The following is a 72,089-nucleotide window of genomic DNA, read 5'->3' on the forward strand; positions in this document are numbered from 1 at the left end:
CTGCTTCTGGGATTTCTCGTTCTCCTACGATCTTTGTTACGCATTTGGCTACTAGGCCTTTCTCAAAGCTTTTCACCGCCGTTTTCGAGTCACTGTATACGTGGGTCCATTTCTTACTCCTGACCGCCAGGGCTATCGCGGCCTGTTCTGCGACAAACGATTGCTTACTGAGTATGGTTATCGCGTCCTGCACCTGTCCTTTGTTGTCTACTACTGCCGTGCATGCTTTTCTACCTCTGACTCATGCCGCGTCAACCATCGCCTCCTGCGTTCCCAGGCTCTCGATTTCTTTAAGGAGGGCTTGCGCCTTCGCATTTCTCCTGTTTACGTTATGTACTGGATGCATGTTCCTTGGGAGAGGGGTGCTTCTGATCGCATCTCTCTGCTCGCGATTAAGCTCCACCTCGACCTCCTCCGGCTCACGCATTTTATTTGGGTCTAGTCCTCCTGCAGCGAGTATTTTACTACCCGCGCGCGTCGTGTTTAATCAAGCGATTTGCGTTACCTGCTGTGCCTCCGCAATCTCCTCCATGGTGTTATGAATTCCGAACTCTGGTAGTTTCTTGTTCGGCGTGGTAATGGGCAACCCGAGAGTGCACTTCGTTAGCTTTCTGAGTAAAGCGTTCAACTTAATGCGGTCCGTGACCGTCCAGTTTACTAGACCTCCCACATACCTAAAGTGGCAAAGGGTGAAGTCGTGGACCAGCCGTAAAGCGCTGTCCTCTCCTATGTCTCTGTGTCTGTTTGTTATTCGCTTTAAAAGTCTCACGACCTGTGCCGTTTTCTCCGAGATTTTCTGTATGGTAGTAGAGTTACAACCCTGGTCGTCAATGTAATAGCCCAGTAATTTGAGCTCCTCGACATGCCTTATTTCGGATCCGTCTTGCAGTTTTAGTGTTAGCTTGGGTTCGTTATCGGGGTCGTTCCCTTTGGGTCTTCTACCCCTACCTCGCTTTAAGTTTAGTAACTGCGACTTCGCAGCCGAACACCTCAAGCACATTCCGCTTAGGGTGTCCTCTACCACTCGAACGCATTCCTGCATTCTTGTCTCGTTTTTTTCCATGCTCCCTTGAGCACTCTAGATGGTTACGCTGCCCGCGTATATCGCGAAACCCACCCCCGCAATCCTTTCTAGTTCCTTAGCAACTCTGCACATGGCCACATTGAAAAGCACTGGAGACAGCACTGCTCCTTGCGGAGTGCCTCTGTTCCCCAGTTCGTGTTCGTCTTTCGACCTCAGTTCTCCCAGCTTGAGGCTGGCTTTTCTGTCTCCCAGGAAGGATTTGACAACATTAAAGAGCCTTTCTCTGAGTCCCATGGCTTTGTGTGCCGCCCTATCGAAAGCTTTCTCGCCGTCCAGCCCCAAGATCACTCTCGTCTGCTTTGGGCTGACCTGCAGGACCTGATGCTTGATTAAAAGCATAGCATCCTGGGTTGCCAACCCAGGACGGAATCCTATCATTGTAAGGCAACTTGCCGCTTTGTTCCAAGTGCCTCGTGAGTCTGTTGAGAATCATGTGTTCCATCGCTTTGCCTAGAAACGAGGTAAGGGAGATGGCACGGAGGTTGTCGAGCCCCAGCCGTTTACCCGGTTTGGGTATTAGAACCGTGGAGCCCTTCCTCCACTCGTCCGCGTATTTGCCTTCCTTCCACAGTTCGTTGAAATGATCTGTCAGGAAATTAAGGGATTCCACGTCCAAGTTCTTGAGCAGTTTATTTGTTATGCCGTCTGGCCCTGCTGCTGACTTACTGTAGAGGTTGTGTAAGGCCGACCTCACGTCTCCCTTCGTAAATTCTTTGTCCATTTCCTCGCACAGCTCCCCCTTGTATTCTATTCATATCTTTCACCGTCTTGTGCCAGGGGCAAATACTTTTCTGCCAATCGTTTCATGATGTGATCCTGCCTTTTATCTTTGCTTTCTTGGTGTACCAATTTACTGACCATCGTGCGTTTGCCGTATTTCGTATCGCCATCTTCTAATAGATGCCTCAACAGATTCCAGCTACCTCCGCGTTTGATCTTACCTTCTGCAATGTTACATACCTCGTCCCACTGCTGTCTTGCTAGTTCTTTAGTGTTCTTGGATTTGTATGTTTAGTTCCGCTATCTTCTTTCTTATTCTTCTGTTAAGCCTCTGCGTTTTCCATCTTTTGAGGATGGATTGCTTGGCTTCTTTCATGTGTGCTAGTTTACTGTCCATGCTTTCTATTTCCTCGTTCGCTTTGATCTCCTTCGTGGCTTTCTTGAGATCTTGTCCGAGTTGTTCAATCCAACTCTTGTAAGATCTCGCGTCCGTCTCGGCGTGATCCGTCCTTTCCGCTCTGATCTTTCTGAAAAGGTCCCAATAGGTGTACTTGAAGACTCTCGTCTTCTCCCTCGGGCCACCTATTTCTATCCGTACGATGTAATGGTCGCTACCCAGGTGCATGCCCGAGTTTTCCCACGTAGCCTCTGTGGCATTGTGCATAAGCGTGCGCAGGGTTCCCCTTTAGGGGGGGGGGGCGAAGGTTCGTCGCAGCGCCCCCCTCCCCATTATGTCAATGTATGCGGCTGCCTTTGCGCTCCTCTTCTCGCCCCCCCCTACAATGTATAGGGCTGACTTTGCGCCCCCCTTTCTCGCCCCCTTGCCCCCCCCCCCCCTGCGCACGCCTATGGCATTGTGTACGAAGGTCAGATCGGGTGTGGTGTCTCGGCAAGCGGACGTTCCTCAGCGCGTGGGGTATGCCGGATCTGTAATCAGGCATAACCCCTACTCTACTGCTAGGTTCCACAGGTCCTCGCCCTTCTTCATATACCACGTATATCCCCACGTGTGGTGTGCCGCGTTAAAGTGCCCACCGATTACGAGTGGGGAATTGCACGATAATTTTAGCGTTGTATTGAAAATCGCTCTAAAGCTCTGTTTTTTTCTCTTTCGGACTGCTGTAATTGTTAATGCAGAAAATGTTATTTGCCTTACCACTCTGTCTCTTTAGTACGATCTCGGTCAAAACGTACTCGATCTTACTTGTTCCCAATTTTAAATCGTGTTCTACGAACGGTAGATTTTTGTCTACGAGGGTTACGACTCCCCTGTCGCCAATGCCTAATATTTTACCCACCGTTTTGTACCCGGTAAAATTTATTTTCTTCGTTAGGGTTTCCTGCAGCATAATCACTTTTGGTTTATCCCCGATCGTCCTTAACAATTGTTGAAGCGTATCCTTTTTGTTGAGGATGCTTCGACAATTCCATTGCCAAACTTCGAACCTTTGTGTGTTAGCCATGATTGTCCAACGGGTTGGCCTTACTGACTCCGGTGAGCGTTCTCTTTATCACTGCTCCTCTCGGGTATTCGTGCCCCGTCCTCGACTCTCCCGAGTCCGACATTAAAATGTCTTTGTCTTCGTCGTATGCTCCTATTTTCTTAAATCTTTTCTCGGCGTTACCGCACCACTTCCACACTTTTAAATGCGAAGCATTTCTTAGCGAACTTCTGCGACTTTGAGCGTATCTATCTATCTATCTATCTATCTATCTATCTATCTATCTATCTATCTATCTATCTATCTATCTATCTATCTATCTATCTATCTATCTATCTATCTATCTATCTATCTAGCCGCCTACGACTTTGTGCTCTCCTGGTCGCTTGGTTCATCGAATGTGCACCAAAATTGGTATGGCGTAACATGACTGTATGACGAACATAAATGACAAGTCATAACACGAAAATCATGATACGCATGTTATGTACAGCATGATTTACATGCTACGCTTATGGTGCGCTGGCGGCCGCTTCGCTAGTTTGATATACACGAAAATTGGTATCTTGCGACGTGACTGTGTGACGAACATAAATAACACGAGTTAACATGAAAATCACGACACGCATGTCATGCACAGCATGACTTACGTGCCACGCTCATGGTGCGCTGGCGGCCGTTTCGCTAGCTTTATATACACCAAAATTGGAATCTTGCGACGTGACCGTGTAACGAACATAAATAACACGAGATAACATGAAAATCATGACACGCATGTCATGTACAGCATGACTTACGTGGCGCGCTCATGGGGCGCTGGCGGCCGTTTCGCTAGTTTGATATACACCAAAATTGGTATTGCGCGACGTGACTGTATGACGAACATAAATAACACGAGTTAACATGAAAATCATGACACGCATGTCATGTACAGCATGACTTACGTGCCACGCTCATGGAGCGCTGGCGGCAGTTTCGCTAGCTTGATATACACCAAAATTGGTATCTTGTGACGTGACTGTGTAATGAACATAACACGAGTTAACATGAAAATCATGACACGCATGTCATGTACAGCATGACTTACGTGCCACGCTCATGGAGCGCTGGCGGCAGTTTCGCTAGCTTGATCTACTCCGAAATTGGTACGGCGCGACGTGACTGTGTGACGAACATAAAAACTCGAGTTAACATGAAAATCATGACACGCATGTCATGTACAGCATGACTTCCGTGCCACGCTCATGGAGCGCTGGCGGCCGTTTCCCTAGCTTGATCTACCACGAAATTGGTATTCCGCGACATGACTGTGTGACGAACATAAAAACACGAGTTAACATGACAATCATGACACGCATGTCATGTACAGCATGACTTATGTGCCACGCTCATGGGGCGCTGGCGGCGGTTTCGCTAGATTTATATACACCAAAATTGGTATCTTGTGACGTGACTGTGTAACGAACATAAATAACACGAGTTAACATGAAAATCATGACACGCATGTCATGTACAGCATGACTTACGTGCCACGCTCATGGGGCGCTGGCGGCGGTTTCGCTAGATTTATATACACCAAAATTGGTATCTTGTGACGTGACTGTGTGACGAACATAAATAACACGAGTTAACATGAAAATCACGACACGCATGTCATGCACAGCATGACTTACGTGCCACGCTCATGGTGCGCTGGCGGCCGTTTCGCTAGCTTTATATACACCAAAATTGGAATCTTGCGACGTGACCGTGTAACGAACATAAATAACACGAGATAACATGAAAATCATGACACGCATGTCATGTACAGCATGACTTACGTGGCGCGCTCATGGGGCGCTGGCGGCCGTTGCGCTAGTTTGATATACACCAAAATTGGTATTGCGCGACGTGACTGTATGACGAACATAAATAACACGAGTTAACATGAAAATCATGACACGCATGTCATGTACAGCATGACTTACGTGCCACGCTCATGGAGCGCTGGCGGCAGTTTCGCTAGCTTGATATACACCAAAATTGGTATCTTGTGACGTGACTGTGTAATGAACATAACACGAGTTAACATGAAAATCATGACACGCATGTCATGTACAGCATGACTTACGTGCCACGCTCATGGAGCGCTGGCGGCAGTTTCGCTAGCTTGATCTACTCCGAAATTGGTACGGCGCGACGTGACTGTGTGACGAACATAAAAACTCGAGTTAACATGAAAATCATGACACGCATGTCATGTACAGCATGACTTCCGTGCCACGCTCATGGAGCGCTGGCGGCCGTTTCCCTAGCTTGATCTACCAAGAAATTGGTATTCCGCGACATGACTGTGTGACGAACATAAAAACACGAGTTAACATGACAATCATGACACGCATGTCATGTACAGCATGACTTATGTGCCACGCTCATGGGGCGCTGGCGGCGGTTTCGCTAGATTTATATACACCAAAATTGGTATCTTGTGACGTGACTGTGTAACGAACATAAATAACACGAGTTAACATGAAAATCATGACACGCATGTCATGTACAGCATGACTTACGTGCCACGCTCATGGGGCGCTGGCGGCGGTTTCGCTAGATTTATATACACCAAAATTGGTATCTTGTGACGTGACTGTGTGACGAACATAAAAACACGAGTTAACATGACAATCATGACTCGCATGTCATGCACAGCATGACTTACGTGCCACGCTCATGGGGCGCTGGCGGGTGGCTTCGCTAGCTTGATCTACCCCGAAATTGGTATTGCGCGACGTGACTGTGTAACGAACGTAAATAACACGAGTTAACATGAAAATCCTGACACGCATGTCATGTACAGCATGACTTACATGCCACGCTCATGGGGCGCTGGCGGCGGTTTCGCTAGGTTTATATACACCAAAATTGGTATCTTGTGACGTGACTGTGTAACGAACATAAAAACACTAGTTAACATGAAAATCATGACACGCATGTCACGTACAGCATGCCTTACGTGCCACGATCATGGCGCGCTGGCGGCCGTTTCGCTAGCTTGATCTACCCGGGAATTGGTTTTGCGCGACGTGACTATGTGACGAACATAAAAACACGAGTTAACATGAAAATCATGACACGCATGTCATGTACAGCATGACTTACGTGCCACGCTCATGGGGTGCTGGCGGCCGTTTCGCTAGCTTGATAGACACCAAAATTGGTATCTTGCGACGTGACCGTGTGATGAACATAAATAACACGAGTTAACATGAAAGTCATGGCACGTATGTCATGTACAGCATGACTTGCGTACCACGCTCATGGGGCGCTGGCGGCCGTTTCTCTAGCTTGATCGACCCCGAAGTTGGTATTGCGCGACGTTACTCTGTGACGAACATAAATAATAGGAGTTAACATGAAAACCATGACACGCATTTTCCTCAATGACATACATGACGATGTATGCAGCTCTTTGCTGGCTGCTTCGCATTACATCGATTCCCACAATGCGTGGGATCTGCTGGTTTTTTCTACCTTGAAACTTTTTTTAGTTTGCTCTTGGAAAGCTTACTGGAACTGCTGCATTTGCTCTTGCATTTGTTGCATTTGTAACTGTACTTGCTGTATGGCCTCAAACATCGTTTGATTATTATCACTAGCCGGGGGGAGAGTCGCCTAACTCTCCCGACGCGTCTCCCTGACTGAACGGCTTCGCGACCGGTGCTTCGACGTGATGTTGCTTTTTCTCTATCTGTTCAGACCAGACATCTTGTTTTTTCTTAATCGATGCGACTTCCACTTGCAAATTCTGAAAGGCTGTAATTGACCGATCTAGCTTGGTATCACTTCCATCAGAAACGTGAGTCAATGCGGTTGCCCCGCTCTCTCTCACCTTTGTTTGTCCCTTCACTTTGTCTGCCCAGGTGGTAATCCCTGCGTCTTCTGTCGGTAGGAGTTCCTTGACTGCCCAGGTTAGTATTGACTTTCTCCTGCCCTGGTGCTTGTTGGCGTGGACTGGTGGGGACAGCTGGAGCCCCTGGGCGTGCACGTAGTCTGCCTTGGACCCGGGAGCTGGAACGTGGTCCGGTGCCGCCCTTGGATCCAGACCGTGTCTTGGACATGGAGCGGCTCCCTGATCTCGAACGGGACCCTTGAAGCGTCCTGGATGTAGAGCGGCTCGCACTGCCGCCTCTGCTTTTGGATCTCCTCCGCGATCTAGATCGGCCTGCAGGTGCCGATGATCCGGGCTGGTCCTGTTGATCACAGTTGTTGAGCTCGAGGAAGGCGTCCATATCGCAGGATAGGGACCTCTCCCGAGTTGCGCGGGCGCTCAGGGCTCGCCTGCGCCTGACGACTAGGGTGTCAGATATCGGTGTTTCCATTCCCCGGATGCAGTGCGGTGTTTGCCGCCAAACAAACTACATATCGACTCACAAGTGTGATCCTCTTCTTGCTGGATAGCTTGTCTGCAAGCCCTGCAGACTGAAGCGTCCGGCGTTGGGCACACGTCAGAGTGGTGTCCGAGTCGGCCGCAGGCGTAGCAGACGTCGACTTGCTTCCTGTATAAAGTGCGCTTGAGGTGGATACCGCCGTAGGAAACATAATTGGGAACCTTGTACCCGTCCAACAGCACTATGATCACGCCAGTACTTTTGATTCTCTTCGCTCCGACGGCCAGCGGATTTTTTGCGTTAACAATCTTGCGGTCGATGGCCTCTGAGCCGTCGCTAAGCGGGATCCCGCGGATGACTCCTTTGAAGGTGGCATGTGGAGCAGCCACGTATGCATTGACTTCGTGGTCCTGACCGGCCACTGTAATAGCTTCAACGTTAACGTAGCGCTTGACATTCTCAGGGCTCGGAGTACTGACGAGCATGATATTTTGCAGTGTATTAGGGCACATCGTGTGCATATTTCTCTCGTCCGGATCGAGCCCTGCCCCCTCCATATGGCCTCTGCCTCGACAGACGGGCCAACCTTGCTGATACATAGACCGCCGCTCGGCCTCACAACGTCCTTAGTTTCTTCTCGTGGCAGCGGTGGCATCTTGCTGCCCCTTATAATATTTTTCTGGACATCCTCGAAGCCGCGACGACCGGGCGTGTGCTATTCAGCGGTGGTCTGAGACGCCGGCGTTTTGACGCCAAAAGCTCCGCCAGCTTTTTTGGCTTCCGATCGTCTTCTAGTCACCGTAATCCACCCGGAATCCCTGTCAATCTCCTCAGCGTCTACCGGGGTCTCCGTTCCGTCGCATTTCAGCTCGTAATGTGGCGAGAAAAAGCTTTCTCTCAGAGACGCGATGCCTGTTCGCCGCGGGGACAGCGGCCCGGCCGGGCCTAACCGCAGCGTCTAGCTGCACACCCGAGCGTGGTCGGCACGAAAGTCGCCTATAAACTTGAAAATAATGCACCACCGGTGCGATTCCTGTGTGCACAAAGTCCCGATGGTCCTAAACGTCCGACGTGACACAGTTTCGGTTGAGCATGGTCTCACAAAGCACCAAGAAAATAAGAAAACACGGGAGCCGATCTGAATGCGTCCGACCTGCACGGCGCCATCGTCGCGTTCCACACCTGCGAGTGCACTTAAAATTAATATCTTTAATACATAAGCCTTAGAAAGGAAGAGGAAAATAAGGTATAAAAGAAAGCCAGGGAGTTTAATCAGAGCTCTGGGGAAAGGGAAGAAAAGGTAGAGAGGTCGAGTTGAAAGTCACTGTTGCAGGCGACGTAACAGTTCAGCGCTTGATATAGGCGGACAGCGTGGGACAAGCGTGGTGCAAGTTGTCTGGCTGCGGTGCCAAAACTCGCTGAGGTAAAAAACAACAAATGATGCTGCAAAACAACCAAAATATAAAAAAAAACATGCAAGCCACAACTGTACCTAAATTCAGAAAAAACAATAACGTACCTTTTTTAATTAAGGGACACAAAACTATCATTCGAAAGCCAATGCTGTTCGATTATAGCGCGTCGTTCACTGGTAATGACTCGTGGATAACTCAATCAGTTGATCCAGACAGACTGAAGATGATGTGGTGTTATAACAGCGGGGAGTCAACGTTGGGAGGAATTAGCCTGAGCAGACAACTTTATCCAGCATTAGCCATAATTGCTCAGCAGTAGCTGACAGCTTTGTGCAATGCCCATAGTACTACAGTGAATACGGTAGCCAGAAAAAGAACGCCTACTCCATAAATGTGTTTTAGTCGTGTAAATATCGTCGACAGCATCCCGGCTACCACTGACATAATCATACGCTGTTACAGAACGCCTGCTGTGTAGAAGCCTCAGGAATACGTTATTTTATGTTCCAATAAGAAATTTAGCCCTCATAAGAGCATTCACGTCGTGCCCTGCGGTGGTTCCACCCAGCCGTACTCGGGCGGTCTCGGTATAACACGTCCGCGTGGCCTGTGTGTCAAGAGTTTGAAGGATTCGAGAGACCTAAGACACGGGCAGGAGGTCAGGCTGCAAGAAGGAACAATCCCTGCATCTCCGCTCTCTTACGTTCCGCGAGAGCAACTCTTCAGCGAAGGTAAGGCAGCTTTTTGCTGTCTTCTTGTGTGGCAGTGTTACACACAAATAACAGCACTGATCCTAAAAATCTGTGTGCTTACCTTAGCATGATGCATCAGGTAAATCAGCAGCGCTATCGATAAACCCTCACGGCGTGGCCATGACTGCCGATGGGTGCAGTTGGACAACGGGTATGGCGCGCAAAGCCGGACTTACTCCGGGAGCAATTTGTGATTTTTCAGGAGTGCTTTCATTTGCGCATATCCTGCGAACTATTACCAAACGAGGTTCCCGCCTACTTTTTCGTTAAAATTTGTTTTCGCTGAGAAATTCTCGAAAGCAGCACATTCGTGCCATAGGTGTATATAATTACGGTGCATTGCATAAAGAGCGGTCCTAAATCCGAATCATTCACATTTATATTCGCACTAATCGGGGCTCACGAATGTTCATTCTCATTTCCAATCGCAGTCGTCGATACATTCAGCGGCACTCACTCAAGTTTATACTTATGCCCACTGACATTCATCGGTGCTCACTGAAATTCATACTCACTACTCACATTCATCACCCGGCACGGTGGTCTAGTGGTTATGGTGCTCGACTGCTGACCCGCAGGTCGCGGGATCGCATCCCGGCCGCGACGGCCGCATTTTCGATGGAGGTGGAAATGCTTGAGGCCCGTGTACTTAGATTTAGATGCACTACGGCGTCTCTCATAATCAAATCCTGGATTTGGGGCGTTGCACCCCAACAACTCTTATTACTCACATTCATCGGCGCTCGCTCACGTTCATACTCACTCTCCTCACACTCATCAATACCCACTCACTTACTGCGCTCACCCTCATTGATACTCACCCACATTCATACTCACTAAAGCTCACGCTCATAGGTGCTCACTCACGTTTACCCTCATTTACACTCAAACTTGTCGATACTACCATTAATACTCCTCACGTCCTTCTCACGCTCATGATTACTCACTCAAATTCATACTCACGTCTACTCACACTCATGGGTACTCACTCACATTCATACTCACGCCTGCTCACGTCCATTCTCACCTCCACTCATACTCGTCGATACTCAGTCACTTTCAACTCACGTCTACTCACACTCATCGGTACTCACTCACGCTCATGCATACTCACGTTCACTCACGCTCGTCGATATTCACATTCATACTCACATACTCACGCCCATGAGTACTCATACTCACTCACTTTCATACTCAAACTCATAAGCACTCACTTGTGTTCATGCTCACGTGTACTCTCACTCTAACTCACGTTTATTACACTCATGAGTACTCACTCACGTTCATACTCACGCCTACTCACAATCATGAGTGCTCACTCACGTTCACACTAGCGTCTATTCACACTCTATAGTGCTCGCTCACGTTCATTCTCACGCTTACTCACGCTCATGAGCACTCACTCATGTTCATACTCACGTTTACTCACACTCATGAGTATTCACTCACGTGCATACGTCTACTCACACTCAAGAAAGTGAGTACTCACTCACGTTCATACTCACTTCTACTTACACTCATGAGTATTCACTCACGTTCATACTCATTTCTACTCACACTCATGAGTATTCACTCATGTTCATACTCACCTCTAATCACACCCCTCGTCACTCACTCATACTCACACTCACAACGTTCAAATAAGTGCGAGTGAGTGTACACATGAGTGAGTATGACGAGCTATGGGTATGACCGCCGCCGTACTTCCTTTGGTAGAGCATCAGACGCGTTACCCACAGGATGTAGGTTCGGTCCCTACCAGCGGAAAGTTGAATTTACGCCCACTTTAATTTCTTCACCATTTTACCATAATTACCACTGCACTACATTTAAAACGCTACAACTAACTTCCCCTATTCCTTCCTTCTCTTCAATGTGTGTTGCTTTCGTTATTTACACAGAAGGAATTAAAAATATACATTGAAGTCAAGTAGCAGAAAGCTTTTCCGCGGACTTCTAAGTAAACAATACGCACAAAGGGCGCACTTGAAGGCCTGTATTTTGTAAAGTCTGTCAAAATAATACTGAGCCCTGACGAGTGAAGGTACTTATTTTCCTGTTCGAAAGAAGCGGTGCGTGAATGAATGACATGGTGCGTCACGGAAAACTCTGACCCCGTACGTCCTCTCCGGAAAAATATGTTCTAAGCACGTGGGCAGCCGTTGCCTTTACAGCGCTTTGTATTTCAGTTCTCCTGCCTACCTTTGCGAAATGAAACAATTGGAAACACTACTCGCTGCAAAAGTGTCCTTCCTACAGGAGCATGTTGTTTTGGCTCTTGCCACTGACAGTAATGATTGAAAAAAAGAAAGGCAGCGGTGACATCACAGCGCAGAGATCGTTGCCCCGTTACACGCGCAAAGTTTGCTAACCTGAGGGCTACGCAAATATAATAATGGCATGAACATTAAGAGGGGGCTGCTACATGTAAGCTATTAGGTGACTTAAGTTAGGGCTTATATATATACTGCAGAAGATGTTTTAATGAGCCAAACGTACTTGGGAACGCAAGAGACATAGCTTACGGTTATCTTAATTTTATTTGCCAAAAGTTTGATTGGTGGGCTGGTGTGTGCACGTGGGTGTGTTTTTGTGTGCGTGATTGTGTGATTTGTAACGCTGGCACCGTTTAACCTTTGCTTCAGCAAGGAATCACCTCGCTGCGGGTAGATTTAAAGTCTTTAGAATGGTCATCTTGTACGAAGTCGTCTCCTAGCGATTTTTCTTGCATAAGTATGACTATTGGACTGCACAATTTGTAGCAGATACGAGAAGGAAGGAATCTACTCGGTGACCTCACGACGCGTGAAAAACAACGTGGACTTTGTTGTCCGCAAACCATAGTGCTAAAACATTCTCGTTCACTCTTCTGGAATATCTTACAAGCCTCTTTGTTGCCTACAGAATACATGGCTTCCAAACTTGAAATTCGTGTCTAGCAAGTTCATGTTATAAACTAATCCACATTCGCAATAGCTCTCTCAAGGACCTCTTTTGGGCCGTACAATCTGAAAGATTTCCCGTCACCAGCGAGATCCGCGACACGACACGTGACAGAAAAATTCGCAGTTGTCACTGGCTGGTTTGAGAACGATTTTCGCCGCTGGGAAAAAAGCGCCGGTCGATGCAAGCGATCCCTTCCTTTCTATCGGAACGCCGCCTTCAGAATGGCGTGTGCCAAGCGATGCATTTAGAGCAAGAGCTCTACTACTCCATGTCTCGCAAGGTCATTTATCGCGTCGCAATGATATTCAGCTGCTGGAGCGCAACGCAAGGCGCGTGCGGCCGACGCTGGTAAAACAACATTCGCATGGCTAGAGCCGCGAGCCAGTGTAATAGCACTGAGGAACCAACCAATCAACCAACCCAGCAGAATGCTCTTTCCTATCGCACAGCTCAGATGCTACAGCCGCAGCTGCTGCTCTTCCGTCCCTGCGCGTCGCTTGCTCCAAGTCACGCTACTTCAATCACTACGGAGGGGCGTTACCACCGTACGCGCTCAGAGCATCGCCGCTGTGCTGCCACGTGACTAGACAAACGTTTACTGACTGCTTTGCCGGCGCTTAGACGCTTACCCTTGCCACGGGTGGTGCACAGGCTGGGCCGACTGTGCGTGCACTTCAGTGCAAGCGACAGGCACAATCCAATCATCCAGTAGATATGCTGGGTAGCAGGCTGTGAAATCTAAAGCAAAATGCATAGTTTCCTGCTGAAGCACCGGAGCAAAGGGAGCCAGATTAGCACGTTTCTCTATAACTTACCAAGCGCGGAAGCGTGCCAAGATCGAAGCTACCGCAGGCGCAGCCTGTACGCATAGTTGTAATAAAACCAAGGAGGGTTTTTAAAATCATCCTTGTGTAAAACAAAGAGAAACATACGTTACGCTCGTGACAACTAGGTTTACAGGAGTTAAACCTAAGCCATTTTTTAGTGCAATAACTTTAACAAGGACACTCCTGCGAATTGCAATAATTGCATTAACATGATTAATTACTTTTCCCTTGCGTGAAAAATGAGATTTTGTTTCGTAGCGTGGAAACTAAGCTTTGGACAGACCGGCGCGAAGAGCGCCGGCTCTTTTTTTATTTTTTGCCGCTGTGCGACATCGCACTATATGTTGCCGAGCGGCAATCTTTCAGTGTGAACGGGGACTGCAGTAGCTCGACGGTGAAGCTGCTTACTGTAGTGCACCAAAAATAACCCATAGGCTAGAACTCTTTTCTAAATAAAAAATTTCCCTGTTCTCTGTACTTTGGACATTCGCAGCCGTTTTCTAGAATGCATTATTTGTGCGCCTATGTAGAACTTCTCCCACCGTTCCGGCATCCCAGAGCCACATCTGAGCGTAAAGCTGAGGTCGTTGTTTATGATAGATGTAGCGGAACATTGGCAGCGTGGACGAGATGCAAATGATAACTATCACTTTATTGGAATGCGTATTGTGTCCCATTGCTCCGGCATGACGCCTTGCTACCAAATGAAAGAGTGGAGTGAGACCCACGACGCCATTCGTATAGTTTCTAAGTGGCTGAAATACCACAGCTACGAGAACATCTGTTTTTTTTTCCTCAACAAATGGCTGGTACAAATCCACGTCACTTCGCTTTCCATTTTGCGACAACTATTGTAAGCAAAGAACAAAAAAAAATGTGAAGCGTGAAAACTTTCCAGGTTCTCACAACTTACGTGCACTTTGTTTCCCTTTTTATTGACAGCCGACAATAAGTGACAAACGAAAACAAAGGCCTGAACCGGGAAGTGTTGTTCGCCGGTTTCTTTTCATCTACGTGTTGACAAAGCCAAAAATACGGCCTATTTTTAACTCATCGGACCGTAACATTGTTCAGGGTTACAACATGCGACAATTTTGACATTGCCCGCTTCAAAAATACCTCGGGAAAGCCACATATAAGTCGACTACCAGCGCGACTAGCGAATATACGGAGCAAGGAGCAACGTTGGCTGATAATTTCTACATGTTCACGCAGTGAAGCTTTAGGAGAAAGGTAAGTAACTTAGGATTGGTTCAGGCATCTAAGCTAGGCAATAAAATATGATGCCTCGTGGCACATTCACTTATTCATGCCCCTTGAGTTGAAAGAAAAATTTTTAGAACTTTTAACAGAGCAAAGGCCTTGCACGTTGGGCTTTTTCGTGAACTCTGCGCATTAAGTTCCAGTAAACTTGGCGTATGCTCAGCTACCTTGCCGGGCCGCCCCTGCGTCCAACTGCCACGCGGTTCGCAGGTACCTATACAGGGAAGACACGTGTGTATACGCACGCACACATGTCTCTTCAGCAGCAGCAGGGACCAATAAATGGTGAGGCATTCGGACCACAGGTTCCTACCACAGTTCCGACACGTAAATAATGCGCTGACTACTTTATTGCACTGCATTGTAGGTGCTCTCACTGGACTAATCGATACAAATTACACAGTTATCAGCGCCCAAATTTTGCGTTTGACAATCGGCAGGCTGCTCACAGATTTCAATAATGAGAGACCGCGGATCGGTGCGTGTCGTGTTTACTCCTTCCTCTTTATTTATTAGCCGAGCGTGAGCTACACGATTCATGTTCTTCCTATGAATCACGTCTTCATTGCGTCTTTTATCTCTTTGATGCAGATAAACAGCTATTGGTTGGTACGATGAATACGCTCGGTGTTTTCGTACTGGTTACTTCAGCAGCATTTGGGAAAGGTAAGGGTAAACATTCTGTATTACATTTGAGTTCGAATAAGATTCAAGCCATCCTGCTTTTTAGTAAATCAGGCCGCGCATAAAAACTTGCTTCATACCAGGAATAAATGCTCGTGAAAGTACCATTACATATCAGATAAAACGGCTGTTTTCAGTTAGAACGCATATGTTTATTATTGAGGCTGCAGCTATGTGAGCAATCAGTAAAAACAAAGTAATTATTTTCATGAGAAAATTAGGACACGCAGTAAAGTGCAAATCGCCACAAGTTACTCGGTCGAGCACTGTGCATGGACCCTAGGCTTTGAAACACTTCTAATGTACTCTTGGCAGCTGCACGCGGAACGGTGTAACAAAAATCAGGTACAAGCGTAAAACCGAAGCCAGGAAATAATTTGCGACAGCTGCACAGTGCGCTCAACAATGTGGCACCATAGCTTTTGAAATAAAAATGCTTCACTATTACACATCACGGAATCTGAAAAAAAAATCACGGAATACTGAAGGTGAGGATAAACTGAACAAGACCATAAAAATGATTTCTTGCCACAGCCAATTACAGCATTTAGAATGTTTGCTGCATCAAGTCCACTCATTCACGAAGAGAGGTGGCGAGAAAAGGCCGCATTTAGGCAGCTCTTTCTTTTTTTTTAATCTTCTAGCTTTCAGTCTCCCCAGGGCTCTCCCTAGTGTAGGGCATCATACCATGTATTACAAAATAATTAACATCCCAGCGTTTGTCCTCGCCAGTCTTCCTTCTCTGCTTCCTTGTTTTTAGCGTAACCGGTATTCAGAAATACATGGCAACATAGTTGGCCTAGGTGAAGCCGTGAAATATGCTAGCATGTCTCTACATATGCGAAGTGTTTTGCGCATAGATGTGAGCTGTATTTGTTTGCGGCAGAGCCACGCTCATATACCCTGGTTATGAAGACGAGTGAAGTTGAATTAGCCCCGGTTGCACCTGCTCTGAATATATATATATATATATATATATATATATATATATATATATATATATATATACATATACATATATATATATATATATATATATATATACATATACATATATATATATATATATATATATATATATATATACATATATAGATATATATATATATATATATATATATTATATATATATATATATATATATATATATATATATATATATATATATATATGTACATACATATATATATAAACAGTAATCATGACTTCTCAACTGATAAGCGAGACATCTTTACTCCATGTTGCGTAGCAACACCGTACTGGTAGGCATCTCACACCAACCAAGATAGATAGATAGATAGATAGATACTGCATTTTAAAGCCGTGAGCTAAACAGAGAGCTGCAGCGTTATGTAGCCAGTTTGATGACTGTGGGTATTTAGCCGGTATATCAGGGCAGTCTACATGGCATATTTTGTCTGTACATTGTATACATTTGAGTCGTTCCATTATGGTAACCATGTCTCAATACCTGACAAAATTTGTACCACCTGCTATTCCATCAGACTGTGTACAAGGAAAAAAGTGCCTGTCACTCCTGTTTTTCTCGAGATAAAGCTACACACTGTGTGCAGCCAACAAATACACCCAAGGAGTGTTTCCATTAATTTGCAGATAGGTTCTACGCGCTTTCATTCATGTAAAATATATGAACGTCACGTTTTCAAACTATTGAAATCACAAAGGAACTAATTGCATTTGCGTGGGTCCTGTGTGGCACATCTTTACACGTCTAAACCGAAAGCCGTCAAAGATTAAAAAAAAGCCGGGAATAGTTTATTTTTTCCAAGGCTCCCTATCAACCGGCACAAATGCAGTGCACAAAGAAATAGCGATGTTGCAATATTTGCGTGATTGTGCTGGTATTATTTTGAAGAACGATGGTATTTATACGCCCTGAATGTATTGCAAGCAAAAAAATTACTAGGTTCTCGTTACATTGTTACTATTTTTTGTTATTATAAAAATGCAGACTGTTTCTCTAGCTGCTTGCTGGCAAGAATATGCTCAATATTTAATAAGAGCGTAAAGATTCTTGTTATTTTATGTGTCTTTGCATGACAGCTGACAAACGTACCCTCCATATGCTGTACGGTCTAAGAACAGAAAATAAATACACACCTAGCACTTCTAAAGTGAAATTCACAGAACGTATCCACCACTACAAAAGTTTCAATGAGGAAAGCTATATTTTACAGCGCGTTATTGGCAGCTTGCCAGCGTTAATATGTAGTCAACTCTGCTCTATGGCAGAGTTCTCTCGTGTAGTGGTTATGTTTCGTCCATAAACTGAAATGTTATCATAAAAAAGGCGGCAGGTGACAACAGCTAGCAAGAAAAAAAGCAGGCAGAGTTTCGCTCCATATTTGTCGACGTGCCTGATTATGTTTTATCTCGCAGGACTTCCAAGAATCTACAATGGTCCTTACAAAAGTGCGCAGCAACAAGGCTTACCCGGAATACCGATTCCAACGCTGCCCCCCAACGTTGGTAATCCGCAAGGGGGGCTACCCGGATTTGGAAACTCGCGACCGCAATTTCCGTCATTCAGTATTCCAAGCGGGATGCCCGGAACAATGCCACCGTTGCCATTTTCGACCGACGGCTGGGGAAATATTAACCAGCGTCCTGCAACGCCCCAATGGCCATCCTATCAGCCTTTCTTGAACAACAACGGCCAACAAGGAGGTGAGGAGTCCCGGTTGCCATGGTCACCTGCATCTGGTAATAACGGTAACAATGCAAGGTGGCCAGGTATGCGAAGCCCGCCGCCCTCCTTTCCTTGGAACATGACACAAGTGAGGCTGAATGGTCAAACCAGCTTCTCTTGGCCCCCGACACCATATTCCAGCAGAAACAATGATAGCAACCGAAATGACATGCTTGGTCTTGGAGACCCACCTTCTTCCCGGAATGGTCAGGACACTGACAACCAGCGACCAAATATTTTTCGATCGCCACCACCGTTTTTCAGGCGCACCGATAGGAGCAGTCGAACCACGATCAGGACGCCGCCTTCTTTCCAACTGGCGAACGGTGACCTAGACTACTAAGACGGACCATCTGCAATCAACGCGGAACTTCACGTTCCACTCGCAGTAATGCTGAAGAAACTAAAGGAAGCCAGCGGGCGGCTACAGCCGCTACAAGACAGAGCTACATTTCTCATGCTAATAAAATACACGTCCTATACTTTTTGGTTATTTTGATTTTCAATTCGCTGCTTACGGAGACATACGTATTTGTTTATACGGGGCACAGTACGTAGACTTGTTGAAGCCAACAGCAATGTTGCGATTTTCGTTATACGCATCTAATCAGCGACAAGAACACTGTTGCACATATGGCATGCGTGCATGTTGCAGGGCAGTAGATAAGGCATGGCGTGCTCTTGCTGCTCCTTTGTATATCGCTTTTCACGCATTCTACTGCCGTAGTTGCTCTGCGGAGATAGCGCTTCAGGGCTTCATTACTACAGTGAAGGCTCGTTAATTCAAATCCCGTTAATTCGGAAAATCGGATAATTAGGACGCGGTCTCTGGTCCCGGAAGCGTATGTATTGTTAATGCGATAGCGTTAAAGAGCTGGTTTCGCCTAAATTACGGTGTCGGCGTCGGCATCGTTGATTGTGAGCGAAAAAAAAATAGCCGCTTTGATGACTGTGCGTATTTAGCCAGCGTGCCCGTCACCAAAAAATCCCGATGGTTGCAAAGAATAAAAATCAGCGTTCGAGCAGGAATCGAACTCACGCATTCTGCGGGGCAGTCAAGTGTCTTACACCTGAGTCACACTAGTGCATTAAAGTGCTTTTGAAAGAGACTGTCATGCCCTTTTCCTCACTCACGGCATGTCATGTCCTCACTTACGCCGTGGCTGCTCACCCGACATGACTGACAGATGTTATATTGCGTACCGGGCGCCACACCATGCGAAATGACTAACGAGTCGGTTGTTTGAGCCTGCCCGCTCATTACAAGAATTTCAGTCATATTTCTTCGTCATCATGCAGGCACAGCATGACCAAAGCGTGCCGCAAGGAAGATGTGCGTATAGCCTTAGAGATGCGTAGTGGGTGCTTCGATAGATGCGGCGCGCAGCAAAACGCCACCGCCTTCCACTGTTAAATGCGAAACTTAAACGCCCTCCTACTTTTTAATGGCATGGAAACGTGACACACCTTTAGGACTTAGATATCCTCATCACCTTTTCACGATGTAGTTATTCTTAACATAATTTCCCACAATGGTACAAAATATATGAAAGCGTTCTCATAGACCTTAACGCTCATGAATAAACGCTATGCGACTACAGATACAAGGCTTAGCTGACACAAAATAGTTAAAGAAAGTGCTTTGAGAAACGAGTTCGGCACGTTGACTATTCGTAAAATAACTCAATAAAGGTTTTTCTTTTCTCTATCGCAACGTGATATAACTGCGAACAAGTGCATTGAGCTTGCACTGTGTTGTTGGCCGCATAACTGTATTTTTTGACGAATGCTACAGGGTGCAACCCCATTTACTTTTCCATTGCTTTATAGACAGTACCATGTTAGACGTCTGCATGTCAGGTCAGTGGGCATGGACTGAAGTTTGACGTTGTGAGTTCTTCATGCCGCTTGAGTTACGTCGGCGAAAAGCTGGAGGAGATACAACATTTCAAAAAAATATTTCTCAATTTAAGAAAATAATACCCTTTTGTAACTTTGTCAATGTTCGGCTAATACATAGAGCTTTCAAATGAAATATCGTGCATATTTTTAGTCCGACCACCAAGGCAAGTTTTTAGATGCTGAATACAGGATTTTCCAAAAAAAGTGAAATTCTCAATTATTTTTCAGACGATGTGCTGCACCTTCAGCGACTAAATTATTTTTCTTTTGTAGTACGTTGAACAGGCCACCAGTACATAATTCATTTCTGCCCTTTGAGTCTGCCTTGTTCCTGGAAAAAAATATCAAACTTTGCAACTTTGTTCAACTTTGCTGGTGCGAAAAGCCCTCGAAGAATCAATATACATAAAGAAGTCATTATTTTTACAGTTACATCACTTTATTAGCTTGCCGGAAATACCATTTTATCGAGTGCAACCCATAAACGTCGTTGAAAAAAAATTGTTGTTTGATTCCCTTTAGCTCAGTCGGCGCAAAACTGCAGACACTCAAAACTAGGCGGGAATATTTTTGGCAACAGAAATAAACGAGCAGAACCGAGTTTCGTACTTCAAGAAAAACGTGGGAAATTTTTTCAGCCATATTTGTGATGGTAGGAAAAACGCTGGGTGATTTGGCATGGAATGACCCTATAGTTACTGATTCATTTCTTGAATTTCATCGACGCTGCGTTGTTTTGCGCTACAGTGCGACAAATCTCCTGAAATATTTATTTGATGTACAAATATCTGAAGAGGGCTCCATCAAGGGTAACAATTCAGAGGTTCATTGTTGACAATTTCTGGTAGTGGTATTCCAGCTATTGCGTAGAGAAACAGAGAACAATGAAGCTAACACGTGCCTACCTGAGGCAGGAAGTACGAACAAAACACGCTTCCTGGCAGTTTGAAGTTTCGCCGTACCTCTAACGAAAGAAGGTGCATGGACATGGGTGAAACATGTTTTCTAGTTCAGCGTCACTGTTTGTCAGCTCAATGGTGTCACGCGACACGTGTGCCAACGCAGCGCATAGATGGTGCAAGCTCTTTAAGCGTGCACGCGCCTTAAGGTTTACTATAAAGAGGGACGAGCTGCCCGTAAGCCATCGCACCCGTGCGCAGATCTCAAACAAGACCGCTGGTAGAGTTATCTGCTCAAGGACTAGGCTAAAGGAAAAAGGTCCTCTTCGTCTAGCCGGCGGTAAGTCCCGAAATATCGTAGATCTAAACATTGCCGTGGTAGATATAAACGACGCGTTATAATTTCGGGCACTATCGACGACAGTGTGTATTGATATCTTCGAACAGAGCTTTGAGGCCGAGTTGTCCGAGTGAGGGAACGCTTCCTGAAGACAGTGACACCATTTCCCGATGAGAAGAATAAGCCACAAAAAGGCCGGAAAATTCCGAGAAGCAGCCATGGACTGCGAGCGAGCGGCTTGCGAACAGGCGGCTTTCCAGGGAAGTTTTAGATCCTTCTGCATGGCTGCTATTGGGTTTGACCAGCGAAGTAGCCTGCCTTGGTCCTGACCTTCGGGAATACCTGGGGCTTTTGCTTAAGATGGACGTTGTCCGCTTAGTTGTTTCTTTAGCCGTATACAACGAACATTGCGGACATTCAAAGAGCGCGAATTCACACATATAACTACCCGTCATAAATTGAAAGAGAGGCTGGTTCGCACCGAAACTTAATAATTGAAGCTTATTAAGGCGGCCAAAGCTTTTTTGGAATGGTTGTCAATTGCCACTTTATAAATTCCAGAATAGCGAGACGAAAATAATGACTTGCCACCGTCGGTTATTTGTGAAATAGATGTTTACAATAAACGGAAGTTTTCTTGCTACCTCGATAACCTCCCATGAAATATTAAATTTTTTTCCCTAGAGAACATATAAAAGTAGTACTTGGAATACAAATGCTTGGATCGTGCTATTGTCATCAGCAGTACATCTGGAGTGTATGCTCAGCGTTATTTCACAAAACCAACGTCCCGCGCACGTTAACAGGAAGTGTACTCCTTCAATAGCTTTCTAAGTGATGCGTAGGTGCAGGGTTTTAAAAATTAACTCCATCTTCGCGGCCTTTGCGGCCTCTCTGAAGCGTTTTTGTCAGGGCCAGTCGGCACGGCGTTTTTCATCTTCATAGCTTTCGTCAGCGTCTGGGGCGGCCCAACGGAAGGTGCAGCCCGCGACCACCGAGACGTATGTTTGATATAGGTATTCGCAAATTCCTAAATTTTCTCACCTGTGCAACCTTCAATGCCGGATTTACCTAGTGTCCCCGAGTGGGCTTTTATTCCACCACCAAGAAATATATCAAAGCCGTTCACATTTATATTGTTTTGTATAGCCGGTACAAGGCTTTGATATTGTTCAGGTGTAGTCGCATCCTAAATGCGTGGGTGTTTAGCAAAGTAATTTGTGCAATAGCTTTCTAAACGCGGGGCCATCGGTTGGAAACCGTGCAGAGCAAGGAAAAATTTTAATCTGTGTTTTATACGTTTATTTCTTTATAGCCATTATTGTCTTAGTAACAGGAAGGGACAGTTTTCTCATTGAGTCGGCTTGCAAATGCTTACGCATGTAATAAATTCTGACCGTACTCGTATGTGGGAGTATCCATAGCTATATAGACGCTTGGCCAACCTACATACACCGGTAGCTCTTCAATGCATCGCCTTCGTGACAGGTTACTTTCAGTGCGCAGCATCCTGTGATAACGTGTTGGGATACCGCATTGATTGACACAAACAGTATGTTTCATGGATTTACTGTAGCACCGAGAGCCAGCTCCAATACGTCGAACAACAGTTAGAACAACCTTCAAATATCAGACAGAAATTTGTGTGTCTGAGCTAAGGAAGTTTCCTCTGAAAACACATCACTATCGAAGGTGGGGATGTTTGCCCACATAAAAAAAAAGAAACTGAGACGACGACTTCAGCGCTAAACAAAAACTTCTTTGCACGCTTTTGCACTGCAGGTTAATCGGCCTCTCAGTTCGTAGAAATCAATAGAACATTCAATGCTATAGCGGTGGTAATTTTGATTTCCGCTACTGAATGGATGTAGCTGCACAAGTTTTTCGAAGCGCTCATGTTCATTCGAAGCACCGTTCTCAATTCTTTTTTCTTCCTCAGTGAGAAACGACGACGTGCTGACGGGTTAATCCTAGATGGCAAAACATGACATCTATATCAAGATTTTTCTCATTTGAGCGTCCTGTTTGATTGCATGAGTTGAGTTTCGGTATGTCGCGAGCAGGCGACAACCTTCGACGACAATACATTTCTTTCCATCATCACGTTTTTGTGTAATTTTCTGCTGTAATGTAAATTTTGTAAGTTACCTCTTTCCGACGTTGAATTGAAAGGAATGACAGTGGAAAGACTCTTCTTTTTCTTGGTGGTGTAATCTGCGCGCTCTTTGCCTCCGTAACTGTCGCTTCTTTGGCACATCAAGTGGTAACCAAATAATACACAATGCTACTGTGTGATCTCTCTCTGCCAGTGCTTATACTCACAGTATAATTACGTTACTTATCTCTAGCACTTTAGGTAACTCAGCTGCGAATTTACCCATTCTGAGAAGTTATGAAGATCATCTGTTTTTGCCTGGTGCTGTGCGTTGCTGCTACCATTTTGGGTAAGTGGGCTTACTTACACTTCACCTTACAATCTCGCCATGAGTTCCTGCCAAGAAACGGTGGAGAAGTTATACTGGTGTACTACATTACCGTATTATTTGTCGACCTCTGCAATACTATCCTTTCCCTCATTGGTCGAATACGAATTCCTGTGCAAACCGTCCTCAGGCTGTGTAGCAGTGTCGCTGGATGCCTTCTATTCAAGTTGGGGGCATATTTGACGGCACCCATGGAAACAAGTTACTCTCCTTTGTGCCCCCAGTTTACCTCAGTTCCAATATTGTCCTAGCGATTGCTCCCTTTTTTTCAGGCATTTGGTAGATATTGATGCGTACTCTTTGTCGTCTTCTGCAGAAAAAAATATCTGACTCTTGGACTCTGCTAGCTCCGTACCAATATTTGTCCATGCTGTCGTGCACTATACTGTATCTAAATTTTATTTTCTGTATCTACTTCGGACACTAGTTTATTTATATTGTAATTATTATTTTGCAAAGGAAAATAACCGGTTGTATAAAGATGCGAGTGCGTGCGGTGCATGCGCCACACGTAGAAGTACTCCACTACGACATCGACGTCAAATGCGATTCTAATAGAGAGAGTACAAATGCCTTTCCAACATTCCTATAATTACCAATGCTGCAAATTAAAAGGCCGGTCCAATATGCCGACGGGGACTCCTCGAAAGGAGCTTGGAGTTTAGCATCGTGAGATATATCAATAAACATGAAGAGACGAATAATGTATTTAATTTTGAATAAACAAAACTCATTACCTTGTGAATTCACAAAAAAAACAACCGCTGTTTATGCAAAATTCATCGGTACTATATTAAGTTACCGCTCAGAGTGCTTCGCCGTGAAATTACGGAACGAATGCCTTTCATGTGTTCGTGTAATATAACGACCTTTAGAAAACGGCGAAACTTCTCGCATAATGTACATTGCCAGGTTAGATAACATTTTGTCTTCGTCCAGTATCTTCAAAAAGAAACGGGGGCCAATGAAGAACGATGGGGTATGCGTTAATGAGCTAACACTATGTGCAGTTTTTTGGACGAAAGGCCCGGTCCTTGTTAGTGGAATACGCATCAGATCTGTCTTTTCGACAATTCCTTCACAGTTTATATGAGTCATGACCTTCTGGCTCTCTACTCGCAGCTCACTCGCCTCATGGTCCGGGTGGCCGCAGGAGAGGTGGACCCCGTGGATTCGGAAGAAGACCTGCGCTGTGGTTTGCTCCAGGACTTGTAAGCATGGCAAACACCAAACAAATGACATCTTACAGAATTCACTCGCATCCTAAATGTCAGAGACGTGCCATTCGAGGACGTGAATTTTTAGGGTGAAAATACAGCATGAAAAATAGAAAAATTTGGGGCTCTATAAATAATGTATCTTACTGCAATGACTGTTAGGGTGAATTTAACTGGACGTTTGAATTCTGGGTTGCAGCAGTCGGCACTCAAAAATACAAGAGAACGCTTTCTAAGTGCTATTACGTGCGAAAAACAACAGCTCGTACACCGCGACAATCACACGAAAAGCTCTCATCAGTAAACATGATACTGGCACAGTCGGGTACGCCCTGGCAGGGTCCATCTTCGTGCTTTCCCACTCGAAAGTTGAGACGTGCGTCTTATCGCGAGAATGCTCGTCGACTGGATCACTAGTTGCTGTGGAAAGAGCCATTTTTATATTTTGAGAGGGACAACTAAAATCAACAAATACTACAAAACAGAAGAGAAAGTCGCAGGAAGTACGTTAGAGTCATTGGCGAAGAGATTTAGCGCAAAAAAAAAAAAAACTAGCTTTATACATGATCTTCTCGCAGTTCTTCGCCAGACAAGTGCATTTTTACCTGAATCGCCAAGTAAAATGTAGAGAAGGGCGTCCAAGGTAGTTCGCCTGAGGAGGCTGAGCTCATCATACTCTCGACTTTTGTTTTTTTTCTGTGCTGTGGGATAGAAGCACCGCATACTGATGTAATGAACAACGTCACTAGGAAATTGCTTATACAATCGAGTATTGCGATGTTTCCAGCGGCAGTAGTTGGATACGAACCAGAGGATCAGCAAAGAGTGCAATCAAGTCCGCGCGCAGTATTGTTCTCGCTATGACATCAACGTTTCCGTAGCAATTATAATACAAACAGATAACAAAAAGGACCGGGTATGTCATCGCACTGTGGGGAAGGGGGCAAAAAATCGCGCAATAAATGGTGCAGTTAATGAATAATGGTTCGCATGTGCTGGTTTCTGTATGATATATAAACTAATAAAGGTCCGGAGACAACGCACGTTATTGGCATCTAAGTATAGTTTCATATCTCTTGCTAATACATCGTGAAGATTCGCGAAGCGTATCATTTTTACACATTACTTATGCCCTTGAACGAGTAAATTGTTTCTCCGAAACCAGCACGGATTGCGTACTGACTTATGAACTATAAAAGAATTTAGTGAAATTGAGCATCACCTTGATTTTAGCCTGAATAGCCGTAGCCCGTCAGACATGGTTCTACTGGAGCTTTCGACCGCATTTGATAGTGTCTGTCATAGCGCAATAATTGCGAAAGTAGAAGGCGTTTTAGTTACGAGAGCAATCGCTTGTGAGATGAAAATTCCTGGTGAAATTGTAAACAACACGTATTTTTCCAACATGCGGCTTTGCCAACTATTCTTGTACCATCAGGAACGACAGAAGGAAATTTCGGACGACGAAAAAAATTTCCGCCGGCAAGGACCTATAACCCGCCCAACCCTATCAACTGAGCTACGGTGGCGGTCGTCTTCCCGCCCACTTTATCGCATATTTATGTGCAAACAAGCCCTGTGCGTTATTCGAAGGTTGTATGTTCGGCCCTTGCCAGCGGCAAATTGTCTTTTCTTCTACTTTGATAACTTACCACAATGCATTACTACAATACCGTTAAACATTACTACAATACTGTCAAAAAACTACGAATAAGCTCTCCTTCTTGGCTTCATGGTCGGTTGGTTTTCGGTAAGGTTGCGTCTAGCAATGACAAACGAGCCCTTAAATTCTCGTCTTTCGTTTATTCATAGCAAGGATCTTGTTCTGGCATACTTGATGCCTTCAGGTAATATGCGAGGGCTTATTGGTCAGCTGCCATCTCGTTAAAACATCACGTGCTACGTGGCACCAGCTGGTAACAAATGAGTGTTCCACGCTCGCCGTCATGGCTGCGAGGGGCGCTGGCTAACACGCCCAGGTTATTACGCACAGAAAGAGCAGATAAAGTGAACGGGAGGAGGACCGCCGCATTAGCCCAATTGCCATAGGATCGGGCCCGTTATTCGAAGGTTCAAGGTACGCTCCCTCCGGCGGCAAGATGTCCTTTCGTTCACTTTGATATCTTCACATTTATATCATAATTACAACAATACAGTTAAAAGACTACAAATAACGTCTCTTTTACCTTGCCTGGCTTCATTTTCTGTTGGTTTTCTTTAAGGCACCATTAGGAGTACGGCAAAGACCTGTCCTTGCAACATTGTTATCCCTAATTTTTATGATTATAAGGCAACGAACATCGACTCTAATACTAGGCTTTTGCCCGTGGCCTCATTACTTAACGAGATATTGACGACCATGCGGACCACCTTTCTTTGAATCTTGACACAATATTTTAATGTCGTAAGGTGTGGCAGGTGCGAATTAAGGGGACAAATCCGCCGTAATCACTGTGACCAAGAAAAAAGGTGTTTCGGACTTTGCTTACGAAGTTATTTTTAGTCTTAACTAAATCAAATGACCATGTAGATATATCTAGGTGTTACACTTAGTGCTGATCATTAATGGATCTTGCATATCGGCAACACAGCAGAACTCTTTCGGTTATGTTTTTCTTAAAAGATGTCTAAAGATAGCCGCTGCTCAAATTGCGGTGCTTGCGTTCAAGACATTGATAAGACCCATTATGAATTATGCAAAAGTCGTTTGGTTATCTCATACTATGAGTACCTTGGAAAACTGGAAGCAAAATAACCAGGCCTAACGTTGTGATTCCAGCATCTTAAGAGCAACCCAAAATAGAGCCGTCGAAATACATCTCGCTTTCCAAACATCAAAGTACGCGACAAAATAAAAAAAAAAAATAAACTGGATATTTTGACGACAACAAATCTTTTCAACATTCATTTTTCCTCTAGCTAAACGAGAATAGAATCAACTGCACTTTTCTATCAGAAAAACTAGATTATTTTCTGAGCTCACTAGTAAAATAAAATGTATTCAAGACTGCGGTTGTCCTAGCCATACTACCAGCACCTTCCATAGAATCATTCTTTAGTGCCTCCTTCAAGGACAGCGAATTAAACAGGTTTTTCTCGGCTCCTCCCTCACTTTTAAAATAACCTACGCAATGTTTAATCACTGTATGCTATACACCAATTTGTGAGAAATGCGTTGTGTAATGTTTATGTAACCACTTTGTTGTCTTATAGAGCTAACATCTAGCGACATTAAGTTGCTTGCAACCGCCCTAGATTCACCACCAAGCGTAACTGTCCATCAATTCCAAAAACAAACAAACAAACGACCAAGCAAAAATAAAAACACGTAATAAAGGAGGCGTTGAGGGCTACATATCATATAGTTATGACAAAGGAGCATAAGTTTTGAACAGAAGAGGTCAATTACCTGCTAAGCTAATTATTGAAAGTCATTTAAATAGTGGCTGTTGTGCACTGCATTGGGTTGTCCATAATTAACCGCGAAAGAAAACTAAAAGGACACAAGAAAAGAAGTGTTAATAAGAATATCTGGGCTTTTACGTGCCAAAACCACAATGATATTATGAGGGACACCGTATTGAAGGGCTCTGGAAATTTCGATAATCTGGTGTTCTTTAGCATGCACTGACATCGCACTGTACACGGGCCTCTGGAATTTCGCCATCATCGAAATGCAACCGCGGCGGCCGGGATCGAACTCTCGATCTCCGGGTCAGCAGCCAAGCACCGTAACCCTTAAACCGCCGCGGCAGAGAGGTGTCAAACGTTGTACATGATAGATATAATATAGGAACCTAAACTTAGCACAATAAATGGCTAAACTGCCCGAAAAAACTGACAGAATCCCTCATGCATACGCCTAAGACAACCGGAAAGCGAAAGCCACCTTCTCCTTTTTCTTCCTTTCATTCGATGCATTGACCCTCCCGCGCGGCCCTCCCAAAGCTCTCTGTACCTTAAGGGAAGCTGAAGTGGTTTTAGAATTCGGTAAAACTTTGTTGTTAACAAGGACCAACATTATTATCGACAATGGCGTAATTTTTGCCGCTGTTGTGGGAGCAGGAGCTTTAAAATACGCGAAAGAAAAGTTCATCTTGCTCCGCCCTCGCGAACCCGCCGAGGGTGTGGGCGTGGAAACGAACTAACCGGAACTGCGTCACAGTCGGGTAGCCGAGAAGCACTGTTGTATCTCCAACCGTGGCCTCCGTGAGTAGTTCCGGCTGCGCGCGTTGGTGAAACTGATCGCGAAGGTCATGCTTTGGTGTTGCCGATGACGCGCCCATCGAAGATGACGTCACCGCGTTCGCTCAGAATCTCAAGAAGCCCTGCGGCTGCAGCCGCTGTTTTTTGCCAAGAAATGCTCTTTGCTTTCACTTCTGTGAACTCTTACATTGGTTTTCGAATTCAGTAGGGATAAAACTATGATTACACACTCCAAAGTCATTTTTTTTAAGTGATTCAGCTTCCCTTCACGTGGTTTTGCACTGACTCCAGGATCGGAAGCATTGCAAGCTTTCTGCATCTCACCTGTGTTTTCACGGCCTCTGTGATGAGCCCCCCTTTAACCAAGTGACGATGTTATGAAATGAGCCAATCGTGTGACGCCACCTTATCTGACGTTATAGTGACGTCACATTGACCTCACTAATTATGGCACTATCTGAGGTCATGATGACATGATATAGTGGCGTCATCACTTGAACGTTTTTTTTTCTCCCGCAGCGTCGGCGTCCCTTGCCGACGTCGCGGGACGCCGCCGGTGAGTTTTCTCGTTTGATGAGGCATCGAAGACCTTCGCTACTTAATATATTGAAAAGAAATGGAATGGTGAGAGGCGCGCATCAAAACTGCAGATTGGTTCGTCCTAAGTAACCATAGGAAATTGACGTTTGGTGGGTGCGTCGAACCTAAGCCCTCGGCTCGTGTTCGATCCATGGTAACGTGTGCTTCACGCGGCGCTTGCTTGTCTTCTCCACCTGGCGGAGCTCGCTTCGCGCCCTTTTCCGCGCACCAAACGCTAGCGGCTCGTGCCATTCAAGACGGATGAATATTAAGGTTGCCTAACTTTGTTGTTGTTATTGTAATCCCTCCTTTCCTACATTCATCATAGTTATATTAATTGCATGCTTACCTGGTTATACCCCGGCCCGATTTCAGTATTGGCTTTTTGTATTCTCGTCGCGATATGTTATTGATTGAGAGCTGCGCCATGCTAAATATAAGTAATTGAATGATTTGTTAATTATGTGCTTCAGAATAAAACCAACCGCCCTCCTCAGGCCGGGGCGGCGCACGTCGTGAAGCGAAGGATGCGTCAAAAAGATTCATGTATCGTGCTGCTGTACTCAGACATCGATACATGCAACATTCAGTAAACGCCACACGTAACCCCTCAGCACTTCTGGTAGTTTTGAACAGCTTTGATGAACGTCCCCGTTCGCAGGATATGACCGCGAGTACAATATTTTTTTCTCATTAATACATGGAATCACCCCTCGAAATCAGTGGCGTATCCAAGGGGGGGGGGCACACCGGGCCCGTGCCCCCCCCCCCCCAAATTTTATTTTTCTCATGTCAAACAGAGCACAAAATGACACTCAGTAAGATCTGCCTGCCCCCCTCCCCCCCCCCCCTAAATACTTCTGGCTACGCCCCTGCTTCAAATGATTTGATTGTGAGCAAAAAAAATTCACCCCACCTCCCCGAAGGGAATCGTGAGGAAATGCGAATGCATTTGGCGTTTCACAGCAGCTTCCCGAGCACGGATTTCGGCAGCTCGCTTCAGGCGCTTGCGTTCGGCATCACGCGCTCTTCGCTTCGCAGACTTGTCTTACACGTCAGCCATCTCTCGTCAGCGAAAGCCGGCGAACGGGTCGAGAGAGAGTAGAGCGCGCGCTCCGCTCCATTTATATACGCTTGCGAGCGAGCGAACGGGAGAGTGGGGCGCCCGCCGAGAGAAGCGCCGAAGCACGCGCCTATCCTCGCCCACGCTCTCCCACACACACGGGAGCTCCGCCGAGCTCCCGTGATGCGAGCGCCCTCACGCGGCCGAGCGCGCTCCTCCTCTCCACTCACTCTCCGCTGATGCGCCCGCACCACCTGCTCCGGTTGCTAGGGGCAAGGAGGAGCGCGCGCGCTCGCAGCTGTTGCTATGGGAGAGGGCGGCGGGGGCGGAGAGATCGCGGACGCCGCACGGCGCCTGACATAGCTCGACTAAGAAATGCATTCGCATTTAAAACATTTCTGTGGCGCGGGCAGAACCAGAGTTCACGATTGGCAGCCGGACCCCAGAACGCGTAAAAAACTGTGTATATCTAGTTCATTTATGAGAAGTAGATTCTTTCTATGTTAGGGGATTGAGCGAATAATAAGAACGGGCTGGAGCGAATACGGTAGGCCTTGCCAAATATTGACAGGCCGCTTACAGCTGTCCCTAAGCGGAAAGCACTGAACCATTTACTCGTGCCAGTACTAACACATATGGTAGGAAGTTTAGGGAACAAGAAAACTCTAAAGAAGTTAAGGACTTTGCAGTGTGCGATGGAGTGAGCAATGCTTCGCGTAGCCTTACGAGATGGAAAGATAGCAGAGAAATTAGATGTTATAGGGTGAGGTCTTCCTCTTGAAGTGGACCTGAAACAGGTTGAAATTGACGAGTAATGTGACTGTATTACATTTCCTTAGGATGACACGGGGGGGGGGGGGGGAGGTGATTCTTAAAAGGAAGAAGGAAATGAAAATGGAAATTGGGTGTGGAGTGCACGATAACTGTCTCTCAAGTGAGGACACCTCAACCGATACACTCACGGGGGATTGGGGATTAAAGGGACAGTGAGAGTGAAAAGAGTATGGTAAAAGAAGAAAAAGAAAGGTATGAGTGAAAAAAAAAAAAAACAGTGAGGGGGGGGGGGGCAGGAGAACGGGCGAATTCGAAAGTACAGGAGCGCGATTGGGAAAGGGTGGTTTTGAAGCACGTGTGCGTTCTCAAAATTTTATTTTTCATTTCAGGATATGTTTTGTTCTTTAATCACTTCCTGCTGCATTCTAGATTTTACTGCATTTCATTCAAGTTTTGACAACGATACCTCTCGGCGAAACCTACTACAGGCTCACTTTCCGCGATCAAGAATTTCTAGCAGTGAATTATTTCGGAATAGAGTAGCAAGTACGGCTTACATAGCAATTTTTGTCGGTTATGCTGACACGTGCGTTAGCTTGTCTTTTGGTCAGTAACTCACTGTGCGTTTGCTTTCGCACTGCCTTTCTTTAAATCCAGCTTCGTCAGCTGTGCGACCAAATCCGGTTCCCAACGACTGCGACTGCGATTCCAGGAGTTACAACTGATGGCAGCAGCGTGAGCGTCTCATTTGCCAGTGAATCTACGATGGTTTCATCACCCTCCGACTCTGCATTTACATCTTCGAGCACTGAAATGACGCCCCAGGGAATCACATTCACTCTGGTTGGTTGACGTCACCGTTGCAGCACAAATAGAATGACATCTGGTGCAACATATAATTATTGTTCTTGTTGAAACAAGAAGGTAGTGCGACGATGATAAAGCAGATGTATGGAAAGTGTACAATGAATAAATAAAGAGGAGCGCATTAAAATTGATTCATTCACATACCATTACCTCATTCCTCTAGGATGGTGCAGGCGCTGGCCCACACCTTGTACACCATATATTTGTTCAATATACGAACCCATGAAATTCTGTACTGTTTACAGAAGTCGCTCATGCATCGTTGCTCATGCATCGTCCTTTTGAAGGTTGGCATGCAGTTAAATAATAAAAAAAAACACAGCGTGACTATGTGAAGTTCACCACCAGTTATTTAATTTAGCAATACAGCATTCAAGTAATCTAGAGAGTTAATATTTTCTTTGAATGCTAAAATGGCAATTTAATAGCGCAGCCACCACAATACATTCGCGCATATTCCAAAGTCGACTCTGATATACACAGTCATTGCTAGAAAATATTCACATAGTAACATATTCTTCCATATGGTGTGCACGTTGAAATTAAATATCTTAAAGCAGCTGGTTGCAAAGTCATGCATCCTTAGCAGCGTATTTCATACCACTCCCTGCTTCGGTATGGGTGTTTTTGAGGAGGAGGATACAACTTTATTCAAAAGAAATTTCATGGGTTTGGGGCTCGCCGCTTGTCTGCGGCGACCTCTTCTGCCCATGCAATGACTGCTTTCTGCAGTTGTTCGTCGGGGGACCGTATTAAAGTCTCCCATGTCGTTTCGGAGGGAGCTGGCAGAAGCTCTCTGGGTGGGGGAAGGCCCTCGCATTCCCAGAGGATGTGACTTTGGTTTGCTATGGCATTTTTGTCGCAATTTTTGCATGTTGAGTCTACCTCTCCGCCTGTGAATATCGCTAAGCGGTGAGGAGTGGTTAGAGTGTTCGTTTGAATTCGGCGGAGGATAGTGGCCTGCGCTCTCGTGAGGTTGCTGTGCGGTATGGGGTATAATCTCCTGTCATCTTTATACATATTTGTAAGTTCGTTATAGGAGGTCACTGCCTCTCCCATCGGGGGGCCCGGTTCCAAGACAGCGCGACCCGGTTTGCTAACCCTCGGGTCACTTTATGCGCCTCCTCGTTACCAGGGTTTGTATGCGGAAAAGCTTGATGGCGTGCTTTGAAAAAGTTCCTGACCATATTGTCACGTGGCCGTGTCGTCGATGAAGACAGCAGCCGGCTTGCTCAAGATGAAACTGGTTATTTGGCCGAACTTGTGGCTGGGAAATGAAAACTCAAACTACAGCAATACACGCTGTACACTGATAGCGGCGAACAGCGCGTCGGCCGTCGAAAAAACTGACAAGCGGTCAAGCGCGTCGGCTTTTATACAGCCGCTATCGAACTTTCCAGCGATACCGTTGGTGGTGGCGTTATCTCTCGACAAAGCTAGAACAGTCGCGTGCGGCGAGCATACTTAACGGAACGTTCTAAAACAATCGTGAAGCTTCTTACACATCGCGGCGCGGCCTGCGCAGCGCGTTGCCCACAGGCTTTGTTTGTGAAGCTTCAACTCATGAAAAATAGGACGCGCGGCAGTGCCCCCCGCTGAAAAAGCATCGTCCCGATGCTTAAAAACAGAACGTCAATACATTCAATACTAAAGAAAACTAATAAAGCAAGCAAACATTTAGAGTCCTCAGGTGCGTTAACGAGCATAGTACGGTTTAAGGTGCAGCACATTCACGACCTCGGGTCGAGCTCGGCGCCTCTGAGAGTTCGTGATACCTCCGGGGACAACCTCGTAGTCGTAGTCGAGTGCGCCGAGACGTCGAAGTACCCTGTACGGTCCGAAGTATTGTCGAAGAAGCTTCTCCCTCAGTCCGCGTCGTCGTATTGGCGTCCAGACCCAGACACGGTCGCCGGGCTGGTACTCCACGAAGCGTCGTCGAAGATTGTAGCGACGGCTGTCGGTGTGCTGCTGGGTCTTGATGCGCAGGCGGGCGAGCTGTCGAGCTTCTTCGGCACGTTGTAAGTAAGCGGCGTCGTCGAGATTTTCTTCGTCGGTGACGTGGGTAGCATGGCGTCGAGCGTCATCGCCGGGCTCCTTCCGTAGACCAACTTGTACGGCGTCATCTGCGTCGTTTCTTGAACGGCCGTGCTGTAAGCGAAGGCCACGTAAGGAAGGACGGCGTCCAACATCTTGTGCTCAACGTCGACGTACATGGCCAGCATGTCGGCGATTGCCTTATTTCGACGCTCGGTGGGGCCATTGGTCTGCGAGTGGTAGGCTGTGGTGCGGCGGTGGCTCGTCTCGTTGTATTTGAAGATCGCCTAAGTTAGGTCCATAGTAAAGGCGGTACCTCTGTCTGTGATGAGGACCTCTGGGGCGTCATGATGCAAGACGATGTTCTCCACGAAGAACTTGGCTACCTCGGCGGCACTGCCTTTGGACAAGGCCTTTGTCTCGGCGTAGTGGTTGAGGTAGTCAGTTGCTACGACGATCCACTTGTTGCCGGATGTCGACGTCGGGAACGGCCCCAGTAGGTCCATCCCGATTTGCTGGAACGGCCGGTGAGGGGGTTCGATTGGCTGCAGAAGTCGCGCGGACCTAGTCGGCCCGTGCCTTCCGTCGCTGGCAATCTTGGCATGTGTTAACGTGGTGGGCGACGTCGGCAGCAGGGCGTCGCCAGTAGTATTTTTCCTGTATTCTGGCGAGCATGCGGGAAACACCGAGGTGTCACGCCGCCGGGTCGTCGTGTAGGGCCTGGAGGACTTCTGGTCGCAATGATGAGGGCACGACAAGAAGGTAGTCGGTTCGATGTGGCGAGAAGTTCTTCTTCAGGAGAACGCCGTTCCGTAAGAAAAAGAAAGACGACGGCAGTCCTCGCTTGAATGCCTTCAGAACAACGGCGGTCTTGCACTCGAGGTGCTCCATAACGCCCCCCAGTTCCGCGTCGGCTCGTTGCCTATCGGCGAAGTCGTCGGCATTTATAGTTCCGAGGAAGCAGTCATTGTCATCGTCTTTCGGCGGCGCGTCGACGGGGGCACGAGACAGGCAGTCGGCGTCAGAGTGTTTTCGTCCGGACTTGTACACGACGGTAGTGTCGAATTCTTGAAGCCTCAGACTCTATCGTGCCAGACGACCTGAAGGGTCCTTCAAGTTAGCTAGCCAATATAAGGCGTGATGGTCACTGACAACTTTGAAGGGCCTGCCATAGAGGTAGGGCGAAATTTTGACGTAGCCCAGATGATGGCAAGGCATTCCTTTTCTGTTGTGGAATAGTTGGTTTCTGCCTTGGATAGTGACCGGCTAGCATAACTGATGATCCTTTCAAGCCCGCCAGTCTTTCGCACAAGGACGGCACAGAGTCCTACGCTGCCTGCGTCGGTGTGTTTCCGTATCGGCGCAATTGTCGAAATGCGCAAGTATGGGTGGCATCTGCAGGCGTCGTTTAAGTTCTTGAAATGCTTGCACATGCACCGTTTCCGACCTGAATTCCACGGTGGTCTTCGTGAGAAGCGTCAATCGTTCGGCGATCCGTGAAAAGTGTTTGACGAAGCGTCTGTATTAGGCGCATAAGCCGAGAAATCGGCGCACGGGCTTCTTGTCGGTGGGTGGCGCGAAGTCGGCGATGGCAGCTGTTTTCCGCGGTTCTGGGCGCACCCCAGACCTACTGATCACACGACCAAGAAACAAAAGCTCATCGTACGTGAATCGGCACTTTTCTGGCTTCACGGTGAGTCCAGAGGTCTTGATTGCTTGAAGTGCTGCCTCAAGCCGCCGGAGATGCTCTTCGAAGGTTGAGGAAAACACGACTACGTCGTCCAAATACACAAGGCACGTCTGCCATTCCAATCCGGCCAGTACGGTGTCCATGACGCGATGGAACGTCGCAGGTGCCGAGCGAAGACCGAAAGGCATGACCTTGAACTGAAAGAGGCCATCGAGTGCTATAAAAGCGGTCTTTTCTCGGTCTCTTTCGTCTACTTCGATCTGCCAATAGACGGTCTTGAGGTCCATCGACGAAAAGTACGTCGCGTTGTGAATTCGATCCAGGGTGTCGTCTATCCGTGGGAGGGGGTACACGTCCTTCTTCGTGATTTTATTCAGGCGCCGATAATCAACGCAGAAGCGCAGTGTCCCGTCCTTCTTCTTCACTAACACCACGGGTGACGCCCACGGACTCTTTGAAGGCTGGATGATGTCGTCGCGTAGCATCTCCTCGACTTGTTTCTTTATCGCGTCGTGCTCTCGAGTCGAAACTCTGTACGGGCTCTGACGGAGTGGTCGAGAATTTTCTTCTGTTATAATGCGGTGCTTAGCAAGGGGCGTTTGTCGGACCCGCGATGACGACGAGAAACAGTCTCTGTATTGCAGAAGCAGGGTTTTGAGCTGGTCATGCTTTACCTTTGGAAGGCTCGGGTTGATGTCAAAATCCGGTTCGGGACCTCTATTCGCCGAAGCAGGTTCGGCAGCATCGAAGAGGGTGAAAGCATTGCTGGCGACCACACATTCGTCAATGTAAGTAACCGTCGTGCTAATGTTGAGGTGCCTATATTTGTGGCTCAAGTTTGTCAGCCCTACCTTTGCTTTACCGTCACGCAGCTCGGCTATACCTCGTGCGACGCAAACTTGACGGTTCAGGAGTTGGTGCTGATCGCGCTCGATGACGCCATCAAGGTTCGCAGGTTTTTCGCTGCCGACGGGAATAATGACGCTGGAGCGCGGCGGAACGGTCACCTGCTCTTCTATCGCATTCAATGCATGGTTCTCTGGCGTCGCGTGGGGCGGGATTGCTTTGTCTGAGGTTAGTGTTATCGACTCAGACCTGAGGTCGATGACGGCGCCGTGGTCACTTAGGAAGTCCATTCCGAGTATCAGATCCCTAGAGCTGTTTTGTAGGATTACAAAGCTCGCAGGATAAGTCCGGTTATTGATGGTGACTCTCGTCGTGCAGAGACCAATCGCAGTTATGAGATGTACTCCAGCGGTCCGGATCTCGGGGCCTTGCCAAGCAGTCCCAACTTTCTTCAACTTCGCTGCGAACGGCCCACTGATGACGGAATAGTAGGCTCCAGTATGGACGAGAGCGGTGACGTTGTGGCCGTCGATCAGAACGTCGAGGTCGCTAGTCCACCGTCTTGCGTTACGGTTACGTCGCGGCGTCGGGTCACGGCTACGTCGGTTTGCACCGCTGCTTCCGCGTTGCGTCGTCAGGTCTTCTTCCGGTCGCAAAGTTTTGTCTTTAGGACGTCGTTCGGCGTGCGGCGGGGGCTCGGAACTTCGTCCCGGCGTCGTCGTCGACGGCGGAGGATCTTCAGCATTTCGTCGTTCAGCAACCGCACCTCCATCGGTCGCTGCCCTTAGTTTTCTGGATACGGGCTGGGCGACCGACCCAGGTTTGGGCCAGTGTACTGCCTTCGGTGCGGCGACATGTAGCGGCCAGGCGACGGCGAGCGGGAAGGTCGTCATTCTTGCCGCTGTGTTCCGGTGAGGTAGTTGTCGATATCGCGAGGCCGTTAGCCTGGCTGCGAGCGCGGGGGCGTTGACAGCGAAACCGCGTAGCCCCATCTGTCGGTATCGGCAGCGGCGGTACGTGTGGCCGGCCTACCCGCAGTGGTAGCAGAGCGGGCGGTTGTCAGGGGCGTGCCAAACTTCGGTCATCCTTGGTGCGTAGAGCGAGGCATAGCGCTGGGCGACAGGAGGACGGCAGGGCGTGGTGGCGGCGGCGTCTGGCGGCCGAACTGCTGCGGCGGCGCGGCGTCTTGAAGTGGGCGAGGAGGGGGAGCGTTGCCTCGGGCTGCGGCAGCGTAGCTCATGGCTTGCGGCTGAGGCAGTGGCGGTTCAAGGTTGCCCAGCGACTGCTGGATTTCTGATCGAACGAGCTCTGCAATCGAGACCACTTGAGGCTGTGGTGAGGGTAACCGCTTGCACAGTTCCTCCCGAACGTTCGGTCGGATCGTTACGCGCAGGTCGTCGGAGGCGAAGGCAAGAACAGCTGGGTTGTCTTCAATCGAACGGTGATTGTACTGGCGGGTTCGCATTTCCAGCGTCTTCTCAATCGTCGTCGCTTCTGAAACGATTTCTTGGACTGTCGAAGGTGGGTTCCGCCTCAGACCAGCTATGAGTTCGTGCTTTACCCTTCGCATGAGGAAGCGGACTTTCTTGTCTTCGGGCATGGCAGGGTCAGCGTGGCGAAACAGCCGGGTCATTTCCTCTGCAAAGATGGCCACGCCTTCATTTCGAAGCTGGACTCGTGTATCCAGCAGAGGCTGTGGCCCTTTCCTTTCGGACGACGCTGTCGAACGTCTCAAGGAAAGCGGTGCGAAAGACGTCCCAGGTTCGAAGAATGAACTCCTGATTCTCGAAACAAGTCCTTGCTGCGCCTTCAAGGTAAAAGTAGACGTGGCGCAGCTTGTCCTCGGAGTCCCAGTTGTTGAAGATTGAGACCCTTTCGAACGTCTCGAGCCAGGTTTCGGTGTCGTCGCTTGGTGATCCATGGAAGGTCGGCGGCTCTATGGGCGGCTGCATCACGACAGCTGCAGGGGGCGCTACGGCTGTCATCGTGCCCGTTGTGTTCGTCGCCGTGGCTCTTGGCTTGTCCGTTAGGAGACCGTATTCGGGTTGCAAGCCTTGTAGCCTGCGGCTAGCTCGCTGTTGCACGAGCTCTTCGACGTCTTCTTCACGCTGTGGGCTTGGTTCCCGGCTCTTCGTAGGTGTCCGGAACATCACGGAAGCAGCACCTCCACCAGATGTCACGTGGTCGTGACGTCGATGAATACAGCAGCCGGCGTGTCCATGATGAAACTGTTTATTGGGCCGAACTTGTGGCTGGGAAATGAAAACTCAAACTACAGCAATACACGCTCTACAATGATAGCGGGGAACAGGGCGTCGGCCGTCGAAAAACTGACAAGCAGTCAAGCGCATCGGCTTTTATACAGCTGCTATCGAACTTTCCAGCGATATCGCTGGTGGCGGCGTTATCTCTCGACAAAGCTGGAACATTCGCGTGCGGCGAGCAATCTTAACGGCACGTTTCTTACACATCACGGTGCGGCCTGCACAGCGCGTTGCCCACAGGCTTTGTTTGCGAAGCGTCAACTCATGAAAAACCGGACGCGCGGCAATATTTTTTACACCAGTATCAAACTGTCTCTATTGAAATGTTATTGAACTTCCTGGCGGGCTCCGGGACATATATTTTCATTTTGAGGATAAGTTTTATATTCATATTAAGGAATTCTGCGCGACAGCAGTCAATTTCGCCATACCGACAGAAGTCTGTTGTGATAATTGGTCATCGAGGTAACATCTATAATTCTACATCTTGGAAATTTGCTCTTGTGCAGAAATGTTTCTGTGAAAGACATTTTGGGTTGCTATGCGGTCTAGGTGATCTCATACAAAAACACTAAAAGCAATATAACTGAAACATACGCCGGAAGGACACATTTGGGAAAAGGGTAAAATATGTGTGTGTATGTGTGTGTGTGTGGTGTGTGTGTGTATGTGTGTGTGTGTGCGTGCGTGCGTGCGTGCGCATCCGTCTTCGTAGTCAAAGGAGGAAAAACAAGCAATTGCAACCGGTATCAAGGCCATTCCGCTAATTTGTAGCCGCCTGATGTCCTACACAACGAAGAGTTATTTCCGTCCATTAAAAAAAATACTACGTTAGCCGTAAACATTACAGCGACATCTGTCTCGAGCTGAGATAAGTTCAAGGTTGCAGTAAATAGCTTTCACAAAAAAAACAAAGCCACGCTGCAGCCCAATTCTTTTACAGCTACTTTACTTCCATTCAAACTCTACGTTGGTTGCATTTTGGATAGGTCAGGCGTTTTCCCTTCTCGCTAGCTTGCGGCGCTTGCGTACGCAGCGGCGATGTTTAACTACGACTAAAATGCGTTGAATACATAGGATTCGGTTTTTGTTTGAAAAGCCTGTCTGCGCTTGCTGACCCAGAGTAACTACGACAAATAGTTCGGCTAATTACCGCATGCTTTGTTTTGCATTTTATGAATTCAATTTATTTTGAAACCATTATGAGGTTGGAAGATTGCAGGCTGCGTATTCCTTTCACAGAATGGAGCAATTCCGAGACTCAGCGTGAGACAGGACTCTCCGGGGTCTCTTATTTCTCTCCAATTTAATCGGCGCACCTGGGCGGGAAACAAACCAGGTGCTCTGCTGACGTCCATGACAGCGGCTGTCACGCCGTGTGCGCGCGGTTTTAACGAAGCTGACCCTTGGAATACGAAAGTCCTTGCAGAGATAATACCAAGCTACGGTGAACGAGCTCGTACAAGGTGCCTAAATGAGCATGCAGCAATGGCAAACCAATATTCTTTGGAAATATATATGGCTGGTTTTATGATGTCGAATATATCAACTCAGCATATAGTCCTTACAAATGCCATTGAGACGTTAAACAACGTCAGCATGATAAGAGACAGCGCACAACTTTGCATCCATGTAGTACACTGTACAGATCAATATACACGTTTTTATCACTCGTACAAAAATACAGCTTCCCATGAAGAAGTCTGATTCACGTATGGTTTTACTGGCGGAGGGCAAGTAAGCTTGCTAACACACACCTGGGTCATAATCCTGATTGAACTGTATCAATTATTCTACGCCCCATCAATTGATTTTTTCTTCATCTGTACAGAGGTACTTCGTACTTCACATCTGGTTGGGACAAGCAGTATCGCCAGTGCGTTCGTTCGCGAATCTCGACGTACTCGGCAGAGCTCCCTCGTTCACTTGCATCACGAGATCCATACATATCCTTCCTTTAGCAACGTTTGCTTTCCAAGGTATTTAGTTTATACTAAACAGTAATTTAGTTTATACTGCTAAATAATACCCTGAAAACTCCAGTGTCGTCAGTTTCACCACCACAGTTTTATTAAATACATGAGAAAATGAATGCCTCGATCTTCACTTTTACATTTCCCGCCGAGACCTCCGATGGTGATGGCACGGATTTCAAAATGCTTTTCGTGTTCTGGCCTCACTGGCTAAAAATATAAACAATTCCTGGAACTTGGTACGTTAAGTCTCTGGCCCCTGTGAAAGACAATGTACTTCATTTTTGTCGAATAGGGACGACGTAGGCCCTTGTGGACGCCGCTATAACCCATGACGTCACGGCGACTGGCGCGGGAACTTAGAGGTAGCGTCGCCACGCGCATTTTCTTTGCGCGCATTTTGTAGATTACGGAGCTTCTTCTCGCAGCAAGCGTGGTGTTTTTTATACCGTGAAAAAGTAATTTACTAATACAAGAAAAATTGTTTTTCTGTTTAGTGTCCCTTTGGCGCTAGGCAATTCGCTGCGTGAATTGAGGTTTAAAATTATGGCTTCTGATGCTTGACAATGCTTTCAGTTAGCCTGCGCTATATTTCACATATTTTCACATTCACACTCACATATATCAAATTTGTCCCATATTGTCGCAGCGCTCATTCCTATGGGTTCATACGATCTAACCACACGATAAGCTATGCGAGTGAGTGGTGTAGCAGTCAGCGGACAAAAAACACGATCTCTACCACTGCGATACTAGAGACCCACACCTAGAGGACGGTGTACGAGCTCTAGTACGAAGCACGCCTACCGCCATGTGGACGCGTGGCTGCCTCAAGACAGCCGCCCGGTATTTTACTAAGCGCAAAGAGTGTAAATCATCCCATTAGGCAATTTTCATATGGTGACATTGCATGAGTTGCAACATAAACTATATCCATACACTAAAGTGCCCTTGTGATGCATAATCGTTGAAAAATTATTACAATATCCTAAAGGCAGATAGCAAGCCACTGTGGAATATCCGAAATAAGTGGATTTGACAACACATCAGCAAACTGCTTTGTGTTGAATTGTATCCCGTTGAAGTAAGAACAGGTTCTACACCGCACAGTGCCGGGCAGTATCGAAGATACATGCATCTTAGATACTCTATTAGATACTTTTTGGGTATCTTGTATCTCTATCGCGATACGTCTCGCAAGACGTGTATCAGTATCTGTATTTCCGATACATTGAAGAATGTATCGTGTATCTTAAGATACAAGATACTGCGATTGCACCACCACCGTGCGAAACAATAAACGTTAGCTCAACTCCGCTGAGCATAGGTTTAGTACCACCTGGTACTGGTGCTACGAAACCGCCTGAATAAAACCATGCGCAGTGACAAAATTTTATTTTTCCGCCAGAGTCCACCAGTGAGGGCGGGCGATGAGGTGTGCGCGGCCGTTTTGGTGGAGCAGAGCAACGTTACAGCGCTCGCGTAGTCTCGACAGAACAAGCGCGCGAACGTCTATGCTTAGCTCACGTGCCTTTGGTTTTCTCGATTTTTGTTCTTTCTACTTGCACCAGTGCCATGATAGTTACCCTTATCCTCTGTCCAGCGGCGCGTATAACAATGCGTACGGCGATTATTGCGCAAATTGTGATGCCACTCCCCTGCGTAGTGCTTCGTTACGAAATCTGAAGCACAGGGTTGCTTTGCGTCTCGCGGCTTTTACATATCAGCGATTTGAAGGATATTGCGGATGTAAGTTCGACCTACGTGCGATTGACTTATGCGCGAATAACGTCCTAACTATAGCACCAACTAATACCGATGCTAGATCTAATAGATGAAGCGCTTATCTTACATAAGATATGTTCGTGTACCGTATCTTTTTCTTCCGGCTGTCGATCGAATCCCGGCCGCGGCGGTCGCATTTTCGATGGAGGCGGAAATACTTGAGGCCCATGTACTTCGATTTAGGTAAGCGCTAAACAATTCCAGGTGGTCCAATTTCCGGAGCTTTCCACTGCGGCGTCCCTAATAATCGTATCGCGGTTTTGGGACTTTAAACCCTAACCATAATTATTATTATCTTCCTGCTAGCTTTATTGAAAGAGTTTTTGAAATCACATTTTGACTGTTAGCACAATTGCTTTCCAGGTTGTCCTTCTTTTGCATCCCGTACATTACCTACGGCTCTGAACTGTTCGTTTCCGGTTTGGCAACAGCAATATGGCTCTTGTAACGCGCTGCCGAAATAAGTTGTCTGCTTTAATCTTACTTTGAACTGTCTACTTCATTTCTGCTGCGGTTTACACACTTATATTTCACATTAGCTTACTGTTCTGCGAAGGCGATTTTTAAGACAGTATGTAATTATGTGGGCGCGCACTGAGTAAACAGTACCGAACATTCTGCTTACTGCTTAGAAAAACAGCGAAACTGAGTTTGCATTATAATTATGGAAATATTTAGGAGCCACCTTAAAGCTGTCAGGAAGGAGATTCGAGAAACATTGCTGTACCAAAGGATCCGTTTTTCTCATGAGCGTTTTTCATAGGCACTAAATATTTTTATTGTCTTACACTAACAGGTAAGTTCACGATACTTCATGCTTAATTGTCATAGTTATTAGGGGTGCCGCCTGTATCGTGTTTCAATACTTATTCACGATGAATGTTTGATACAGAACGGATTTTCTATTTTATTTACATACATTTGTTCATTTTTAGGCGTCCCTTTTTTTTTACTATTACTAATCGCCAGGTAATCGGTGCTATAGGTGGAAATAGCGTGAATAGTAGCGGTGTGCTGCGACGATTTGTGCAACGATACTGCCGTGCGCTCTTGCTTCTTTATTTTGGTGTGATTGGGATTGAAGCGCAAAAAAAATTAGTAGCAGCGCTTGGCTCAAGCCGCGCCGTGATGTTTTGAAGCTTCGCAGTTCTTTCAGATTGTTCTCCCAGCCACGGCGGCCACATTTCGATGGCGGCGAAATGCTCGAGGCCGGTGTACTTAGATTTGGGTGTACGTTAAAGAACCCCAAGTGGTCGAAATCTCCGAAGCCCTCCCCTACGCCACCCATCATAATCATATCGTGGTTTTGGTATGTAAAACCGCAACAATTATTATTCAAATTATGCGCAGGACGCGAGAACTGTAGTTCATTCGGGAGCTCACGCGAGCACCAGCGGTAACGCTGGAAGGATCGATCGCTGATGTGACCACGCGTTCCGCCGATGATCAGAATGTCGAAGGCCACCGACATTTATTGCCGCTATTAGTGTACAGCGTGCTTTGCGTGTACTATGAGCTGCTTAGTTTTCTGGGGACAAGTTTGCCCAGTGAGCAGTTTCGTCTCTGCCAGAGTGACTGCCGCCTTCTTCGTTGTCACCACCACGTGACAATACAATAAGTATTATGCATTTCTGGGGTGCACATGTTCTCTCGTTGAAGAAAAATCGTTAAAAGGTTGCACGTTAGTCAATATATTGATAACGAATGCTTTACGTCAGCAGCAAGTAGAACCTGAAAAGTCTGCAGTTTTATGAGCTCTACGTATACGCAATGCGTCACTAAAAATGTCGCTAGCAACGTTGTTGCTGCTGTACACTGGTGATTCGGTATTGCGTAAACAGCCTTTTACATGCAAGGTAAAACTCCATACCGGTATATGCGCCATCGTACCAAGGCTTCATATTGATGTTCTGGTGATTAGATGGCGACCCGCTAGCTGGTCGGCTAGCTGAGGAGCGACTCCCATCACTTACAAAAATGACAAGCAAGAGCCGCTGTCAGTGAGGACCTGTCCTGTTAAGCAGTCACAAGAAACCTCAATAAGTTCTGTCGGAAGTAAACTAATGCACTTCGAGCAAGAAGGACAAAACTTTTGAGATATTAACATGTATATCATTAAAATGATACAAAATTGGTCACATTAGAGAAATTTTTAAGCAAACATTTTCGTGCATAGGCGTTCGCTACTACATTTTTGACCACGGCCCTCAGCATCCCGAATGTTGAAATAAATAAAGTTCAAAGTTCAAAGTTCATTATGGGGGTCTGTAATAACAAATTTGTGAATGTATCGAATTATCCTAAGATACAATTGACAAGTATCGTATCGGATACAATTATTACGGTAGTATCGTGTATCTGTATCTCCAATAGTTCTTGACTGAGTATCTTGTATCGTATCGCGATACATTTTCAAAGTATCCTTGCCCAGCCCTGAATTACCGCTGACGTATGAGGCTGGCACTATAAACGGAATTCCGAGTCAGACATCTGAAATAATTTGCGTTCGGCACACCGCTAAGCGCATTTTGTTGGCAACGTGTGTCACTCTTTGCTCATGCATATTTAAAGCTGCGATCTCAGGCTCTCAGTATATACGCAGGTGCAATACATGCATGTGGATGACAGCCTGCATCTAAAGCAGTGTGGACACAGAAAAGGCTTTGCCTTTCTCTATCGTAGAGTAACCTGCACCTTCCCCTTTGCGGTCTTCGCTTTAGTAAGATAACTGATTTGATGCAAAAAAGTGCAATCGAAAGGAAGATTACCAAACAGGTGTGTTTGCCTGTGAAGGCGCCTGATATTGCCACACGTTTTCATTAAAAAAAAAAAGTGAAAACAAGTAAGACATCTATTATTCATTTTATTTTGCAATTAGTGGGATATGAGTAACGCTATATTCAACTCCGTTTGCAATGGGCTGTCAACTTGTCAATCAACGCCAGTCTCATCATCAGGACGCAATATAGAAGTAACCATGCCCAGTGTGTGCTTTTAAGCCTCTTAGTCACGCTATGTCCATGGTTGCGAGATGAGGGAACAGGCCGTCCTGCATTGCTTCCGTAATAATCTACAAAGCACGCACGACCATCGCTTCCGCTCTTCTCTCTAAAGAGACACGTTTGTAACGTGTAATATCTAGATTGAATAAGTTCGCAATTAGGCTTACCATGATAAAGCTGTCTATCATCGTCAGTGACTCAGAATGTGTAGTCCGTGTCTTTTTCACACCGTCTAAAGATCAGGCCTATATGATTAATCAGAAACGATCCGATTGACCACATTTTTATACTGCGCGGAATGCCAGGAAGCGGTTTCATTTGAATCATCATGTCTGTATCTCTCAGCGGCACATCAATCAACGGAGTACACCGTGGGATTAGGTCTCCGTTAATTTAACAGCATTGGCATATGAATAATGAAACTAACATCATGGCATCTGTCTGCGACATTAGCATTGTGTTCCTCCCGCACACATGTCTCACCATAGTCATCGCGGGCTATGCAAGTGTGCGCGGCTGTGCCACTGGCCCAATTCTTTGTAAAGTAGGCATAAGAAACAAGAACTTATTTATAGCATCGGACTCGGACATCATAAAAAGAACTTGCCGAAATAGAAATTGTGATATTTTTTCTTGTCGTATGTATTATGCCTCATCGATATCGCTGCTGCTTAAGTCAAAGATGGAAGCGGCATTGGGTATTTCTGTCAGGAACCGGTTTCCTGTCGTGGTTTGAACGAGCATGGTATGTATTGTGTCGGCAAGTTTAAAATATAGGGAATAATTGGACGCTAGCTGATGTATCCTTGATTTTTTGTGTGTGTTTTTGTAACGTGACAGCGCTTCTTGGATAGGTTAGCGGAAGCTCGCGCACAGCTGGCGCCCGCAAAAGCCGCGTCCAGAAAATGTGACCTCTCCCACTGGTACTTGCGCCAGCTCTCACAGCAATCCCATGGCGCCGCGGCGTAAGATAGGGTAATCGCTGAAGCGGAAGCGCAAGTCCCTACGGAAAGGGAAGAAGGAAAAAAAATACATAGGAAGAGCCGGCCAACTGGGTAAGCCGGCCGAGATCTGCAAGACGTGGCCACCGACGTAGCATCGACAAATGTATCCTGCCCCTGTTCGCAAAGGCGCAAACGCTTTTGTGCTCTCGCCTCATAAGAATATGTTTAAGGATCCCCGGTAGCAGCGTGTGGTTCAGCGCAGCACGAGCAAATGATCGTGCTCTGACACACGGCGCACACGTGTCCAAACCTCATACATTTGCGGCATTGGACTCCTGTGATGCCACGGTCCTCAAGTGCCGCAATTGCCTCGTGTCCCATGACGCTTCGTCAAAAGAGTGCCGCAAGAAACAGAAAGAAAACGAGATCCTCCGCTCGTCGGGAAGTTGTTGCTGTCGTCAGAAAGCGACGCTCCCGACGCCGTAGAGGTTCAAGGAACTCTGCGAATCGCAGTTCGCAGGTGACACCTCATCCTCTGTTTCCTAGACAAGACACGCCCGAGTTGATTTCTGAGGACAAGACTGCACAGAGCACATGGACACTGAAGCATGGCCGGCATCACCGAAGCTGCAACCAGAGCCACAGACAGAACCACAGCCAGAACCACAGCCAGAACCACAGCCACAGCTAAAGCCACAGCACCATACACAGCGACTCCAATGGTCGCAGCAGACACAGACCGAGTCAACGACTGCGCTGGCTCCCCACGACTTGCCCGAGAAAGACAAGGACATTGCTGCGATGCTTCGCTCTCTTCTGAACACCATATTCATGCTTTTGAATAAGCTAAACACTCCGACAGCCCGAACTGCCCTTCAACTGCTGGAGATTCTCGATCCAGTGTTTTCAGCGCTTCAGTAATAACAACGGCTCGCACACGGCCCTCTCAAACGCCGCGATTCCCCAATGAATGTCATGGATGTCATATCGGTCAGAGAAGCTCCAGCCTCAGTGACTGATTGTACCCATTTGCATGTGCAGTGCTCTCTTTCTTCCTCTCTCTTCCTCTTTCTATTCCCCGTTCCCTTATTCCCAGTGCAGGGTAGAAAACCAGACGTTTGTCTGGTTAAACTCCCTGCTTTTCCTCTTCTCTTTCTCTCTCCCCTCGGTAACATTTTTATACTTCGCCATATATTTTTCTTGTGGTCACTTAATTGACGGCTTCACTGATGCACGTGTGGTATGTATGCTAAGGTCATATGAGACTCTAACGGAGAGTAAAAAAAGTTTGCTGTGTAAATATTCACTCGCAATAAACCTACCGACCCGAAAGCCGCGTGTTGGTCATGACTTGTTAGTGGATCCCGTCGTGATAGCGGTGACGATGGGTCCATGTGTAGTGAAGTATGAGGTATAGTGCAGCTGTTGGAGATCATGGATGCCTCGGTCATTTCGTCGACAAATTGTTTGTCGATAGAGCCAGCGACATGTCGGAATCTCAAGTCACCCTTCGCGTTGGTGAGGCATAGGGCGTCGAGGCTGGTAGGTCTTGATAATGTTACGTAGACCAACATGAGTGGATGGCGCTTGTCGTGTTCGTAGACTACCTGGGCGTATGTGGCCGACGTAGCCTAGTCTACAAAGCGGCTGGCAATCAATTTGGCATCATCCTCGGTCAGCATGAGGCCATCGCCAAGTCTCGTAAGAAATGAAGAGGACACTGCTTCGTTCTGGTGGACTAAGTGCACTTTATGGTGCAATGATGTGAATATCATATGTCACTTTCGTTAATGTATTCCTCCGGGGTCGAGCAATGCTTCAATATAGCTTGATGAATTATAGGAATACAAATCTAATGTTTATTAGACTGCTATAAAAACGGAGCCAACACTCAAACCACAGACGTTAATCTGATGTGACGCCTTTATCATAGGAGTACACATTGCGTAGTATCATGTAGTGTTTATTGCTTTCTTGTAAAATTAGATAGCCAGCACCACAACCACAATTGACATTGCGCGGATATTACGCCTGCATAGGCTGTTTTTCCGAACCAGCTTACATACCCTTGCGTGGCCCTGCGGTAGAATACCTGATTGCCACGCAGAATGCTTGGGTTCGATTCCTGCTTGATCCTAAATTTTATTCTTGCCATTCGTCAGATCTGCGCTGCCGATGTCGGTTTCTCTTAACACTCTCGCATTTGTATTGCCAATGTCTGTTCTCGCCGTTCCTCGGTAGATATAAACTGTCAATCACCTGTGGCGCATACCCGTACACCGCGGCCACTGGTAAGCGGATATGTGCCGCACGTGTATGGAGGAGAGGGTTTGACGACGTAAACGACAGGATTTTCACGCTATTCATGTCATGACCAGACAGCCATATTTGTCCAATCCTCTTACCCTCCCATGCCGATTTTGGTCGACACCAAGTTAAGGAGGCGATCATGGAAGCACTCAGACGTAGGCGGCTAGATAGATAGATAGATAGATAGATAGATACGTAGATAGAAACGCTCAAAGTGCCAAAGGTTCGCTAAGAGATGCTTGGCATTTAGTATATGACATCGCGGCTACTGTATAAAACTACAGTGAAGGCAATGTGTATACAGTGAAAGAAGTGTATTAATTCCTTTGTTCACAGTATTTACTCGCGCAGAACACGCACTCTGGCTGATGCTGGTGAAGTGCTGCCTATCGTTGCCTAATGTTCAATGTTGCTTACTATTGGCTAATGCTTTATTCTCGGTTTTATGATAAGTTCGAATATCCCACGTGCACTACTAAGCCTCGGACTCCTTGTACAGCCTGCTTCGCTCATCGCGACAGCTTTTTTGAGGAAATCAAGCCGCAAGTTTTTTTCGCCTGTTGTTCCGATGTCGAAAAAAATAAACAAGCCTGGGTTGACATTTAACTAAAATAAAGTGGCCTCTAAATGACGATCAGTGGCCGAAGATTGTGAATTCACGAGCCTTTGTGCGTGGAATTTTCTAGACATGCGTTTCTTCCCATTTGCGAGCGCGGTGCACAGAGCAAGCACGCTTTTCTAGGTGTCCTGGGAAATTAAAATGTGCCAGTGATTTTAATTTTCCGATGCACGAGTATAAGCCGCATAAGTGATGCCTGTTGAAATATAGAGACACCATGTCTTCCTAGGTTCTCTTGAACGGACATTTTGCAACGGCGTTTTCCGATGCCTGATTGGCGACAAAAAATATAAGTCAATCTAAAAGCAATATATCACTAAATTTATTTCAGCTGCGGTATTTTCTCGCACACTGCCATCACACGTTAGCTCTGGTTGACGCTGCCTTGGGTTGACTAAGAAAGTGCTAACATTCATTAGTGCTTGCTATAATGGTGAAAATTGGCTTAGTGATTGCTAACGCTTACAAGTACCGGTAAATTACAAATAATGATGCCTTGGCACGGCTAGGTAATGCTGAACGCTGACTAGTGTTGAGTGATGTTACGTAGTGGTGGGCATTCACCGTTATAGAACGCACTTCTCTCTCTCAATTGCAATCGAATTTTTTATTCGTCTACCAATATTATTTTTTCTAGTAAGTTTATTGTCAAAGGGAACGTAAGTAGAGTCCGTATAGTTGCGTCCTTGCTTGAATCCTAGTGGGACCACTCTGAACAGGAAACATAGAGATCGCTGCGGCAGTCTCTTCTTGCCTTCTCACTGTGAAGGCGATGGCTTCTACTTTCCAGAGAACAAGCTCTTGCCAGTAGATCCCAGTGTCGTGCTTCCAGGGGACGGACTTTCAGGCGGTGCATCGTTTCCTGTTGTAGGTTGGGATCCAGTGGCACCGCTGTCGCTCGATGCGGGAGCAGCATCAGAAGTTTTGTCACCGCAGAGTGTCTCCTGCAGATCGTTCTCCCATGACCAGCAGAATCGGTTGGGGAGGAAGAAAATCTGAAATTATAAAGAACGAAAGAAATATGCAATAAGTATTTGTCCTCAATGTAGACGCGGTCATGTTTGAGAATCAGACTTAGACTTACTTTTGCGGCAAAACGGCGTGTCACAAATCAGAGAAAGATAAGAACACTCACTGCATGACCGCTACGCTGGTTCTCATGTTTTTCACTCGATAATTTGCTGTTTCGAAAGTGCAGTGCTACGTTCAGCGGAACATATATAATAAAGAAAAATGTTTGTATAATTAAAGCTCGTTGTAAGAAAATAGTGGCTATGCTCAATTATTTCCCTAAATGGGGAAGTTCGTAAGATCTAGAAAGGAATGTCTGGGTACTTAGATATCTAAATGTGTCGCGTAGCGATACCAAGAAGCTACTACTCCATTGTATTTGCCGTAACCCACGCCTGCACGCATGAAAAGTCCGCGAGGAAGGCCCACAGGCGGACCTCCCGGACTGGAGCCTCCCATATCGCCCGGACGGGCATGAGAGGCTCCATGTCTGGGCGATGCCGGCCTCATAAACGGTCACGTAAAGCTATGACAGGCTGCCGATACTGAAAGACGCGGAGAACGAGTGCAGTGATTGTGCCAGCAGGCAGAACGAGGAAGCTACGCGAACACGATCAGTGTCATCTGTCACATCAACTCTGAATTAACGAAAACAATTCCAGCCACCCAAACGCTATCTGGTGTAGAGAAAGGGAAAATAGACAACCACCCGCTTGTAGCACGAAGCCACAAGGAAATCCATACGGATTTCTCAGAAAGAAAGCCTCTTAGTTGCCGAAAAATTTGTCCTGGTCCGGGGATCGAACCCGGGACCAACGCCTATCCGGGGCGGTCGCTCTACCAATTGAGCTAACCAGGAAGCTAGCCATTGGCAGCGCGAGGGCGAATTCATCGACAACTCGAAGCAACTGAATACATATTGCAATACGCTATCTGGTGTGTCCGAGCGCTAGCGACTGCTCAGTCAGTTGTTCCGTGCATGGGCGCGGCGTGCAACCTCGTCAAACCAAAACTAGGGCCGTGTCTAGGGCCCCTAGATGGTTCAATGCTTGAATGTTTGAGCCCACTCGCAACGAAAACTAACCGTATGCGTCAAAATTACAAACAATTGCAGCCTTTCTTACTCGTTATATACAGGAAAACTTACTTAAATGGTTTTCGGTGGACAGTAAGTTTTGCCAAGTCGGGGACCAGTAGGACCCTGTGGGCACCTTCCGGGAAAAGAAAACTTCTCCTATAGATGGGGAACTCCATAAAGTTGAGTTTGCTTAGATTTTTAACTGCATTCCATTTTTAAGTACCTGACCTGGCTGGAAAATACATAGTTACGACACCTGCATGCTGGGCATATTGGTTAATGCACAGCAATAGGCACTGTATGGCTGCGTGCGTCAGCAGAGATATTTCTAGTGAGGCAACGTTCGTTCTTTTTTGAGCACCTGCACGCGTGAATATTACTGCAAAATAAAAGTCCGGTCGTCTGGCTTGTGCTCAGAACGATTGTTGATGCGACTACCCATATATATTGTCTGGGCTTCACGATTGTCGTCTTTGGGTGCCTAGATACCACCTAGAGTAGTGCATTGGATGTGCATCGTGTCGAGCAGGTGTTAGAGTAGAGGCTAGAGCTTCGACACGCTCGAGCGCTGTTATTAGAGTGCCCGAACTTATGCAGCGGCAACAAAAACGTGCGGACCGTTAATCAGCTGCGTCTACTGCCTGCAAGACTCTTGAGCATGCTATATTCACACTGTGCTGTAATATTGTACTGCCTGCATCGATTTGATGCAAATATTTTTTGCTTTGCCTGTGGTTTATAATAACAACGCTGGTTCACTGCTTCTATCTTAGTCGTTCACGGGCTCTTTGCGGTCTTCTTAATTCGCAATGACAAGCTTATTACGCGGCCTGTTTGTTAAGAACTGCATGTTTTCTTCGTCTTTGTTACGTGAAGCGTATATTTTGCAGGAAAACCAAGCTTTTTACTATGCTCGTACAAAATACTCTAGCATGTTTGTGACCGTAACTGCCCATTTTTTTTATTTTGAGTTAAAATGAGCACAATTGGAAAGTTATGTATAATTTCCTAATATTTAAGCAAAAGTGAAGCAGACATCCCTATTTACTACCCCTCTCCGGTGAGTGCTAATGGCAATCACGCGGCACATACTTCACCTCTACAACAGCCTAATCCATGCCGTGTATATCATCGCTGCATGAAAGGTTCCTTAAAAAGACTAAAGTAAAATAACTTTTCTCATATCAATAAACTGCCGTTTCACAGCACCAGAAGCACCAATATTGCCGCGAGAAGAGCGAAACGGAAATGTAGGCAGTGACGCTACCTTAAAGTTCGCGCCCCAACAGCCATGGCTTCATAGGTTTTGACTGCGCCTACAAGTGCCATAGCTCTAAATTAGTAAAAATCAAACACATGGCATTATAAGGGGGCCCGATAGTAAACGCAACAGTTTTAGGACAACTTGCATAGCTATTATGATCACAATACCAAAAACACTCTCAAATCTCTGACGCCATCCTGCCCGCCAAGCATGACGGGTTCGGCGATAACCTAAACATGTAAATATGACCGTTGTCTTCCCGATAAATAAATCGATGAAGGTTAAAATGATGACAGTAGAGTTCTGAAATAACAACTTATGAGCCTCAACTAACTCATTGTTTCACGTAAGTATTCCGTTGAAGATGTAACGCGCCGCCAATAAAAAATCGCATACTTCGCGCTCAACACCAGCGAGCGTATCTTCTTTGTAAAGTCGAAATGTCGTGTGCATTAAAACTGTGTTGCTCTTTGTTTTGGTTAATTTCAAAATCTCTTATATACGGACTTGGTCGCCTCCCATCATACCTTAAGTCTTTTAACGTTTGAAATTAGAGAGATCCCTTGAGATTTAAAGCAGATGTGTAGTCCTACCGAGAAGGAAGCGGGAAACGTAATTTAGTCTAGCCGGGCTCAGCATTGCTTCGTATAATCAGAACACGCAATTTTAGGAGACAATACGCGAAACACCCACCTAATGTGAGGATATCCGAAACTCTCTGGAAGAGATGATGGGGAAGGCTGATGCGGGCTTCAGGAAACATAAACTAGGTTGGTCATGGCGAATACCACATGCCCGACACAAGCGCGAAATTTCGCTACGAAAACATTTGCGTCGTTATGCCAACACTGAAATCACGGCTAGCAAAGTTCCCAGTTTGCAGCATAGGAGCGAATGCCTTCAGCGTTATTCTCAACCACAATGGCATTCCCTACGTAATTGGCGGGTGCAATCAAGATTTCAGATTTCCAGAAAATAATTCAATCAAGTGCGAAACGAGCAAATAAGACAAAACTTTAGACGAAACTTCCCTGAATGGGAATTATTCGAGGTATGCGCCGCACGACATTCGTTGGGCTTGCTTCTACTGCTGCTGCTGTTGCGTACACGTAAAGTGAGAAGAGTGTTGTTTGCGTCTGCACATGCTACGGGAGACAACGCGTACACCAGATATAAACATTCACGTAGCCTTGTCTTTCACACTCCACATTCCCCACACACCTGTAAACTTCTCTTTCCCCTTTGTGTATATGTTCCCCGTGTTTTCTTTAGTAGGTGTTTCATCCAGGTATACGAAATAGAGGTCTGTTGGAGGTGATGTAGGGCGCGTATATGTGCGTCGTTATCGCGCTGCACCTGCCGGCTGCTTGCAAGCACGCGCGCATTCGGGCCTTAGCTGCGTATTTTACCCCTGCAATGAACAAGGGGCAAATACCGGGCAGTGCCGTCGACTTTCTTCAAAAGGTTTCTTTTGTTTTTTGCTTCCTTCCGGGTGAACGGAAGGAATTTCCAGCCCAAGCTTACAAAGAACGTTAGCCTAAAAAGAGTGAAAGTGCTAATGACAAATATTTCTTCTTTTTTCGAGTCGCATTTGCTCACACCAGGGTGAGCATAATGCACCTTGTGCATTATGCACCGATGCACCATGTGCGGTCCGTTTTAAAATAACAATATTAGCGAACTAGCAAACTTTAGGTTAGGTGTTTACTCATAGGTATTAGCGGAACATATGAAGAGTGATCTGTTCTAACACAAAATAATGTTATGTTATTACATTTAGCTAGGGCTGAGAATAAATTAGCTGATAATCCGGTTAAAATCTTGTCATATTACATGCATTAAGTAATAAGATTACATGCATACGGGACGGACGGCATGTGTTCTCGCATACGAAATTTCATACATATAAACTGTATGCTATAATCTCTGTTTAGTCAGAAGAAATGTTCCTAACAGAAAGAGTTCAAATTTAACATTTCTAAACGCACTCTTTAAAAACCTCTCAAAAATTGACAGTTTTCCTAGAGTGTGAAACATAACATTGAGGTGGTTTTTTAACACGAAAGTATTCTATTGGGGGGTCCACCACGACTTACCTCACGTGATTTCCGCCATGGAAGTGTCTTTAAATGCGCACGAACAAATGGCAAAAAAGAACAGATAAAAATGTTTTGTTGATTCGGATTACCTTGTACTCGAACCCACTATCTCTCGGTCCGCGACAATAGGTGCACGTTCACGAAGTTTTACAAACGCGCCTTGTATCGCTCACACCATCTCCTTCACGCAGTGCTCTTGGGTGGTGGGGTAGTGTCGCCGTCTGGGAGCGGGGAAGTGCAGTACTGCATCGTGACACTAACGAGCACCGACAGGAAGCGCTTCGGTAGTTGAGTGCTTTGTTGCAGCGCCAGAGACACGTAGCGATAAGCGGAGCGCCATGCTTCGTCCACGGCTCAAGCTACGAACTCTGGCTCTTGCTTTGCGCTGTGAAGCTCTTTGTCGAATATGCACCATCACCGGCGTATTTTACCGCACTTGTGAAGTGCGCACACCTTCTCTAAAAGTGCGTCTCTCTCCTCTAATAAAGACTCTTTGAATTAGTACGTGTCGAGTACAAGTGTTTATTATGCGCTTGTTCATGCCATTTTTCCACGGTATTCATCATATGCTGTGTCCAGGTGTACGTTAACTACTTCAGCTACCACAAAGGTTTAACCATGATCATGGATGTTAGTCGTCGGGATGGAGATGTGTCACTAGGAGTCACCGTGCACGCATCCACCTCAAACAATGCTGCAGCTGCCAAACACCATTAAACATTGTTCAAGCTCTCATATATATCAGCGTACAATAAACAATCAAGTACTGTCAAACAATCAATCACTTTCGTGCTATGCCGATTCCTATAACAGCGGCATCAACGACTTTTTTACAGTAAATAAAACCAAGCAAGCATTTTTACGGGCATGATACACCCCCATCCTCTCGTGATGTGTGCCACCGGTGACCTTTGGGCGACCCTTTGTTTTGCTTAATAAAGAATTGGAGATGTATCCAAGCCTTGTATAAAAAATATACTTGCCTTGATGCAGTGTGGAATAGGGGGATTCTTTACGAGGTCATTTATGCCGCTCATAAAAGGCGAGATCAGTGGTGGAGGTGGCGGCAGTGCCGAAGCTGCAACAACAAAAAAAAAGAAGAAAAATATCGGCAAATGTATGTTGTGTGACTGAGGCATTAAAGCCCATAAAAGAGCAATATACTGCCTTGTATTGAAGGCCTTTGTCCCTGCTAGCGTAATGCCATCCCTGAAATTCGCAGCACGCGATAAGATATAAAAAGATCATAATTTTTTAGGCTTAACGTAACAAAACCACGACATGATTATGAGGGACGCGGTAGTGGAGGCCTCCGGAAATTTCGTCCACCTAGGGTTCTTTAACGGGAACCTTAATCTAAGTACACGGGCGGCAAGCGTTTCGCCTCCACCGAAAATGCGGCTGTCACGGCCGGGATTCGACCCCGCGACCTACGTGTGAGCAGTGGGGCATCATAACCACTAGTCTACCGTAGCGGGTAGGGTACAAACAAAGGAAAAACTCTTGCAATATAACAGAATTCATGCGCCATGCCGAACAATTTTCCCATATGTTATCAATATTATTACATCACTACATAGGTAAATTCCCACCGCAAAAGACACCAAAGAGAAGAATACAGCAACAAGCTCAGGATGTTACTCTCTGCCTCCCTTTCTTGTCTGAGTTGCCTTTCGTATTGCGAACTTAACTCCTATTTTACGGGAAAACCACAGAGAGCAACAATCAGTAGTTCCATAATTCTATTTAGCTGAATGAAATATGAATGCAGACGGTGCGCTAAATTGCGGGTTTACAAAGAGTCAAGTTAAGGAGCTGAGTATTATTTACGAAGAATAAACGAACTCACTTGTTGTGACTGTCGCAGCGACGAGAACGACAAAGGCGAAAACGAGACGCATTTTTCTGGAGGGAAATTACTCTACGCCCCGAGTGACCGTCACGCTTCTAATAGCAGCTGCTCCTCTGGCAACTCCATCACTCCCTCTCCGGCTTTTATAGTCTCTCGGGCAGATTAACAGAAAACAGATGCTATTGTCCGCGGCCTTCGCACTGGCAAATGTAGGATCTCCGCGCTAATTAAAAGTTCTGCAACACTGCTTAGGTGCGAGATTGAATTTGAAAGAGTAAAGGAAATGATTATTAACTTCTCATTCTGTGCTCGGCGACAACCGTAGTTGTTTGTTTGTGTGTGTGAGTGAGTGAGTGAGTGAGTGAGTGAGTGAGTGAGTGAGTGAGTGAGTGAGTGAGTGAGTGAGTGAGTGAGTGAGTGAGTGAGTGAGCGAGTGAGTGAGTGAGTGAGTGAGTGAGTGAGTGAGTGAGTGAGTGAGTGAGTGAGTGAGTGAGTGAGTGAGTGAGTGAATAAGCCAGATGTTGTGAGAAAGGAATAAAAATGAGTCGCATCATTAGCAACGGTAGCAGTTATTTAACGAGATTGTCCGAGAAAATTAAAACTCGAGAACGTAAGCCAATCACAGCCTTAAACTGCTGATACTTGTCAATTTGAGATGCTTCGAGGAAGAGGAAGCTTATTTTGAAACTTCTTGCAGAATATGTGCAGTAATATCGAAGCAGTGACAAAAACAAATGCATAGCGGTTTTCAGGTAGTAGTGTATAGGAAGGAAAATAAACAAACTGCTGTTTTAAATTGTACACGAAATTCACCATGAGTGAATAGCTCGCATGATCGTGCAAAAGTCTTCAATAAAAAAACATGCTATGATATGCATCACTTCCAAGAGTTTGCATCGACTATCACTCGATGAAGAAAATACGAGCAGTTCCTCGTTTTAGTTTAAAAACTTTCCTTTGTGTTAGGTGCCAGAGATGTGCTTCACATGAAAAATTAATTGCTAATAAATGGCACTACTGAACCACAAGGCAGGGTTTCATAATGATGATGAAAATGGAAGTACCAAAACAATTTTTAAATTCGTTTTCATTTAGACGTAGCCACTTTTCTTCATTACGATGAACTGGGAACTCGCTCTCCGCGTTGCGTTTTGTAACATTTGTGAGTTAGCTCGAAACGCTTCGGCTTGCGTGTTTGTTCAGAGCCTCCCTTTGGTTATTGTTTTCCAGCATCACCCGCTGTATGTGATAGAAATATACAGCTTTCTACGGCGGTAAATCTTTGCATGGGATTAAATTGCTGTCTACTGTTGTCCTCGCGATGAATGACGCAGGATGAAAGTGATGCAACAATGTGGCGGTTCGCTGCTGCAATTGGTGTATGTGATGCCGAGAGAATTTCGTAGTGTAAATGAATCCTCAAAATTTGTCGAACAAATTAAAGTCGGCAACCAACGCACGCTAACAAAAAAAAGTATCTATTAAGGCCTATGCTCTCAATGTCTGTTAAAAAAAGAGGCCAGCATGGGCAATACGTTCGTGACAAAGACTTTTTTCGGTCTGCTGTAAATTGGCTAACAAAGAACTATGTGACGCTACGGAGTGTACCATCAAAGTATACGAGCATAGAATTTAGACAATAACATTACCTCAGGTGAAACACTCCGGTTTAATATAAAAGCTGCTTGATTAGACACGAGTAAAAAACGATTTATAACTACAAAACGTAATTAGGCTAGTGAGACGCTCTAGGGCCAGTCATGTCTATTTTACGAAAGAAGATGAAAGTATTTTTCAAAAATGTTTGCAGTCTCAAATGTTGCTAGTTACCAAAGCGAACGCCGCCTGAGTCTGTTTTTATCAACTGGAGGCCGGAAAACGCTTCCACCAAAATGTCCAATTACTGCTCTCATGCGTCAATTTCATCATACTCTTCCCTCAAGCTATCTGACCCCAGTTACATATATCTTATTGCCGAATGCCATATGGCGAATTACTTTTCATGAAAAACTCTTTAAGGGAGCTCCATCGTAGGAACGGCCACTTTTTCTAGTATTTGCGTGCCTTTCAATCTTTCATTCCTTTGTTTTGACCACTAGAACAAGTTTGCGTGCCAGCTGTTGCTGCACTTATCAGTAATGCCACGAGTTTAGCTCTTCACAAAACGCTCCCTTCCTATTTATTGATTTATGGCGCATGCATACTATCTGCTAATTTACGCTCTAGCCAAACAGGCGCAAATATCGAGAGCATGGCAATTACCCCAAGTAAGATGCCATTCCAAAATAAGCACGCCCGAAATTTGCGAGGGTTCTTCCAAGAAACCAAATATTTACTCCTATCGCAGTAGTTTCCATATGAACTAGCGCGTTCGTGCGCTCTGTTGCAAATTACTGGCACTAAGGACATTCATTCTTCCTCATGCGGATTTTGTACGAAGGTATTGCTGATTCGCTTTAACAGACAACAATAAAGTGGTTGCCTTCGCAAGACATCAGTTATCTGAGCAAGGCATTCTTGATCTCCAGAAACACTATGGCACTAATTGTGCCCAGTCTCACTACCATTCAACAATAAAAGAAGCGGGGGAAATACAGAGCCCTCTGCTTAAAGTCGCAAAAAAACCATGAGCTTATAAAGTCGGAAGCCTCTTAATTAACTGTAGAAACAGCGCTAAAACACGGGACGAACGAGGAAAGGACACAAACAACGGCGCTGACTAACAACCAAATGTGTTTTATTCTTCCAGTCTGCATTTATATACTCCGCCACAATCTCAACAAAGCAAAAGGCAAAGAAACATAGAAAAAGATGATTAGCCTGCGCAGAGGCCAAAAAATCTTCAAACAGACAGAAACGTTAACTCCTTCCGAAGGAGGGAGATCGAGGGGAGGCTGACACATGCCTCTCCGCCATTATAGATATGATACGCTTCAGAAATGACACGCGCCCGTTCATCATGGTACTTCGACAGGAAAATGGAATCTTTAAAAGATGGCTGGCAACCACATTCATTACAGTGAAGCGACAATTGACTATCTCTGGCTTGTTTACGGACGTTGTTTGCATGCTCGCGCATGCGGTCATTAGCGCACCGCCCCGTTTGGCCGACATAGTAACGGCCGCAAGAAAGAGGTATCTTATACACAACACTATCACAACATTCAACATACTTCTGGCGATGTTTTTTGCTGCATCTTTTCGTCTTGGTCTCTCGATTTACTTGCTGACACAGGCTACCAAGCTTATTTTTGGCAGAAAACAACAGTTTAACGCCTGCCCTGCTGACCACTTTCTACAGATTATGTGCCACCTTGTGCACATAAGGAATAACCACTACTTTCTTCTGCGGGTGTGTCACTGATTGAACAGCAGGTGAGCACTTGCTTTTAAAACCAGACACGAGGCTTTCTGCGATACTGGTCAAAAGCGTTCCTGGAAAACCTGCAAGCTTCAGGCGTGCTACTTGAGAACAAAAGCTCGCTTCGACTTGGTGGTCACAGGACCTCTCAAGCGCCGCCTTCATGCAAGCCCTTGCAATACCGCGCTTGACAATTTTTGAATGCGCAGAAGAAAAGGGAAGAAGGCTCTTTTGAGACCTAGGCGCATAACACCAACATACATGGCTGTTTGAGAACGAAAGTTCCAAGTCCAAGAAGCGTAGCCTATTGTCTGAGGGATGCTCAGTTGTCAATTCAAATGGACTTAATTCCGCGAGGAACACGTCAAAAATTTTCGCAGCAGGCTGCACGTCATGAGAGTTAGTGCTATAAAAAATTAAAAAGTCGTCCACGTATCGCATCACCTTTACCGTGCTAGTCTGTCTGAGCTTGCTCTCGAGGTTACGGTCATAGCTGGCTAGTAGAATGTCACTGAGAACAGGGGCGATGCATGAGCCTATGCAGACTCCTTTCCGTTGAATAAAAAGCTTATCGTCGAAGCTGATGAAGGTCGATTGCATGTAAAACTTTAAAAACTCTAAAAACTTGTCTACAGTGATTCCACATTTGTTCTGAAACTTAACAACACCGTATCTGTCAATGGAATTACCAACTTCAGCACACACATCATTCTGAGGTAACGAATAATATAAGTCCTTGACATCGACCGAAAAAGCACAAGCGCCCACTGGACAGTCATCCCGGAGAAAAGCAGAAACGGTACCTGGTGTCCTTATGAGGAAAGGGTCGTCGATGTCAAGGAGGCACAAAAACCTTTGCAGGAACACGCCAACTTCTCGTTGCCACGTTCCGCGCTGAGAAACGATCGCCCGGAACGGGCAAAGTTCCTTGTGAGTCTTGGCGCTGAAGAAGGCTGAAAGGCTGGTTCCTTTGCACGCCTTCACGGATGATGCCAATTTTGCAAGTCCTGCTTTTTCGCATAGCTGAACAGCCCTTGTTTTCACCTTCGTAAGAACTACTCCTTTCACTTCGTTGAAGTTGCCGTCAATGGCCGCGTCAGCTTTTTCTTTGTACATACCACGAGGCACCACCACGAATCCTCCTTCTTTGTCAGACAGGAGCAGCTTCAGGTCGGCGTCTCGAAGGACAGCAACCGCTGAGCGGAGCTTTACAGTGTTGCCTTTTTTAACCTTCTGAGGCAGGCAGTCAACTCCTTCCCTAATACACCGGTCAACTTCATCTGTCCTTGCTTTACCAGCAGCTGTTCTGACGAGGCCGAGTAGCTCCGTCTTGTCCAAAGCAGGATGCTCACAAAATTTGGGTCCGAGCTTGAGAAGGTCAGCCACGTTCTTCGGGATTGAGGCATCTCCGAGTACCATCACATCTTTACCTTGCTCTGGATACTGATGTCTGCTCCTTGGCAGTCGAGCGACTAAGTTGCCCCAAAGAAAGTCGGCCGTCTGAGACGCCAGTCGCAGGTCTTCCAGAAACCTCTTCTGGGCACTGGGTAAAGGCAGTTCATTGCGGTTCACAACCTGCAAGCAGTCCGAGTAGAAGCGAACCTGTCGGCATGCCTCTGACCGCAAGATGCGGCACATCCTTTTGACGTGGCCTTCCGAAGGCATCAGAGCCCCGAAAAGACGGGAAACTTCCGGCGGCAGGTAGGAATGCTTGAGCGAGTAGGTGTAGAGACGAGCTCTACAAGTTGCAGTGGCAAGCAGATTGATGCAAACAACAGAAGAACGCAAACACAAGAAAGGCGTGAACGAAGAAAAAGAGCCCGATGTAGAAGAAATGAACTGCAATAAGGTACGCATTTGGGCTGGTTGGTTCATGATTAACTGTAGAAACAGCGCTAAAACACGGGACGAACGAGGAAAGGACACAAACAACGGCGCTGACTAACAACCAAATGTGTTTTATTCTTCCAGTCTGCATTTATATACTCCGCCACAATCTCAACAAAGCAAAAGGCAAAGAAACATAGAAAAAGATGATTAGCCTGCGCAGAGGCCAAAAATCTTCAAACAGACAGAAACGTTAACTCCTTCGGAAGGAGGGAGATCGAGGGGAGGCTGACACATGCCTCTCCGCCATTATAGATATGATTGTCGCTTCACTGTAATGAATGTGGTTGCCAGCCATCTTTTAAAGATTCCATTTTCCTGTCGAAGTACCATGATGAACGGGCGCGTGTCATTTCTGAAGCGTATCATATCTATAATGGCGGAGAGGCATGTGTCAGCCTCCCCTCGATCTCCCTCCTTCCGAAGGAGTTAACGTTTCTGTCTGTTTGAAGATTTTTTGGCCTCTGCGCAGGCTAATCATCTTTTTCTATGTTTCTTTGCCTTTTGCTTTGTTGAGATTGTGGCGGAGTATATAAATGCAGACTGGAAGAATAAAACACATTTGGTTTTTAGTCAGCGCCGTTGTTTGTGTCCTTTCCTCGTTCGTCCCGTGTTTTAGCGCTGTTTCTACAGTTAATCATGAACCAACCAGCCCAAATGCGTACCTTATTGCCTCTTAATTAATTAACGTGCTGTGATTTCTTCGTCCTTGTGCTACTGGGAGAGAGCAGAGATGAACATTTTCTCTCATCCATCTTTATGACATTTGTTTTATTAAATTTCTAGTTTTTGCATTGTCTTCAAGATAACTTGTAGGAATGTTCATGAATACGCTTGCATTGGTACTAAACGGGCTACGTGGGCGTGCAAACGGCAGGCGGCGGGTTTAAATAAGGCATTCCGCCGTGCTCACCGAGTTTTCCCTTGCGAGAAATAAATCAAAATACGGAACATTGAAAATCAGCCCATACTGATGCCTGAAGATATTTGTATCACAATAGAGCGGCCTCAGTCGTTTGTGCCTTATCAAAATTATTGCGACTTGACCCTCATTCTGCAGTTGCATCAGCGCATGTAAATATTTCGTAAGACAGCTGCTTCAAAATAGACTCTAATGCCTGCCTTTCATTTCTCTCCTGTTTTTTTTCTTCCTTCCTTAACTAACTCTACATTTTTGAATCACTCGACCTACTGCACGAAAAATCTGACAGGTACGGTGAATTCATGGCTGGTCTTTGACCATATGAAACATTCAGGTGCAGACACATGGTTTAAGTAGTGTGTTTCGTAGAAACGTATCACACAGTGGTATTGAATTCTTCACAGCTCGTACTGTCAAAGTCTAGGTGGAAAGCCCTTCGGAAATAAATTCAATAAGAAAACCGTCCTAGTGCCGGTGCTCACGACGTGATTTGAACGGTGCACACAAAAATCCCTGTCCACTAATGAAGGTGACAAAACACAGTGACTAACAAAGTGGATCGCTTCTCATTATTACCTGATATCTTTCTTCTTCTTTTATTGCGATGGATACCTATTATGAGGCGGAATGGTTTTGTGTCTATTATACGTACTCTGCAACATCTGTGTTGTGTGGGAATTCAAGCAGCTTTTCTTGGACTTGTTTGCGTGTATCTTTAGCTCATAGCTGGTCATGACACTGTACTGAAGGCCTCCTTGTAGTACAATACGATACATTTCAAGCTTGGACATGTCCATTGCACAGGGGACGTGTCTCTGCATCCATCACTGGGAGGCAGCATTATCGACACCTTGCGCCCACTATTACGTGTGATGAGTTCCACGTAGACTGTGGGCCGATGCAAGGGCCACCTCCTGGCGACGTAAATGCTTCTCTCTTTTAACCGGGAAAGGGGGGGAGCGGAAACACGGTGAGTGAGTGAGAACTTTATTGTGGTCCAAAAGTGGCAGAAGCTGAATACTACTGGAGCTCCCGCTAGCTCAGCCAGGTGGCTTCACCCAGGAAGGTACCGGAAGCTGGAGCGTCCCGGGCCCTCTGGACTACCAGGAGTTAGTTGTTGAGTTCCATGCTGCGCATGGCAGCCTCCCAGGAGGGTTTGTCGGGTAATCCTGACCCCGAATTAAAGGGGCACAGCCAGAACATATGTTTGAAATTGCAGTGCACGTGATTACAGTGCTGACAGTGAGGTGAAAAGTCTGGATCGATTCTGTTTAGCATGACTGGAGTGATGTACGTTTTTGTATGTAGTGTCGTAGTGTGACCACTTGTGCTTTATTCAATTTAGGGTGTGGAGGGGGAAGAATCTTCGCCCTAGTTTGTGAGCTGAGGTGATCTCGTCGAATGATATCAATGGATTCTTGAAGTCCATGCATCCCCGTTCCCGTCCCGTCTGAGATGGCCAGTCACCGCCGCGGTAGCTAGTTCGCGCGCTAGCTGGTGAGGCCTCTCGTTAGGTTTGTCGGTTGGGGAGGATGAGATGTTACCCATGTGGGCCGGGAACCATATGTAGTGTGTTAGGGGATCTTCCGATTCGTTAGCCTCAATAGTCGTCATATTCAGAATGCTTGCGGCTGCAGCGGAGCGGAAGCTGGATGAAAATGACCTGATGGCAGTTCGCGAGTCTGAAAAGATGGCGACGTCCCTTCTTCGCTCTTGCAGAGCTACCGCGATAACCAGTTCCTCGGCTTCGTGAGTGAAGTCGGTGACCACCGTGGCCACGTTAGCTAGTGATCTCTTGGCATTGATGACTGCGACGACATACGCGTCCATTTTCCAGTATTTGACTGCATCAACAGAGAGAGTGGTTGAGCTGGAATCGATCGTCCCCAGGATGTCCTCGGCTCTTGCTTTTCTTCATCCTTTATTATGCATGGGATAGATGTTCCTGGGGACCGGGTCGACGCATATGGTCCCTCTTATCGCCGAGGAGATTTTGTCTTTCTCTCGGGGCATGAACAAGGGTTGCAGCCCTGCCTCCAGGAGGATCCTGGTGCCTGCTTTTATGAGGGACAATCGGCAAATTTGAGCGGTTCGTTGAGCTTCAAAGAGTTCCGTTGCTGTGTTGTGCAGTCCAAGCTGCAATAGCCACTCCGTGTTGGTGCTTTTTGGAAGATTAAGAACCCAATTAACCCCTGTCCTGATAAGGGCATCAATTTTATTGAGCTCCATCTTTTTCGATTGCAAGAAAGGGGCAGCGTAGATAATGTGGCTGATGAGGAAACACGGTGAGATAACAAGGTGTGTGCTTTGAAGAAAAGCTTTACGGGCTCGGGCTGAGCTGAAGGATTGATTTTTTTTATGCAGGCTTCATTAGTCTTAATACTCAAGAGCCCGACCCAGTAGATTAATATTTGTTTAATGGCTAGTGTGCACTTACATTGTTTTTCAGTTAATTATTATGGCTGGCAATGGTGTTGCAATTAGTCTGTCCTGCTAATTATAAGCGCTGCGGCGATAGACTCGTGTGTTTTCTTGTCCGATGCTATGATGCACAGCTTCTGCAAAAGTACCTTTGTAGTGAACCGGTGTCCAGTCGCTAATAGGGAGCGGAATCCTCATAAGACTCTTGCTCCATGTTGCGTTGCTGATTCGATGAACTGTTTCTGTCTTCAAAGGCGAGATTTGGGAACACGGGCGGGTGAGTCAATTGATGAATCAGAAAATCCTTTCAACCTTGATCGCGCATCGGCATTCAGTGATGTCTACCACCGCCAGCGCCCATTAACTTCACGTAGCCTTCACAACGTCAGTATCTCATTCAACGGAGTTTTGACGGGCAATATTAAAAGAAAGTTTCTCAATTCTGCATAAATGTATCACTTGAGAGCGCTGACAGCCGACTGAAAAATATTGAGCGTGTCTGCGTGGTTGTCCTGTCAGCGGGATTGCCGGGCGTGTAGAATAAGGCTCTTGCACAGATGCCTTCAATAAGATACACCACTCCTGTTATAGGGCAAGTTATCTGAAAGGCGTGGTCAAAGCTCAGCAGCCTGATGACTAGCTTTCATGTAGGAGACATCAGCACAATGTCTACCTCACGTTATATCTAATGACAGCAATCACGGCATACACTTTGGAACTGGTTCTTCCGTTGACGCCAGAACAGTACAATTTCAAATGCACTCGCACTATAGGGGTTCAATGACACCCTAAACTAGAAGAAACATTGTTGAGAACCATAGGTCCTGCACTTGCACAGATGTAAGCAAACTAGAAAGACACATTGTTGTACGACAAGACACTCTCTCAACAGGCGGGTAATTTTCCTATCTGGTGCATTATGGGGAATATACTCCCCGTTTAATGCTGTGGTAATATTAGTTGCGAGGGCGACATGTAGAATGTCCCATTTCGGCATTGAATGTGCCACAGGAGGCTTTTCTTTTGCAGCAACAGGAAATATTCCAACGAAGTCTTCATAGGAGGAGGCAACACCTTTATTTGGTCAATTTGGTTTAGAAAGAGATGGCCGCCACGCAATGCCTTGAGCCACCTCCCCGGCTATTCCGATACCCCGAAGTTGAACTTCTGGCGTTGCGTCGTGGAGTATTGCTTGCTTCCGGCAAGAGAACGACCGGAAGATCTGGTGTAGGGAGGCGGGGCTTCCCTGCAGTCACAGAGAATATGTTCTAAAGACTTGAACATGTTTAACTTAGCGCAACGACTACGAGGACACGTGGTCTGCGTGAGGCTCTTTATTGTTCAGGATGTCAGCTGACCTGCCGTTTCATTGGTTTTGTGTGTCAAATGGGTGTGAGGCAGGGGCGTAGCCAGAAATTCTTTTCGGGGGGGGGGGGGTTCAACCATACTTTATGTACGTTTGTGCGTGCGTTTGTACGTGTGCGTGTATATATAGGCAAGCAAAATTGGAAAATTTCGGGGGGGTTTGAACCCCCCCAACCCCCCCCTCCCCTTGGCTACGCCCCTGGTGTGAGGGTTGAAGTGCCCCTTTTTCGTTCTTGTCTTCTAATAAAATATTCAGTTGCGAGTCAGCGCTGTGGTTTGTCTCCTCTTCTCTGTGTCCTCGTCGTCGTTGCGCTAAGTTAAACATGTTCAAGTATTATCACCAACCGGCCCAGCTATCAGTTCTTCTACATGTTCTAAAGAGGCTATGGAGTCACACGGTGAGCCGAGTAGGAAAGTGTTTTCCTTTCACATTTGTTACGTACAGACGGTGCAACGCATTGATATGGCTCAGGTAAATGCATGCTGCGAACGTGTCTACTTGATAGAGGGACATACACACAGTATGTCGTTGATTCGCCACAGCAGTGCTTCTACCTTTAAAACGAATACGTTGTAGAGTGCGTAATACTACACCATTAATAGTCCGGTTGTGTTAGAAGAAAATATGAACCATGCTCAGTTTTATGTGCTCGACTGTGGGAGAGTAGCACATATCTGCCATAAACACAACAGTTAATTGCGGTCAAAACAAAAGCAGAACGATGTAGAGTATTATGTACTCTATCACAAAAGAGCTGTAAGCAACTCTCCCTGAAGCAAGCTAAGGGAACATATGAGGCAAAACACTCAAAGAAATTCACAGCATATCCACGGGTGAATGATGAAGAGCTTGGGCGAACCTCCTGAAGCAATCATGGTTACACCGTGAAATCATCAGTCGTTTCGCCCAGCAGTAATCAAAGCGATAGCCCAGTACATCATCAAAGACGTGACAAACGCTGTATATATTTATACAAGAAATTTTATTAATGGTAAGTGGTAGCTGGACGTGGCTTCCGTTTCCGCTTCATTATAACGGCTTTATGGTCGGTGAAGTGATGGATCGGTGATGGGTCACAGTGGGATGTTTGCAAAGACGAAGTAGTGGGCAGTTTGCAAAGGTGGCTTCCGTTCCCCCTTCATTATAACGGCTTTATGGTCGGTGAAGTAATCGATCGGTGATGGATTGTAGTGGGATGTTTGCAAAGATGAAGTAGTGCGCAGTTTGCAAAGCATCGGTGATGGGTCGTAGTGGGATGCTTGCACAGACGAAGTAGTGGGCAGTTTGCAAAGGTGGTTGACGAGGTTGACAAACGTGACAAGGTTAGACTAGGAGGAGCTTCGCCCCTAAAAACCAACGTAGAGAAATGTCACACTGCGTGAAAGCCTACTGCTGCGCGTATACTATCAAACAAAACTACCACCGAGCATATACAGAGCATATATCTCAATATTTCCTCATGCAGGAATACCAGAGTGAGCTACAAGTACCGAACACTTGCACTTTGCTGGAAAAGTCTGCTCGTTAACGTTACGTTCGCGTAATGTACACACGTCTTATTTTTACACGCAATTGCAGTGTGATTCCCGTGTTCACTGGCATGTACCCAGAGAAGCTGATTCGTGCCGAGGCCTGAAGTACACATCGGACAAATTCAAGAACCCAACACTGGTTGTAGACTATACATATGCAAGAGCATATTGCCACGCCCACTTCTTGTCTTGTTTTGATGTATTCGGGTTTGACCAGCAGTGACGGTTATCAACGCTCGACGCTGTCCGCGAAGTAGTGTTCTAAAAGCGTCGCGATTGTAGTAGATCGGTTTGTTAAGATTGCGCCCCGCACGCGAATGTTCCAGCTTTGTCTAGAGATAACACCGCCACCAGCGATATTGCTGGAAAGTTCGATAGCGCCTGTATAAAAGCCGACGCGCTTGATCGCTTGTCAGTTGATCGACGGTCGACGTTCTGTCCGCCGCTATCAGTGTATTGCTGTAGTTTGACTATCAGTTTCTCGGCCACAAGTTCGGCCAAATAAACAGTTTCACCTCGGACCTGCTGACTGCTGTCTTTGTCGACGTCATGACTACGTGACAATATGAACACCACAGATTCATCCTCCTCATCAGCCTGACTTATGTCCACAGCGACACCATGGCCTTTCCCAATGACCTCTAACTCACCTGTCCTGCGCGAGATCATCTCATTTCATACCAACGAAATTCTTAATTACTTCACTCAACCCAACCATTTGCCATTCTCGGCCTTGCACCCCATCTCCTGGTATCCATTGCGTCGCTTAAGTGAGCTTACATTGGCTAGGTCTTCAGAGAAAGCGCGTGTCTTTGTCACAGCATGACGGTACCGAAAGAAGGTAAGCCACTGCAGTTGCCGCAAGAAGCAGCTACATAAAGTAGTTACGCCAAAATAAAGCAGCAGTGCTTAACTGCTGCAACAATTTAGCATGTCATACAGTCGACTAAAGATGTCGGCTACAGATGACTAGTTTTGGCTAAAGGAAAGCTAATACCTAATAGTATTGAACAATGTTCGTTAATATAGACTCGTCTTGGCGCATTTCTGTCTAGTGAAGCAAAAAAAATGCTTCCGTACCATCGGACAACTTCGCATCGGGAGCTTTTGGTGGAACATTGTACGGGAACTTACGCTATGAACGTTTCATGCTTGTGCTACTTTAATTCATATGCATATGTAAACCGTATAAATGTGTTTGTTCACTCATATTTCTCGATTAGCTGAAATATCACATGGCTGTGTTCCAAGGCAGAGTACTTCTTCAGCGAGCTTGCTCACTCGATTGATTGAGGGGAAGTCCTTCTGTCGCCCAATTGAAGATTACTTTCGTGAATATTTTGTAGCCTACGGAAAATAGCTGAAACGTATGTAATTAATGTCCTCGACGTCTCGCCGTGTGTGTAACAGTATAATGCGGTCATTTTTATGTCTCTGGCAGAGTTGACGTCATCAGGCAGTGTACAAAGCGTCGCAAGCTTTGTAAAAATAAAATACACCCATACTTGATGAAATTGAACAACACATCGTCTTTTCATGTCACGTTTTCACAGTACTCGTCTTGTGGGACCCTTACAATTTCACCAATACTTACATATGAAACTTTAGTATCCTGTTCGACATTGATTTCTCTCGAGGGTTGACGGCTGACGAGCGAACCATACAGTTCCTAATAGAATTCTCCTGCAGCCTTTAGATGCCATTAAAATTGCCAACGTCGCTTATTTTTCGCATTATGCATTTCGGTCCTCCTCGTATAGAGTTTCAACCGCCTTGACGATCGATCTGTTTTTTTACTGTTGTCTCCATCTTTTTGACGTTGTCTTACGTTGTGTTTTGTTCTTCATTTTATTATCTGTGCCATTTTCCTCTTATATATCCACTCTGACAGTTTAACGACACAAAAACCGACTCATCGGCTTATGCCATGGCTAACAATATCAGAATATTTGCCAGTTGGCTGTGCCCTCCGTTCTCGGCAGGACAAAATTGCAACAACTTAAACGCACCACAGCGTCATGTTGAATCTCTTGATGATGAGTTGGCTGGACGACGATTGACCGACTGCGGTAGTCAGCATACCATGAAGGGTAAGGAAACCGACACAATTTCAGTCTATATACTGTAGTCGCCGAACATTTAGAGGGCCCATATTCAGGTCAATTTTTTATTCTCGAATTCTTTGTACTAAGCAAATTTTAGTCAAACGCAGTGCGGCACACAATTTTAGTAAAGATGACCCCGCAATTGCAGAGGAAGAAGTATGGACAAATATTATTTGCATGTACGGCCGCAACTGAATTATCTCAATTTTCGCCAGTACAAATGTGTCCCAGTAGACGCGATACGTTACTCACGTTAAACCTTGCCGGAATAATATTAAGTGCTTTGGTTTTACGCGCTAAAAGCACGATATCATTATGAGGCACGCTATTGTGGGCAGCACTGGTTTAATTAAGACCACGTAGGGTGAAATCAATGTGCACCTAAATCTAAGCACACAGGTGTTCTTTGCATTTCAATCCCATGAAAATGCGCACTTTGTGGCAATTAACCAGAATTACTTAACAAGCACCGACAAATAACACTACCGCATGGACCTCTAATTTCATTCCCTAGTCTGGCTAAACTGTCTACTACACTCCGTTTACTGGTTATCAAAGTAAGAAAGCTAGCTATCACCTGCGAAGAAGCTTTATACCTTTGCAATCTAAAGGTTGTTAAATCTAGCAATCGCTGTTGTTCGCATGCCGAACTTGCAAGTGCACTTTGAAATCTATTCTACGTCTGCTTTTCATACTGCTCCAGGTATGCCAGCACTTTTCATATATTAAGTGCACACAACTATGGGAATTACTATGGAAGCGTCACATTCTGAACTGGACCTGTTATGTTAATTCGTATGTGCGAAATAAGGGACGCCATGCAATAGTGGGTTAAGTTGCTAATGTAACGGCTTTTGTTGATATATTTCGTACGGAAAGCCTTAACAAAAGCTACACACTTTGTTCATAAAAAGTCTTGATGTTCAAAAACCCAGAGAGGACTCTTTTATCTAGATCATAATTATTCTATATAGGAGCTTACAGTACCACTTAAAAATATCTTCCGAAGTTAGTCGTGCAGTAGCGCACCATGGTACTGTGACTAGCATGTCTTGGCAACAACATTTCGGTCATTCATTGTACTAGCCAAAGAAATGCCACCGACAAGCTGTCGCTCGACAAAAAGGAGTGGTGACGTCAACTGATACTGTACATTTCATTTAGAGTCTTCAAAGAAGGCGCACACT

General features: G+C 46.1%; 1 protein-coding gene and 1 long non-coding RNA gene across 2 annotated transcripts; both read left to right on the top strand.

Moving 5' to 3' along the window:
* The first annotated feature begins 14,623 nt into the window (after positions 1 to 14,623).
* On the top strand, positions 14,624 to 18,689 carry LOC119390844 (uncharacterized). The gene is made up of 3 exons (XR_005183505.1): positions 14,624 to 14,783; positions 15,405 to 15,479; positions 17,898 to 18,689. It is a non-coding gene; the product is annotated as an uncharacterized LOC119390844 (long non-coding RNA).
* Positions 18,690 to 21,143: 2,454 nt separating this feature from the next.
* On the top strand, positions 21,144 to 32,668 carry LOC119390845 (uncharacterized). The gene is made up of 4 exons (XM_037658556.1): positions 21,144 to 21,348; positions 23,697 to 23,792; positions 24,954 to 25,042; positions 32,328 to 32,668. The coding sequence occupies exons 2-4, from the start codon at positions 23,741 to 23,743 to the stop codon at positions 32,520 to 32,522; spliced, it is 336 nt and encodes a 111-aa protein (XP_037514484.1). The 5' UTR covers positions 21,144 to 21,348; positions 23,697 to 23,740; the 3' UTR covers positions 32,523 to 32,668.
* Positions 32,669 to 72,089: the final 39,421 nt, after the last annotated feature.

The sequence above is a fragment of the Rhipicephalus sanguineus genome, chromosome 4, assembly GCF_013339695.2.
Source record: "Rhipicephalus sanguineus isolate Rsan-2018 chromosome 4, BIME_Rsan_1.4, whole genome shotgun sequence".
Classification (NCBI taxonomy): domain Eukaryota; kingdom Metazoa; phylum Arthropoda; class Arachnida; order Ixodida; family Ixodidae; genus Rhipicephalus; species Rhipicephalus sanguineus.

Coding starts and splice junctions, on each gene's coding strand:
- LOC119390845 (XM_037658556.1), top strand. CDS start 23,741: ATGAAGATCATCTGTTTTTGCCTGGTGCTGTGCGTTGCTGCTACCATT. Junction 23,793..24,953: donor CGTTGCTGCTACCATTTTGG/GTAAGTGGGCTT, acceptor CTCTACTCGCAG/CTCACTCGCCTCATGGTCCG. Junction 25,043..32,327: donor TGTGGTTTGCTCCAGGACTT/GTAAGCATGGCA, acceptor CTTTAAATCCAG/CTTCGTCAGCTGTGCGACCA.